Source organism: Felis catus, chromosome A2 (assembly GCF_018350175.1).
Source record: "Felis catus isolate Fca126 chromosome A2, F.catus_Fca126_mat1.0, whole genome shotgun sequence".
NCBI classification, from domain to species: Eukaryota; Metazoa; Chordata; class Mammalia; order Carnivora; family Felidae; genus Felis; species Felis catus.
In genome coordinates, this window is record NC_058369.1 from 7516966 (window position 1) to 7585902 (window position 68937).

Genomic DNA, 68937 nt, shown 5'->3' on the forward strand with positions numbered 1-68937 from the left:
ACCAAGGGAAACACCATCTCCTCAAGAGTCTTCATTCGTTTTTGAGGGTTTCTGGGTTCTTCTCTGTGTGTGGGGATACTTCCCCAAATTTCGCATGGCTTTTCCCCTCATCCTTCAGGTCTCTGTGCTCAAATATTACCTCTTCAGTGAGGTCTCTCCTGTGACCACCTCATCTCAAATTTACACAACTCCATCACGCTGTAACTTGTTTGATTTTCCTGAAATCACATTACATAGCTGTATGTCTGTCTAGTCCGTCTCCCTCAGGAGTAAGATCCCCACATCTCTCTTCTACCCTAGCATTTGGAACAGTGCCTGGCACCGAGTAAATAGTCGAGACAATAAAACAAGCAACTAAGTAAATGAATGAATGAGTGAACTCATCAATCAACCTCTGAGCCCCAACATTCTTCATAGAGTTACAATCCAGTAATGTTTATTGAATGCATGAGGGAATCCAGGGCAAGCATTCAGGGGGCCTTGTGGGGCCTGGTGGCAGAGGTGGTAGGGTAAGCTCTGACTTTGAGGGAGACCATTCACCCCAACCTGAAACCTATACCTACCCAATCCCTCCTGACCCAACTCAACTACACCAGCCCTCCATCACTCCAATTTGGCACTCAATTGGGCAATGTCCAGCAACCGATGAATGGATAAACAATGGAATTGTTTCAGACAATGGAAAAATTCCAGACAATGGAATATTATTCAGAAATAAACAGGAATGAAGTACTCAGAACCAAAGGGCCACATATTACATGATTCCATTTATGAAATACCCAGAATGGGAAAATCCATAGGGACAGAAAGATTAGTGGTTGCCTACCACTGAAAGGTTTGGGGGAAATGGAAAGTGACTGCTAATGGATATGGGATTTCTTTTTGAGGTGATGAAATTGATTGTGGTGATGGTTGCACAAGTCTGTGAATGTACTAAAAACCATTTAATTGTATACCTTAAATGGGTGAATTATATGGTAAATGAATTACATCTCAATAAATCTACTTTAAAAAACCTCAGCCCAACATCTAACCTCCAATTCAAGCTGCCTCAAACCCAACTCAGATCTTAACTGATGCCATCTTGACTTGCCAAACTGCCAATCCTCACTCCCCATTCACAGCAACCCCTACTTAGTTCTACTCAGTTCATCCTACCTCCCACATCAACCCTAATTCATGTCAGTCCAACCTCCAACTCCAGACCCTTACCTCAATCCACTGATTTCCCAACCTCCAGTTCAGCAGATCCCATCATTAATCCACCGCAAACGCACTCAACTGACTCCAAAGCAGCCTCCAATGACTCATCTTCAAGCCATTTTCAACATAACTCGACCAACCTCTACCCTCTAACACCCAACTCACCCCGAGGCTCAACTTGTAACTCAATTCTCTCTCCCCCCAACTCATCTCCTGACTCGCCACCCAGATCTTTGACTTCTAGTCATTTCATCTCAAACCCAAACCACATCCCATGTCACCTCTTGATCCATTCCCTCACCCTCAGCTCAGCCAATGACTCCAGGACTAACCAAGATCAACAGAAAGATCTAGCTATTCTCTCTCTCTCTCTCTCTCTCTCTCTCTCTCTCTCTCTCTCTCTAAGTTTGGTGTATTCCTAATAGGTTCACATTTTTTTCCCAGCTTTATTGACATAGAATTGACATATGACATTGTCTAAGTATACAACCTGTTGATTTGATACACTTGTATGCTGATCACAACCGTAGCATTAGCTAACACTGGCATCACAACACATAATTAAAATTTCTTTTTTGTGTGCTGAAAACATTTAAGATCTCTCTTAGAGATCCGGTGATTTTTGACTCTTCTTCTAGGGTTCTGAAATGGTAAACGGACCCATCGTCTCCGGTGAGTACCGTTATAATTGGTTTCCCCCACCTCCCGAAGCCACCTCTAGCAAAAGACACTATTAAGACAGGTGGTGGCAGATAACCTCAGGTGAGACAAGAGCCTGACCTTAAGAAAGATATAGGCAGCACTAGATGAAAGACACAGGGACACAGTTCACTGGTTTATTCTCAGACTTGAGATGCCAAGTATGCCCTATGGCCCCGGAGGGGTGGGGATCATGCTAGAATCTCTCTCATCATATCCCAGCCTTCCCTAAAGGAGGAAGCAGATTAAATATACAACAGAGGGGATTTTCCCTTTTAATACAGACCCAGGTATAAATAGGGCAGCACCATTAGGATCCTGGCTCACCCCCACCATCTTGGCTCCCCCACCACCTGGCATGGCAAGGTGAGTTCGGGGAGATATGGGTGGGGGCAGTACTCAGAGCTGGGCTGAGGCAGTGGAAGGGGCACCCAGCTCCGTCCGGGGAAGCCCCACTCTTCCCTCTGTAGCCTGACTTCAGCTCCTTCACTGTGAACCCACCTGAAAATAGGAGTGAGCGGAGGGGTCCCAGCCTGGGATCAGGAGACATCCAGTGCTTAACTACTGGAAAGGGGAGCACCACCAGGTGTTGGGGGCACTGACCGAGGAGTGGGGAGGCAGGCATGGGGGGGGGGCATTCATCAGCTCTGAGTTAGAAGTTCATTGCATGGGGCCTCGGGGGTGGGGAGCTGAGGGCTGGGCAGGCAGGCAGAGCCAGACTACAGTATGTCAGCTGTGGTGCAGTGAAGGGAGGCTAGACTTGAGCCAGGGGAGTGCAGCCCCCGGCCCCCTGGAACGGAGAAGGAAGCCTGCTTGACCGTGATGAGTAGACTCTCCCCTGGCTCCACAGTCACAGGACACGATAAATACGGTGGCTTCAGAGCCTCAGCACCAAAAGTGCCCCGTCTGGGGCTCCCTCATTATCCCTCCCACCCCAAGACTCTCAGCTGCTAAAGCAGACAGGGCCCAGTTCAAACCCAAACTTCTGGTTCGTCTGGCCGAAGTCAGTAGCCGCCACGTCCCACAGAGGCAGAAACCCCACTTGGGAAGAGCTGAACTCCAAGAGGGTCTTTGTCTGTCCCTTGCGGAGCTGGGAAGACAGAACGGTGAGTTAGCAGGAGGGCAGCCAAAGCCTCTCCCCACTCTGGCCGGCCCCTGCCCTTCCCCTTACCCGGCAGCCATCGTAGGGGACAGCGATGGTGGCTGCTGTCGTCTGGTTGAAGGACACCTCTTCCCCGTTGGCCCCGAGGAAGCGGAGGGAGCGGCCGTAGTCGCCTGCAGCTTCGTCCAGCCAGGCGGCAGAGTTCTGGCAGGAGTAGGTGAAGCTCTGGCGGGCTGTGGCACTCAGCAACTTCAGGAAGGTCATCTGCACCACGTTCACCGGAGACCCGTCAGCGTCCACGTAGGAGAACTGGGGGTGGGACAAAGCAGGAGGTGAGGGTGCCCCCAGTCACCCCCACTCCTTCTGCGGAACCTCCCTCCCAGGCTCTCCATCCGCGGGCAGACCCACGACCTCTGCCACGTCCCCTTCTTTGGGGGTGGCCTTACCCGCCATCCAGCCCCCCACGGTTCCCCTGTGAGCCCCCCGGGCGCACGTGGCTACCGAGCACTCGAAATGTGGCCAATCAGATGGAAACTTTCAACCATGTTACTTAACTGTTTAATTAAAAATTTGTATTTATGCTTTTACTTTAATTCATAAGTAATAACTGAGCCTCCATCCAGGTATCAGAGAACTTAGGTCGAGTATGCGAATCCACTTTTTCAAAGGCAGATTTTATGAAATCTAAGTATGGATCAAGAACCTCCAATGAAATTTAGTGCCCAAATTACGATGTGCTATAAACGTAAAATATGGGTCAGACTCTGCAGAACTCGTAGGGGAGAAATTTTAAATGCCTCAGTAACCTTTATATTGATATGACACTATTTTAGATGCACTGGGTCAAATAAAATATATTATTAACATAGCACGGGCCTGAGATAGCCTGCTGGGTAATACGTCCCTTCTGGCCTCCTTCTCATCTCTGTATCATTTCCATGTGCCCCTACCGATGTTTTCTGGAATCACCTCCCAGATAAAGTACTTGCAACAACTGAGTCTGTGTGGAAGGGTCTGTTTTGGGGGGAACCCAAACCAAGATACCCCCACGTTATATTACAGCTTTGTTTCTTGGGTTCCTGTCTGCCCGCTTCCTTGGTTATGCTCCCGGTAGAGGATCAACTTCATGAAGTCAGGAACTGTGTTTGTTATTTGCTGGTACATTCCCGGTGCTTGGCAGATACACGTATGTCATGTAAACAGTTCCCAAGCTGAACCCCAAATCCCCCCACCCATCAAACCTGTTCTCATCTACATATCTCAGAATGTCACCAGACACCAGCCCACCAACCTTCTCCTCCCTCCCTTCCATTTCATCAGTGACTAGGTCCTATTGGCCTCTCTCTTAGATTTTCCAAGCCATGCCCTCCTCCCCACCCCCACAGCACCAGCTCCAGCCTGGGCCACCTCTTCACTCCCTTGGGCCAACATGCCAGTCACCACCTCCTCCCCACCTGCCCCGGAAGCATTTTTCTAACTGAGAGGTTAGATTTGGGTCCTTCCCTCACTGAAGCACATTCCATGGCTCCCTGCTGCTCACAGGTCTTTCTGGGGAGGTGGGCCTAGCCCTCACCTACCTCCCCAGCCTCCTTTCTTACCACATTCCCCTTCACACTTTCTAGAGCAGGGCGAGTGGCTTTTTCTTTCAATTCCCCAGACCCTCTTTTAACTCTGGACCTTTGTGTATGCTGTTCCCTCTGCCTGGAACACTTTTCCTTGTCCTCCCTAACTTGCTAACCCAGCTCATTCTTTAGGCCTCAGTTGATCTGGGACTGCTACCAGGACGCCTCTGGGACTTGTAGCACTGCCTCTGGATTTCCACCATACCCTGGGCTTCCCCCCTTCACATCTGACGTTCCACACACCCCTACCCCGCCCCCAGTCTGCTACCCCTACAAGCCTGCAATCACCATGAAGGCAGAGGTGAGTCTGCCCTGTTCCTCTCATCCCTCAGAGCCCCTCCTCCAACTCCCCATGCCAGTTCCCACCAGTTTTCATAACATCCCCCACCTCGGTCTGCAGCCGCTCACCTTCTTCCCTCGACGGAATGTGCTGTACCAGTTTCCCGGCTTTTCCTTGGACCAGGAGGCCATTTTCACCTGGGGATGGGAGGGGGTAGTCAGTGTAGATGGCCTGGGTGCCGGCCATGTCTTCCTGTATTTACCTCCCAGCACTGAAAGTTGCAGACTGTATACCCCGGACCCTTGAGCTGTTGTTCTCTGGCCATGGGAGTTGGCTTGGCCGGTGCACAGGGCAGACCATGGGGTTGGGAGTCCCTGCCCTCTGAGGCAGCTCTCCACCAATGACAAGAATGGATGGATAAATGCTCAGCTCCCTCTCCCTCCCCCACGTGCCTGTTCCACACCATCTCCCAGAAGTCTCCCAGTGGAACTGAGCCTTCAGTGCCCAATGGTGACATTTTAACCCTTATCGGCTGCCTCCCCCAGTCCCCTCTCACTTCCCCCCTCCTCTCCCGGTGCCTCCTGCGATCTCCTCCCAAATAAATGACTCGCCCTCAAGTCTTTGTCTCAGGGTCTGTGTCTGAGGAACCCAAACCTGGATCAGTCTTCACACCCCTCCCCAACACCTCTGGGCCGGAGGAAGCTGAGCTGGTGGGAGAGGCTCAGATGCCAGCAACTATTTAGAGATCAAATCCTACGTGACCTCGGGGTCTGAGCGTGTCTGTATTCCCATCCACTAGTGTGTAAGGGTGCGGGGGAGGCGGAGGGTTGAGCTCCCACTAAACCAGGGCTCTGGCCAGTCAAAAATAATCATAAATAAGAGGGACATCACCATGCATTCTTGCAGGTTCTGTGCTGGCTACATACTTTACCGGCAGCAGAGGCATTAGCACAGCACCGCCCATCGGCAGTGTCTAATCAGTGTTCCTGATACATTGCATCAGCACTCAACTGTACAGCCAGTCCATACCTTCCTGAGCTCCGTTTTGCAGACGAAAAAAACCCTGTTCCCCCCAGTTTATATCCCAACCCGGGGTTCTAGAGTTGCTGCTGCCTGCCCACTGTCCTCTGCTGCTGAGCCTGATGGAGAAGCCCAGTATTCCTGGGGGCCCAGGTGGTCTCACCTCCCAGCCCACAGCCTGGAGGGCAATGAGTCCACAGGCCCCTCAGATAGCAGATCAGGAGGCAGTGCCTACAGGAGGTTAAGGGCTGGGACTCTGGAGCCAGCCTGCCTTGGGTAATCCTCGGGTAACTTCTCTGTGCCTTAGTTTCCCTCTCTGGGGGATGATGGCAGAACTGGGCCTCAGTGTTGATGCAGCTTAGTGCTCAGAACAGCCTGGCACACATAAAGCACTATTTAAAGATTTGCCACCATTATTGTTTCCTTCACTAGATTTTCTCGTAGAAGGTGAGCTCCATAAAAGCAGAGTTTTGTTTTGGTTCTCGGCTGTGGTCCCAGACCTTCAGACCTTCACAGGCCTTGGCATACAGCAGGTGCTCAACAAATGTCGGATGAAGTTAGGATAAGGTCCCAAACAAAGCCTGCGTGTGTGTTGGGCAGGGAGGGGAAGCAGGGGACAGCCTTTGGTGGAGGCGGGAGGACGGGCCCGGGTGATTCGGTTTCCGGTGCCCTCTTTCTCCCTGCGCCCCCTGCCCCCACCCCGCCCAGGCACTCACGGTCTCAAACTTCTTGTCGGGATAGAGGCAGGTCTCTCCTCCAGCCGTGAAGTTGCAGAAAACCCTGAGCGCGTCCCGCGCACAGCCCTGGTTGGGGTCAATCCAGTATTCCCCTGCCGCAGAGCCAGGTGGGGTCAGTGAGTCGGGGGCGGGACCCGACGGCTTCCTGCCCACGGGGCCCAGGCAGGGGCGGGACCTCACCATCCGGCAGGTGCGGGTGGTTGCGGTGCAGTTCACTGCATACGAGGCCCGGGCGCTCAGCTGTGCCGGGAGGGCGCCGCATCTGCTCCAGTTCGAAGCTCAGCGACGTGAGCGAGGCCAGCACCTCCTCCAGGCCGCCCTCCGGGCCCTCCAGGGGCACAGAGCGCCGCCGCCGCCGGCGCAGCCCGTGCAGCTCGGCCGGGGGACCCTGAGCGGGGGCGGGGACGGCAGAGGGGAGAGCAGAGATGCGGGAGGAAGAGACAGGAAGAGAGACAAGCAAAGATGAGAGAGACAAGGGAGGCAGAGACACACAGGGGTGGGGATAGATAGGAAAAGGGAGAGAGAGATCAAAAAGGGACGGGGGCCATCGAGAGGCAGAGACGGACAGGGACACATAGAAGGGAGACAAAGAAAGACCCAGTGATGGGGAAAGACCGAAGCAGTAACACCGTGGAGGGATCCGCAAGGTGAGGTAAAGAAAGCAGAGGGAGAGAAAGAAACAGAGACAAAATTGTTCAACAAGTATTTGGAATAGAGACAGAGGCCAGGAGAGATGGAAGGGACGGAGGGAGAGACGGGGGGGGGGGGGAGACAGAGTCAAGCAAGACAAGACCCAGTCAGAGCCCCCATGGGTGTTCCCCTAAACCCTCCAACGGAGCCGGCATCCTCCCCCAGCTTTCAAGACACCTCCCTCCCCACCTGGGTGCCCTGAGCACCTGCTGTGTGCCCCACCCAGTTCTGGGCACTTGGGGACCCAGTGGGACAGACACTCCCAACATACTCCCTGGGGAACCTACCGGAGGGCCAGGGGGGCCAGGGGGGCCAGTGTCGCCACGGGGACCAAAGGATCCCTGTAGAGAGAAGTCACTTGGGAGTGAACTCTGTCTATGGAGACCCCTTCCTGCCCACACACACACACACACACACACACACACACACACACACACACTCACACAGCACTGGGGGAGGGAACTGCAATTTTTTAGCCCCAACTATAAAACACTCATTTCCTTTCCATATTTTAACATCTCCGAAATCAAAATCTAACAAATCTTTGGCAAGTCATAGTTTCCTTGTCAGAACTGTTTTTTCTTCACAGTAGTTTCTAAAATAATGGTGCATCTCACAATCGGTGGCATTTTAGATTTGATAAAAATACAACGGTAGGTGTTGAGTAAATAGTCGAATGCATGATTGAATGAGTAAATGAATTAATGCAAAGGGATTGAGGGTGTGGTGACGTTGAAAGGGGTGGGAAGCCGGGATGTGGGAGCCTGAGGGAGTAGTGCATACTCACCGGGGAACCTTTTGAGCCCTTCTGTCCCAGAGGACCCTGTGAGGTAGAGACAGGGAGGGCTGGAGTCCCAGCTGCCCCACCACGGTGACCCCACCCCACAAACCCCTCTTACTCACCGCCACACCTGGGGGCCCAGGGGGGCCCAGAGAGCCGATGGGACCGGGGGGACCCTGAAGAAAGGACACCAAGGTCATCACTGATGGGGTTCACCCCTGTGATCCAGGCACATCCCCCAGACAAGCCTCCGGTCCCCTCAAAAAACAGGCCACAGACACAGCCTCCAACCCGCAAATCCCTAGATGGAGACACCCCCCCCCCGCCATTTTCCCCAGACACAACTCTTATCATTCTAGACCAGGCTTCCCAAGCCCCCCACAGTCTCCAACCCCCACAGTCTCCAAATAAGCCCCAATTCTTCCCCCCCACCCACCCCTTCCTCTGAATACATTCTTTCCACTTGGGGTAGAACACACACTCACGGGTTCTCCCTTGGGGCCGGGGGGGCCCTGCACGCCTGGCAACCCCTGATCCCCTTTCTCACCAGCTTCCCCAGGGGGGCCGATGAGGCCAATTAATCCAATGTGGCCCTGGAGGACGAGAGAGGCACACACGGGGAAAGAAATATGGTGGGGGGATTGCTGGAGGATTTTTCTTCTAGAGCCTCGGGGTAATGAGGTTGGGAGCAGAGGAGACCCCAAATTCTCAGCCCTCTGGCCAGGGAGGGAGGTAAATGTGGAGGAGACAGAGGTAACTGGGGGAGAATAATGGAAGGAGGCATCCTTACTTTTTCCCCCTTGGGGCCAGCATCTCCCTTCAATCCTGGAAGGCCAGAGGGCCCCTGGAGGGAGAGTGAGGCTCAGTTAGTCAGGCTCAAACACAAAATCTCAAGGTTCATGTGGGTGATTGGAGGGTAGTCAAATGGGAAATTGCTCATGTTTCAAATGGGAATCATGGGGATGGTCAGGAGAGAGGGCTGATGACAAGGGATAATGAAGGGCTGGCTGGAGAGGTCCGGTATGAATGGTCCGTGGTCAGGATCGCCGTGGGTGGTCAGTGTCGACTATCAACATAGATGGTCAGTTTGGCTCGTCATGATGGTCACTGTGGTCGGTATAAACCACCAAGATGGAGGGTCGGTATAGACCATCAGGATAAGACCATCAAGATAGATGGTTAGTACAGGTGGTCAGATGGACTGTCAGTGAGGGGTGAGCCCACGGCACCAGGTGGCCACTGGATGCCCAGTGTGGTTCTCCATGCCGAGACACCAGGGACAAAGAGGTCTCTTACCAGGGGTCCAGGAGGGCCCATCATTCCAGGAGGTCCCAGGAGGCCTGGTTCACCCTAGGATGAAGCAGAACGTAGGGGTGCTGCACTCGGCCAGACCCCGTGTAGATGTCCCCAAAGCCCTCCAGGGTCAGCCACCTCAGGCTGTGATTAGAAAGCATAAGGTGGGTCACACACAGAGGGTCTGATCCCACCCTACTCACCACAGGGCCGGGGATCCCCCGAAGACCCTCAGGCCCCACACGTCCAGGGGGCCCTCGAGCCCCCACTGGGCCCGTCATCCCTGGGGGCCCGTCGGGACCTGGCTCCCCCTGAAACAGACCAGGGCAAGGGAAGGGCAGAAAGTCTCAGACAGTTCCTTCCTCCTGGCCTCCCAGCCAAGAACCATCAGGGAGGGGGAAGGAATTGGGGCACCCGTTCTGATGGCCCATCTGTTGGCCGAGGATCAACACGGGGACCCTCCCTGGGCGGGGGGGTACTCACCTTGGCCCCTTTCTCCCCTTCTTTGCCTTCTGGACCCATGCGGCCTGAAGGACCCTGAGGAGGGAAAGAGTGTAGGAGGGATGCTTTGGGGGTGAGGGGGCCTGTGGAGGTGGGCGGGGGCCTGTGGGGGTGAGTGGATCAAAGCTGGAGTGGATCAAAGTGGATCAGCCAGGAGGCAGGTCTCACTTACCCTCTTGCCGGGGGGCCCAGGGGGCCCAGGCTCCCCAGAAGCTCCAGGCGGACCCTATGGATATGTAACGGTACCAGGGTAGTATTAGCTCACGTCGGTTGAGCAGGGCTATGTGTCAGGATGCCTGTGATCCCAGGACAGCCTTCCCCAGACATCCCCACAGCACCAGCCGTCTCCCACCTCCTCCATTAAGCTGCTCACCGTCCGTGGTGACGGCCCAGAGCGGCAAAGCAGGTGCTGTATGGGGGCCCTGGGTACCTCATCAGCCTACTCCTCCGGCCCCCCCAGTCTACCCACTCACCAGCCCCAACCCCCCTCTGCCAGCACGACATGCTCTGCTCCCCCACTCACCGGTCCCCCAACGTCACCAGGGTCTCCTTTCTCTCCTGGGGAGCCGTCTATACCCTGTGGGGGATGGGAGGGGTCATGGAGGCAATACGAGTTTGGGGTGAAGCTTGGGGACACATAAAGCTTATGTGCTCCCCTGACCTTGCCCAAGTCTGTGGAGGGAGGTGAGATGGGGGCAGAATTAGGAATATATTGTGGGAGTGGGGGGCTCACACACACCGAAACTCCTGGGTCTCCGGGGGGGCCTAGATCTCCTGGGAGCCCAGTGGGGCCCTGGAAGACAGAATGACGAATAATCACATTTCTGAATTACCGAGCATTTGTCTGACAGGTGAACAGCGCCCAGGCACAGCTTGGGCTGCTGAGGACACATAGTGAACAAAACACAAAATCTCTGCCCTGGGAGAGAGAGCTTTCTACAGTCTAACGCGTGCAGGCGGTGACCTAGGGGCATCACATGCATCACCTCACTTCATCCATCAGGTGTCTCCCAGCCCACAACTCAACGGAACTGACCCTCAGAAAAGGGGTGAGATGCAAACTGAGGTCCCACAGACTCCGGAGGTCCTCACTGCCCTGCCAGCCACCCCAAGCCCCACTGCTGTGGCCGGGGGAGGGGGGGCGGTCTCAGCCTCCACCCTGGTGCTAAATCCCACATCAGCCCCAGCTCTGTTGCCAACATTTCCAGATCGGTTCCGTGTGGGAGCAACTTCCACCCCATCCCGTGACATACAAGCGTGCCTTTGGTCATCGTCAGCCACGTTCTGGGTGGCTCGGGGGCCAGCAGGTGGGAGGAGGGAAGCCCTGCTCTAGAAGTCGGGGAGCAGGGTCAAGGCCCCTCCCCATCTCTGCCTCCTCTTCTCCGAGGACTCACCACGTTCCCTTTGACTCCATCCTCTCCAGGGGGGCCTTTCTTGCCTGGGGGTCCAGCAGCCCCAGATGGACCCGAGTCCCCCTTTTCACCAATTTCTCCCTTGGGCCCCTTTGTAGAAATAGAGGTCGGAGGTCAGAACAGCCTAGACAAGAGTCCAGGGTCAGGGGTCAAGGGTCAGCATCCCTGGACTGAAGAATCTGGGTAGTCTGGGACTTCCTGGGGCCAGGGGTCAGAGTAGCCTAGACTGTCCAAGAGTCAGAGGTCACAGGATCTAGGACTTATAGGAGTCAGGGGCAAGGATGGCCCAGGTGCTCAGAGATCATGACCAAGTTTGGTCTAGCCCACATGCCACATTGGAGTGAATTAGAAAAGGGGATCCCTCTGGGAAGTTCATCCCCAACTCAGGGTGTATGGCTTGGATCCGAGCCCCCACCCCCCCCCTCTCAGCCCCACACCCTTGTGCAGTGTACAACCTGAAGAACTCTGTGTAGCAGCCCTATCTGAGACCTTCCAGGGCTCTGTCATCAAGACAACTGGGGCTACCCATAGGTCCTGGGTCAATGGTGACTCTGGTCTGCCCGGGGGTCAAGGTGCCCCAAGATGCCCAGGGGTCAGAGGTTCCCTGAGATGGGTGCAGGGGCACAGGACACAGTCACTCACAGGGATGCCTGGGGTTCCTGGGGGTCCTGGGTCTCCAGCCTCCCCTGGCTCACCCTGTAGGAGGCGAAGTTGAGCGTAAGGAGAGGTCTGATTATGACAGACAGGAAGGAGCTCCCCAGAACAGCCACCCCCAAGCAAGACTGGCTGTGCCTTCCCAACCCTAGGCAGTCCCCTGCCCTCGTTCTCTCACCTTCTCGCCCACAGCGCCCGGCTGACCAACTCCCCCGGGCAGCCCTGGAGGGCCCTGGAGAGACAGCAAGGGGTAGAAGTGGGACTGCAGGATGCCAACAGCCCCTTCTTGGGAAATGGATGCCCCCACCTCTCAGGCATCCTGCCCACCCCCCACAGAGGGTCCTCACCTCCGATCCACTGGGGCCATGGGGACCCCTAGGGCCTGGAGCTCCATGGGGACCCTGTGAGACAGTCAGAATAGCATCCAGTGACCTCATGACCCCTCAAAGGCACCACTAACCACAAACACCATCCTTAATGCTGGTTCCCAGCATCATCTTAAAATGACAATGTGCCCTGTGACACCACCACCTCCAAATCAGTCTAACGGTCACCACCACCCTGCTATCCTCGTGCCCTCCCACCTTCCCCAGGTTGTCCATACCATGGACCCTACATCTCCGACCTCCCCTTTCTCTCCAGGAGGGCCCGGCAGTCCCTGTGGAACAAAGAAGCAAGATTGGAGCACAGAGTGTGGGGAAAGAGGCCACGCCCCCAAACTCAGACACACACCTGCAGGCCAGGGGGGCCAATCACCCCAACGAAGCCTCTCACTCCATCATCTCCCTTCTGCCCAAAGAGGCCTGGTGGTCCCCTGCGTCCCTGAGCCCCATCTGCTCCCTGGGAGAAGGACAGAAACAGGGCACAGTGAGGGTGTGGGTCAAGGGTTGGAGACAGGGTCAAAGTCAGGTTAACGGTTGCAGTCAGGTTTGGGATTAAGTTTGGAAAGGGTCAGGGCTGGGCTTGGAGGTGGGGGTACAGGTTAAGGGTCAGAGTTTGGGAATTAAGTCAAGAGTTGAGTCAAAGTTTTCAGATGGGCAGCGAGTGGTGAGATGGGCATTGGGTGGTGGGTTGAGGTCAAGGTCATGAGCAGTGTTCAGACGAGGTGGAGGTGAAATTTAGGGTCGGGCTTGACATTGGGGCCAAAGTCAGATTCAAAGTTTGGGTCCAGGTTTGGGGTCAGCACTGGAGGGTGGGTCAAAGTTGGGCTTCAGGGTAGGACTGGGTCAAGGCTCAGATTTGAAGATAAAGTTTAAGCTGGGATTGAGGTTCAGGTCATAAGTGGGGTTGAGACTGGAACTGTGATGGCCTTCAGGGTTCAGGTTGAGGTTGGGATTGAGCCAGACTCTGGGATGAGTTCCTGTTGGGTGTCATCACAGAGGGGTAGGGGTGGGGTTGAGTTTGGGTCTGGGTCATGGTGGAGGACGCTGTCCCTTCCCATCTGGGATCCAGGCAATGGCCACAAAGCCAAGAGCACTCACCGGGGAGCCTGGGTGTCCCACGGGACCCCGTACCCCTGTTGGTCCAGGCGGGCCCTGGGGGAGGGAACACAGCCAAAAACACCTCAAATTCAAGATTGGGAGCGCGCTCAAGATGACATTCACTGCCTCCCACTGCCCCCGCCTGGAAGCAAGAGCTGCTTCCCCCACAGTCCTGTCGTCCTAGCCACCAACAAGTGGGATCAGATACAGACATCGTCCAATGCTTGGGTCACTAGGACTTTTCCCCAGAAGTCCCTCCAGGGACTGAGCTGGCTTACAGATGCAACGCTTTGGCTGAAGGTCCTAGAGGGAAGCTGGGGAGGTGATGCCCCAGGGCCATGCAGAGTCACAGACAGAGAGATGGCCACCAAGGAAAGGGAGAGGAGAGGGTAGCCATCTCAGCACCCTTCCCATTCTCCTGGGGTCCCAGCTATCCCCCTCATCCTTCACATCCCTCTGCCTTCCCCCAGGCCCACCTCCCTCACTGGCCCCCACACTCACCGCATCCCCTTTATCGCCTTTGCTCCCTTTGTTGCCAGGGGCACCCACTTCCCCCTGCAGAGGAAACAGGTGAGGGAGGACCAACATGGCCTCTCCCTACCCTGAGCCCCCCAGCCCCTCCTCCACGAGCTCTTGTGTCCGTGAACTCACCTTGTCCCCATCCTCGCCAGAAGGCCCAACAGCTCCCGGCGGTCCAGGAAGCCCCAGGGGCCCTGGGATCCCATCTTTGCCGGTGGGGCCAGGGGAGCCACGTTCGCCCTGATGGGGGAGTGGAAGAGGGGATGGTCAGGGGCCAGGGCAGAGGTGAAGGTCCGGAGATGTGGGGGGTGCTGGGTCCTGAGGATGCTTGAGGACTGTAGCAGGCAGGCACTTACCGGGGACCCCTTCTCGCCTGCCGGGCCAACAGGGCCTTGGCCTCCACTTTGGCCAGGAAGCCCCATGCCTCCTGCCGGGCCCACAGGACCCCGCTCCCCAGGAGGGCCCTGGAAACAGGGGTGAGAAGTGTGGGAAAAATAGCAAAAGTTCTCATGGATAGAGGGGGTTTCAAGCCACCAGGCACTGAGGCAGGTAGTTAACCAGCGTCATATCCATCTGTTCCCTTCCGCACAGTGGCCAGAGGGACACCTGAGTCAGGGTACACATGTCCCTCTGCCCACAGCCCTCCACGGCTCCCACCTTACTCAGGGAAAATGCGAAGTCCTCCTGGTAGCCCACAAGGCTCTGCACGAGTTGCCTCATCACCTCCTGCCCTCTCCGCCTCCCACTCACCCCTCCTCACTTCTTTCCAGTCACACAGGCCTCTTCAGTATTTCCTCCAACATGCTAGCACACCCCAACCACAGGGCCTTTGCACATGCTATTCCCTCTGCCTGGAACACCCTTCCCCTGTATATCCGCATGGCTCCTCCTTCACCTCCTTCAAGTCTCAGCTCAAATGTCACCTTCTCAGGGGGCCTTCCTTGACCAACCCATTTCAACTGCTCTCTCCCTACTCCCCCTTCTCTGTGTCATTCATCACCAACTAGAACAGAAGCTCCAGGAGAAGGGAGGTTTTTATATGTTGATGTCTGGCATGCAGGTAAGTATGTGTCAGACGGATCATCTCACTGAGATTTACAGTCTGTGGGGCGGGGCTGTGTTACAGATGAGAAAACTGAGGTCACGAGGGTGACCCAGGCCTGTTTGACACCCAAAATAGTGGACTTAATCATAGCGATGCCCAGCTTCCCAGATGCCCCAAGCCCCCCCCACACACACACACTGCCCCCCACCCAGCAGATGGGGTTACACTTACATTGGCTCCAACAGGGCCCAGGGGGCCTTTGTCACCCTTTAAACCAATAGGTCCCTGAGGGAGGAGATGATTCAGTCAAGAGACCCCCCCAAGGGTGTGGCCCAGGTCCTGTCTTCACTCTGGGGGCTCACAGTTCCCACCTTCCTCCTGGGCACTGAAGGTCAGGGGTCTCTCTCCTTTAGGTCCCTCCGGCTATGATTCCTTTACTGCACCCGGGATGCCATCACCATGTCCCTCCCCCCGAGCCCCCCTTTCCTTCTCTGCTTCACAGGCCAGCCAGGCACATTTAGGAGGGGTTCCAAAGAATACTCACGGGGTCACCAGGGGCTCCTTGGGGGCCGGGGAAGCCCCTGGGTCCAGGTGGCCCTTCCTTCCCAAGGGGCCCGGGTGGCCCCAGGTCTCCCTACGGGAGTGCAGGGGGAAGGTCAGCCTCCAGAGAGGTGCAGAGGTGCTTTCCCCTCTGTGAATCTGGGCCCCTCCCCCACGGAGCTGATTCTGAGCCTCGGGGTGGCGTGGGGCCAATCTCTGGGGCCACTCAGCCAGATTTCTTAGGGGGTAGGGTCTCACCTTGACACCCTCTCTGCCTTCCAGGCCCGGAAGACCTTGTTCACCTGGGGGTCCAGGCGGGCCTGGGGGGCCCCTCTCGCCCAGAGGTCCCGCTTCTCCTGTCTTTCCCTGGAGAGGAAGGAAGCTTCTCTTGAATGGAGGCCGCCCGGGGTCGGGGGCGGTTGCGGGGGGAAGGTCTGTCTGAGATGCACCTCCCCCCGAAATATCTGCAAAACTGGAAAGACCTGTGGGCTCCCTTCTGACCTGAGGACCCACGACACCAGCTGGTCCAGGTGGGCCTGTCTGACCTTGGAAGCCCTGGGGAGAAAAATTTAAAGGGGTGTCACATGGGAGAGAGAACCAGAGAGCCTCAGGGGGTGAGGGGTCAGAAGTCAAGGGCCACTCACCAGTTCTCCTCTCTGTCCAGGGTGCCCGGGACGCCCGTCCTTCCCCTGGGGACCCTGGGGAGCAGGGTGGGAGGGAGATGAGACGGCACTAAGGAGTCTCCCCACTCCCTGGGTTCCCTCCGGGCCCCCCCCACCCAGGGTGCACGCACTTACAGGGGGACCCTTTGGCCCGGGGAATCCAGGAGGGCCCTGCAGACCTGGGAGGCCCTGAAATGGAACCAGAAGCCACGGTCTCATCCCTCCTGCCCCCCGAGCCCCACATACCGAGCACGTGGAGTGCTTTCTGCACACCGGGCAGGGGGCCAAACACGCACCCGCAGTCATTCATTCCAATTGTCACTGCAGCCCTTTGTGGTTATTCCCATTTTATAGAGGGGGAAACTGAGGCCCAGAGAGGTGGAGTGACTCGCCCAAGGTCACGCAGCAGCTGAGTGGCAGAGCGAGGGCTTGAACTCACAGCTCCGGACTTCAGAGGCTGTGTTCCTTCCACTGCACCCTAACCACCTCCTGGGTTCGTCTCCCATCCCGAAACACACACACACACACACACACACACACACACACACACACACACTCACTCACCTTTTCCCCAGGGATCCCAGAGGCCCCGTCCTGGCCCACGTCACCCTAGGACAGAGTGGATGGGATTCAGGCTGCAGGACAAACTCACAGGGAGGGCCGGGGGAGCCCGGGCCGGGGGGGCCCGCACGAGGGCCCGATCGCCCACCCAGCCCATACCTTGGGTCCCGGTTGCCCGGTGGGACCCGGTTGGCCCCTGTCTCCACGGGAGCCCTGAGTAGCAAAGAAGCAAAGATGAGAAGTGAGAGGGTGCGGGAATCTAGGAGACAAGCCCGACTCGCCCGGGCCGCCTCCCGTCGTGACCCCTCCTTGCCCCACCAGGGACACGGACATAACCCAGACCCCAGACGCTCTGCCCTGCCCGCTCACGATTCCCCCCCCACACCCCCCGCGTCTCCTCTTGCAGCCCCTCCTCGCAGCCCTGCCCCCCAAGGCCCAGCAGGATGGGGGAGCATTCACTCTTCTTACTGGTGGCCCCCGCTCTCCTTCCAGGCCCGGCTGCCCCGCTTTGCCCTGGAGAACAAATCAGGTGACAGGGAAGCAGAAGACAGTTATGGCACAAAGACGGGAAACACACACAACCGGGCACAGACCTGTACCCGGGCACCTGCTGTACATTTCTTCACAAGCCTTTTACACACACACACACACACACACACACACACACACACACACACACCCCTACGCACATTTATGTCCACGGCCACGCACGTGCATGCAGGCTTATGTCCTTGTTTACCGCGGGCCCGCGGGTTGTAACACCCAGACCCCATCTGATCTACACCGAGAGGCACCCATACGCGCAGACTCACGCGCAGTAACGCGAGGGGGGTCACCTACCTGTGCCCCGCACCGCAGATGGGAATATGCGTGCAGACAAGTGCTTCCAGGCTTAGCTACGGGGGCCTACCCGCTGCCGTGCAGAGCTGCACGTGTTCCCCCGAATAAGCCCTACCCTTCCCCCGGCCCCCGGACTCACCCGCTTCCCTTTTTCTCCTAAGGGTCCCAGCGGCCCAGGAAAGCCAGCAGATCCCTGAGTTGAGAGAAACAGAGAGAAAAGATGGGGGGTGGTGGCTGTGGAGTGGGTGGTCAGCAAAGTTGACCCCTCACCCTTCAGCCACTCCATCCTTTCCAGAAGTTTCTTTGGTCCTTCCAGGCCCATCCTCCTCCCAGGCAGCCCTCTGCCGTCCTCTTTCCCCTCGCTCACCCCTTGCTCCCTCCACTTCAGCCACACTGGCCTCCTCCATGCTACTCAGGCACACCAGTACACTCCTGCCTCAGGGCCTTTGCACTGGCTGCTTCCTTCGTCTAAAATGCTCGTCTCTCAGGTCCCCACACAGGCAGGTATCCCTATGGTCTGGATCTCATTTACATGTCAGTTCCTTAGAGAAGCCTTCTGCCACCATCCTGACCACCACGTCCTCCAAGTCACCCTCTGTCACCTTGCCCTAGTTTGTTTTCCCATAATATTTATATTGAAATGACCTTGTTCACTTGCTTACTCATCCGTTGTCTGTTTTCTCTGCTCTGACATGGTGCTCTGATCTCCTGATCTTAATCCCCTCAACCTGGTACACAGACAGGGCTTACTGGATATTGGTTAACTGACTGACCCCAGTCCATGCTGTCCTGCCCATTTGGAGGCATCCTCCCCCGTCCCCACAGAGGAACACATCACAGGTTCTGCTATCCCCTCCCGCTCCTCACCATGTTTTGAATCCCAGACCCCCCACTGGATTAGCTGTGTGGCCCTGGACAAATGGCCTACCCTCTCTGAGCATCAGTTTCCTCATTTGTAGCCTGGGGACACCAATGATACCTCCCTCACAAGTTTTTGGTGAAGATTAAAAAAAAATTTTTTTTTAATGTTTATTCATTTTTTGAGACACAGAGCATGAGCGGGGGAGGGGCAAAGAGAGAGGGAGACACAGAATCCGAAGCAGGCTCCAGGCTCCAATCTGACAGCACAGAGCCCGATGTGGGACGTGAACTCACGGACCATGAGATCATGACCTGAGCTAAAATTGGGCGCTTAACTGACTAAGCCACCCAGGTGTCCCTGGTGAGGATTAAACAGAATAATGAATAGGAAGCATTTTACACTGTGTGTGGCACATAGTAAGTGCTTATGAAATATCAGCTGTCATCATTCATGCTGATTATCACTGACTGCTATGGACTGAATGTTTGTGTCCCCTCAAAATTCATATGTTGAAGCCCTATGTTGAAGAATGGTCATTTGGAGGGGGGCCTGGGTGGTTCAGTCGGTTAAGCATGTGACTGGCTCAGGTCATGATCTCACGGTTCGTGAGTCCGAGCCCCATCTCGGGCTCCGCGCTGACAGTGTGGAGCCTGCTTGGGATTCTCTCTCTCTCTCCCTCTGCCCCTCTGCCCCACCTTCTCTCTTTAAAATAAATAAAATGAGAAAAAAAAACACTTTAAAAAGAAAAGGAGTCTAGGTCTCTCTGTCTCTCTCTCCCTCCCTTCTTCCCTCTCCTTGTCTCTCTTTCTCTCCCACCGCCATGCTAAACCTTTGGTCTCAGACTTCTAGCATCCAAAACTGTGAGAAATAAATTTCTGTTGTTTCAGCCCCCCCCCCATCTAAAGTATTTTTGTTACAGCGCTAAGACCCTGACACTGGCTAAGGCACCTCAACTCAACCAACACACCATGCCTTCTGCCGTGTAGCACGCGATGCCCAAAACACACAGACTGGTCGTGGCTAGGAGGCTTTGCTCTAACTCCCATGCACTTCTGCTCCAGCAGATTGAGTTCTATTCTAAGTTACGGTGCCTTGAGTTTCCTCCCAAATCGGTTTATGTCAGTTGCCCTTGCTCTCGGAGTCATGTGACTCAGTGAACGTTTTTACAACAACGGATGGAATGAAGAATGGAAAAAAAAAAAAAAAGACATCTATTGAACCTAAGTCAAATGGAAAAGACTCGCTATAGAGAGGGAAGTCACTGAAAAAAAAAGTCACTGTCAAATTAGGCACACATAAGATGACTGTCAGATGGAAATGACAAACTGTGGCACTCTGGAAGGATTCTGCACTCAGCTCTCTTCCCAAGTGTCCAAGTTTCTGCTTCATTTTATATAAACCCACACTATAAATCATCAGTGATGTAATGAGGGTGTGGTTTAGGCAGAAATACATGTCTAATCAGCAGCCTCATCCATCAAAACATTGGCAAAACAAATGTACATTTTATATAAGTGCATTTTAATATGTTATAATTCAAGATATGTCAAATATGTATTTTTTTAAGTTTATTTTGAAAGAGAGAGAGAGAGCAGGAGCAGGGGAGGGGAAGGAGGAAAGAGAGAGAGAGAGAGAGAGAGAGGGAAAGAAAGAATCCCAAGCAGGCTCCACACTGTCAGCACAGAGCCCGATGTGGGGCTCGATCTCACAAACTATGAGGTCATGACCTGAGCCAATATCAAGAGTCAGACGCTTCACTGACTGAGCCATTTAGGAGGCCATTTCTGTTTTGTGTGTGTGTGTGTGTTGTTGTTTTTTTAGTTTATTTATCTTGAGAGAGAGAGAGAGTGTGTGCGCGAACATGAGTGGGGGAGGGGCAGAGAGGGAGGAGAGAGAGGTCAGATGTGTATTTTTTGTGATTCTCCTCCTTACTGACTTTGAACCAACCTCAATCACACCAAATAAGAAGGATCCTATAGTTTGATTACCAAAATTATCAATGTTACTATAATCAAGTTGATGAGACAAATACAGGATCTCCATTTTGCAACAAGCAAGTGGGTTCAAGAGACTTGACCAAGATCACTTAGCAGGTAAGGGGTCGGTATCTGAACCCAAGTCTGATGCGAAAGCTCACGTCTTCGCCGTCTCTCAGTGACCCGTGGGGTGGATGGCTCAGTCCCCCAGACCACAGCCTGGCCCTCCAGATGCTGATTAGTCTCTGAGTCCTGCCCTTGCCCACCCCTGACCCCTTAGCTTCTTACCTTAGGGCCTGGACGTCCTGGGTAACCTGGGAGACCTGGCAACCCCAGCTTGCCCTGCAGAAAAATTATGGGACAAAGGTCAGGAGTTGAACCCTGAGGATCAGGAAAGAAAGGGCAGGATGGCTGGGACAGGGGGGCAGGGACAACAGCATAGAATTCAGGGAAACGTGAGTTCAAGTCTTGGCTCCTGCCTGCTACAGGCATGTCTTTGGGCAACTCATTCCATTCAATTCTGTTGCGAACCTCAGTTTCTTTGTCTGCAAAATGGGGGTAAAAATGCCCGTCGCCTGCGGTGGGGATAAAAATCAGATAATGTAGTATGTGCAATTTCTCTATCATGATGAGTGAAGGAATCAGAGACGGTAAGCGAGGTAGCAGTCTCCTGAGGCTGGAGACAAAACAGCCAAGGGCAGAAGGCAAAGGGCCAGGGAACACCTTCGCTGTGGGATGGGAAGCTGGAGGGTAGACTGGAGAGGGTGACCATGGTCCATTCACCTTCTCCCCAGCTGAGCCTGGGGGCCCCTCCTCGCCGGCCAGCCCCTCCTGCCCCTTCAGCCCTTCGGGACCATCTTCTCCCCGAGGCCCGGGGGGCCCGGGGGGGCCCTGCAATAGAAAGGCGGTATCAGGCCCTGTGTCACTCCGGCCGCCTCCAGCTCCCTGTCTTAGCCCGAGCACCCCCACCCCCACCAATGTCTTCCCCAAACTCCCCAGAACCACTAGATCCCTCATCTGGAAATCATCTTACCCGATCTCCTTTAAGCCCCCCATCGCCCTTGAAGCCTGGGAAGCCATCCTCTCCCTGGGGGAGAGAGAGTGTTAGAGGTCAGAGGTCAGAGGTCAGGGTTTCAGGGAAGGGACACAACCAGAAGCCCGTTATTAGGGCTCCCCTCAACCAGGAATCCCTTTCCTTCTCACCTTCTCTCCTTTCTCCCCCTGGAGGCCACGGTTGCCAGAGGTGCCCTGAAAAACAAAAGAGACCTCCAGTCCCTCTCCTCCTTCAGAAGGGCCTTCCAACTCAGTTCCCTGTCCCAAAACAGTCAGGACAGTCCCAAAAGGATATTGGACACGAGTGGAAGGGGGCAGCCTCAGAGGAAATGACCCTTCTGCAAAGCCTTGCTAGCGTGGTGTGCAAGAGGCTGCCTCTCCGCCCCTCTTCCCACTGGCAGCCTCCCAAGGTCATCTGTGTGGGGGTGTGCAGGGAAGGCCAAATTTCCGAGTAATTGATTCCAATCTCCCGGGGACACAGTGTCCACAGTTCCTTCTGGAAGGAGAATGAGGATGAACATTCCAGGCCCCAGTCTCATTCTAAAGGCAAAGGAATGTTCCCCATTGTGCTGGCTACAATGCGACTCTGTGCCTGGCCACAAAGCCAGTCTGTGCTTAGCTACACCAAGGCTGCTCAGTTCAAGCCCAGGTGCCCAAACCCCGGGCTTGGGTTGCAGTGAAAACTGCACTTGGCTACAATGCGACTGAGCTCAGAGACTATAAAGAAATTGCACTTGGATACAGCCTAACTGTGTTTTGACAATAGCATGACTGTCTCCAGCCACAGAAAGACACATGTAACTGAGCTCAGAGACTGTAATGAAATTGCACTTGGATACAACATAACTGTGTTTTGACGATAGCATGACCGTCTCCAGCCACAGAGACACAAGGTTTAACTGAGCTCAAAGCCGACAATGAAGTTGTACTTAAATACAGTAGAAGTATTTTGACCCTCGCCTGCCTCCGGGCAATTCCTTTGACTGCAGTGTAACCAAGCTTGGCTACCGTGATTCTCTGACCCTGGCTACAACGAAACTAGACTCAGCTACAACACGGCCTTCAACTCGCTCTCTATAATTATGGCTGGTTACAACATAACTCTGACTTTGGCCACCCATAGGACTCTGTGGCCAGCTGCAATAGAACCGCCTCCTTGGCTCGGAGATAACTGAGCTTACCTCCAGTGCAAAAATGTGACAAGTTGCCTCTTGGCTACCACCAAACTCTGTTCTCGGACCACAGGTACCATACTTGGCTACAACGTGACTGGACTCCTACAAATGTGAAGTCCAACGTCCCTGCCCTCGGTCAACAGTACGGCTCTTGGCTTATCCCAGCATTTCTGTGCTTGAGGATCATATGGCCCTGGGCTTGAGGTAAGACATAAACTGTCTGCTTCGCTACAGAGTGCTGACCCGGACTGAGCTTAGGCCCTTCATGGGCCTAACTATTCTCAGTTACAAGGTGACAACTACATGACGGTACCTCCCTTTGGCTGTTCAGCTCCAGGTAAGACACACGTTTCTACCTATTGTCACTCAGATTGAAACCCCACTCCCACCACACCTTTCCTGCAGATCGATACCTCTCAGCACATGTGCACAGGTTTACCATGAAGCTGGTTCCCTGGAGCTCATGCCAATGAATCACCCCTACTTATGCGCCCCAAGCATCACCTACCTTCACACCCCGAGGTCCAGGATAGCCCGGGGGTCCTGCTGACCCTGGTGGACCCTGGGATGGAGATAAGATCAGTGCCGTCCTGTCCTTCCCCCTCCATGTTACCAGTGCCCTCGTTCCTCTCCTCATGAGCCCCTGACTCCTGGCCCTGACCTACCAACCCTCATCCCCAACCCGGCCTCTCTCCAGGCCACTCACCTGGGCCCCTTTCTCTCCTGTGGGACCCTCATGGCCTGGGTGACCCTGGGGAAAGAAGTTGTCAGGGACCCGGATTTGCCATCCAAATTCCCAAGCCTCCCCCTCCTCCTTCCTCCTTCTGCCAGCACCCACTTCTCACCGGAGGGCCATCAGATCCTTGAATGCCTGGAATACCTGGATTTCCAGGGGGCCCCTGAAAGAAGATGAACAGTAGGGAGAGACACAGAGTCTCAGTCTGGCATCCCACCAAGAACAGCCCTACTCAGACATGCAGCGACATCAAGGTCACAGAACAAGCACACCCCACAGGCTACAGAACCTCTCCCTAGCTCTGCCCAGTCTTACTGAGTGACCCTGGGCCAGCCCCTTTCCCTCTCTGAACCTCAGAAATCCTTCACTCCTGGGAGAGTGGAGACAAAGGAGGTAAAAACAGGGTGAGGAACACGTTGGGCTGGGGGACTCCCCAGCTACATCCCTTTCTTTAGAAGTGCCTCCACCTTCATCTGAGAGAGGTGGGCCTAGACAGGCATGAGGTGACCCCTGTGTTCTGCGAATAGTTGATAGGTCCAGAGGCGGGCACTGGGTCCAACTAAACCAATCATTTTCTTCTGAGAATTTGAGGTAAGCGACGTCTCACTTCATAGAAACTATGATCAGGTGGGTTTAGGTAAAGAAACTATAAGGCCATGCGGAGCTGGGGGCTGAAATGGTGATAAATCGTGCAGAAACGGGACTGGCGGGGGGTGGACAAAGACACGTGCAGGAAAAAGCCTGTCTGCTTGAGGGAGAGGGAACACATGTGCCGGGGAATAAAGATGACACCACAGGACCCCAGAGAAAGGCCTTCCTGGCCCATGGGTCTCGCTAATATTTTTGATGACAGTGGCTTCTGTGGGTTCCCCTAAATCCTGACAATGTGGCCTTATTTCCGTTTCTCCCAATCAACCCTTTCCCGTCAGTGATTTTTTTTTTTTTTAAACTCTCAGCTTGCCGAAGGATTGTTGCGATTCACCATTATCCAGGGCTAACCACAGGGCCCTGGTGGGAAGCTTTTCCTGCAGCAGAATTGAAGGAAGAAGACAGGAGAAGGTGGTGGTAGGTGGGGTTGTCACTCACCTTCTCCCCAGGAGTGCCAATGGGCCCCTGGGGGCCAGGGAGTCCCTGGGGACATAAAGAAAGAAAAAAAAAAAAAAGGAAGACATGAGAAATGAGCAATGAACTGGGGGGGGGGGAGGCCAGGAGGGGTCTATGACCATGGCCGACTGCTGTCAAACCCCGGTTATTGAAATCGTTAGCTCAAACCTGGGATCCAGGATTTCCCTGCTGTCCTGGAGGGCCTGGTTCTCCCGGAGGACCCTGGGGAGAAAGTGGGGGTGCTGTGACTCTGGAAGGGACCCCAGCGTGGAGGTGCCAGTGAAGTTGACAAGGGGGCCAGGGGAGTGCACAGGGATATGGACAGATGGCCACGGGGTCAGCGCATCAGAAAGCGCTGGGGGTCAGAAGGCGGGACACATACCACATTTCCCTTGGCTCCCGGAGCACCATCAATCCCAAGTACACCCTGGGGGAGGAGAGGGTGTGAGACCCGGGCAGATACCACACAGGAGCCTGAGTCTGAGACACCGAGAGGTACAGGTGGGAAGATGAGCAGGCAGCGAAATCAGGTAACAGAAATGGGCACGCAGAGGAGACAGAGGTGAGCGGAAGACAAGCAGAGAGGTGGACAGATAGCGACAGTCTCACCGGGCGTCCCAGGGGACCAGGGGAGCCTCTAGGGCCGATCAGTCCTCGGGGGCCCTGCAAGGAGGTAGGAGCATTATTCCAGCACCCCTGCTCTGAGGCCCCGTGAGTCCTGGCTCCTTCCCCTGGGCCAGGCAAAGGGGCCTGAGGGCCCTGGTACTCACCGGTTCCCCAGCCTGGCCTGTGGGCCCCGGAGGTCCCTCTGCTCCCTGTGGGAAAGCATTCATCACTTGGTGAGGGGGGGGTGGGGAGTACAACCCTCAGAAAACCACCTTTCCTCATCTGGGCACCTCTTCCAGGGGATCCCAGAGCCAGAGTGTAAGGCAGTAACCAACAGACTGAGCACACGTGATTCAGTTCGGGCCCCTGACCCCAAACCTGAGTCCCACCTACCAACTCTGGTACTAGCTCCCAGCCCTCAGTCTACCTTTTTGAGCCCCACTGAGGATCCTGGCCCTCCAGCACAGAACCTCACCTCTCATCCCGGCCCCTGAAGACTCCATTCCTCTCTGACTCTCACTCTAAACCATTCCCTCTCTTCCCCAAACTTACCTTCTCACCATCCTCTCCTGGGGGGCCAGGTTGCCCCACATGGCCAAAGTCACCCTGGAGTTAGGAGGGGGGGGCGTTCAGAGTGGAGATGTGAGGGTAGAGACCAGCCTCCCAGGGAAGGACATGCGGCACCAGAATGAGAGCTCGGACATGGGGATGGGGATTCTGACCCTGGGGGTGGGGAGGGCATCCTGAATACTGGGAGGCTTGACATGCAGGAGGGGCCTCACACACTCACCCTTTGGCCCTTCTCACCAGGCAGCCCTGGCAGGCCGTCAAAGCCCCGATCACCCTGCACAAAGAGACACCGCCTGAACCCCAAATCCTCGACCCAACCGTCCCTCCAAGTCCCGAACCTGACCTTATCACCTACCTTAGGTCCTGTGTCCCCTGGGAGGCCCCGGGCCCCATCCGCTCCAGAGCGGCCCTGTCAGGGAGGTGACAACATCAAGACACCCATCGCTGTCTGTTGAGCTCCTCCCTCATGAAGAATCCTGGGGGACTCTCTGTGTATCAGTTTAACCTCCCAAACACATCTCAAACCCGTCCACTGTTCTTTATCTCCAGGCCCTTTCCCCGAGTGCACACCACCAGGATCACAAAAATTAAAATCTCCGGTCTCCATTAATTGTCCCAGTTCTTCATTCCCCGCTGCATTTAAAAGTTGTCTGGAGTGGGGCGCCTGGGTGGCGCAGTCGGTTAAGCCTCCGACTTCAGCCAGGTCACGATCTCGCGGTCCGTGAGTTCGAGCCCCGCGTCGGGCTCTGGACTGATGGCTCGGAGCCTGGAGCCTGTTTCCGATTCTGTGTCTCCCTCTCTCTCTGCCCCTCCCCCGCTCATGCTCTGTCTCTCTCTGTCCCAAAAATAAATAAACATTGAAAAAAAATTTAAAAAAAAATAAAAATAAAAATAAAAATAAAAATTGTCTGGAATTATCTTGCTCATCATCTCCCTCAGTATACCAGTCTTTTCTTTTGCGCATGCTGTTCCTTCTACCGGAATGCCCTTCCTCTCCTGTTTACTTGGTTAAACCTCAGACCTCAGTTCAAGCATCATTCTCTCTAGAAAGTCCTCCTTGGCTCTGTGACCTGACCAGATCCCTTTGTGACAAACTCAGTGGAGCTGCCATTCTCCGTCCTCGGTGCCCTTATCCCACCAATGACACCAGCAGACCCTGCGGGCACGGAGCCAAGACTCCTGTTGGGTGTTGAGGGATAGATGAGGGATGGCCTAAAGACTTACGAGTTACTCACCATCTTTCCCTCCCGGCCAGGGGGCCCAAGAGGTCCCTGAAGGCCTCGGGGACCCTAGGAGAGAAAAGGAGGAAGAAAACGGAGAACAAGAAGGAGAAAGGACTTATTTTTAATCATTCTCTAGGAAGGGCAGCAATTGCAAAGGTATCCTCAGCCCCTTTGTCATTGTCCTCAAACAGCACTTTATCCTGTGGCTCCGGGAGAAGACCCTTCCCCTCCAATCCTGGCCCCATCCCCACCAGCCTCACCTGTGGCCCCATTTCTCCCATCTCTCCTTTCTGACCGGGATACCCAGGGAGACCCTTGGAGGAAAGAGATGGGGAAATGGAATTAGAGGGAGGTTGCCCTTCTCCACTGATGTGTCCCCCTCCTCTGTACAGTCTCCTTACTCACCACAGGGCCTGGGCGCCCAGTGAGCCCCACCGGACCAGGAGGACCTTTCATAGACAGCTGGAAAGATGGGGGAAACAGATCCTCAGGTCTCCCACAAAACCCCAACACCCTCCAAAAGAGCATCTTCAGGAGACAAACATCCACCTGCCCCCCGACTAGCCTCCATTATCCCCATCTCTGTCACTCCCTCAATGTCCTCCCATTACCCCCCGTTGGTCCCCTGATTATCTTCCACTCACCTGAGCCTGTTGCAGGACTGCCTGCGCCTGGGCTTGCTGGAAGGAGACTGGGGGTCCTTTGAGGGAGCTGCTTGCAAACTGGAACTAGGGGGCAGCTAGTCATGAGGGGGGCCCAAGGAGAGGCCCCTCCTGGGTCAGGACTACAGCCCTCAAGGATGTGCTACCCTATCCCCCTCTTACCGGCATCATGATCACAGTGCCTGGTAGACCCCGGATGCCATCGATGCCAGGGATTCCAGGGAGGCCAGCAGGACCCTGAGAGAGGGAGAGACACAGAGGGGGATGGAGGCAGAGAGATAGACAGAGATGAGAGATAGAGATAGAGGGGGAGAGGGGAGAGACCGAGACACAGGGAGAAAGAGGTGAAGGACACTCAGGGATAGAGACAGATGGAAGGACAAAAGCAGGGGATACACCCCCAGAGACAGGACATGGGCCAGAGTGACAATTTACAGATGGAAAGAGAGATGAGCAAGTGGGGCCAGTGCCAGCTTCAGTGTGGTGTCCTCAGTCCCTGCCTCCCAGATCCATGTTCAGACATACACGTGCCCACCTTTGGCCACATGGCCCAAAACCTCACCCCCCCCAAAAGGATACAACCCAGAGGGAGTCTCTTACCGGTAGACCAGGGTCTCCAGGGAATCCTGGGGGGCCGGGAGGGCCTGAGGGGCCGACCACTCCCTGTTGGGGACAGAGAACAGAGGTTCATAAGGAGTGCAAAGCTCGAGCCAGGCCAACTTCTGACCCACCACTGACTCTGACCCCATGCAGACCTCCTTACCCATCACTGAGCCATTCCTGGCCCCTCAGTACTATATTGACCCATACCACCCCCCAACTTTACATCCCAACCCCTATTTTGATTCACCCTTTGAGCCTCAAATATGCAATAATCTTTTAACGATATGGCAATGTTACACCTCAACCCTCCACCCCCGGGTCTCAAATACCCCAACTAGAATAGAAAGGAAGAGGGGGGTGCAGCCATCACTCACTCGGGGTCCTGGGGCTCCTGGAGGTCCCTCAAACTGCTGTCCCTGAGGGAGAAATGAGTGTGACCCCCGTTCTAGCCCAGACCTCTCCACCTCCTCCTAGCCCCACGCCCCTCACCTGTTCAATCACTGCTGGTTCCCCTTTTGCTCCCTTCTCTCCAGCACCCTGGGGCAGGGGAATGAACAGAAAAGACATGTGAGCCCTGACCATGGTCAAGGAGAAGAGCATGAACTTCAGGGTGTGCTGTGGGGTCCTAATCCTGGAGCTGCCTCTCACTATCTGGTGACGGGGAACAACTTATTCGACTCCTATGGCCTCACCTGCAGAGTCAGTAGGCAAATGATAACAGTGTATGTCCCCCAGGAAGAAGAATAAATTAAAACAATGGTCGACACATAACAAGCCCTCAGGGTAGGTTGGCTATGAGCATTCCCCTCCTCCCTTGCCCAATACCAAGGCTAGAACCTGGGACCCTTCCCAGTCTGCACTATTTTCCGAAGCAATCTTGTCCAATCCCTTGGCTAAAGGTAGCATCCCTCCGGTTGATGGTTCCCAAGTCTTTATCTCCAGCCTAGACCATGTCCCTTGAACTCCAGAATCTTCTAAACAATCACCCACTTGGCATCTCCATTTGGATGCCAAGCAGGGGTTGCCAATTTAGCACATCCAAAATGGGACCCTTGATGCTTTCCACCCGCTCTTCCTTTAGGCGTCCCCATCTTGTTCAAAGGTGCCACCATGCATCGGCTAAGTCATCCTCGCATCTTTCTCCATCTCCAGTAGCAAGACCGGCCCAGATCTGTCCACTTCTTTCTGTCCCCACTGTCACCACCTTGCTCCAGGTCACCAGGCTCTTGTTGCACAGACCACTGGTTTCCCTGCTGCCCCTCTGGCTCCCCCTACAGTCCATATGCTGTTCAGCAGCCAGAAAGAGCTTTTAAAGCTCCAAGTCCGATCAGGCTCCATGAGCTTGATCAAGAGGTTTCTCATCACGCTTGGACTAAAGGCCAAATGCATAATTCTATACACAGAGCCATCCATTCGCGAAGTTCCTGTCACATCAGCATAGTGATAATATTTAGCAACTACAGTGGGGTGGTGGGAAGGCATTCTAGGCAAGATTAACAGAAGGCAAAAGAGAAAATGTGGTCCTATGTGGTTCCAGGCAGGACCTCCTCCCCGCCCCCCCCCCCCACACTCAAATACTCAGACTCACAGAAAAAATCTGGAACTGAGTCTGTGATGGCTGCTCTGCTGCCCGGAAGACAGGGACAATGGTAGGGCCACCTCCTTCTTTGTCTTCTTTGGCTAACTTAGTCTCCAGGGTCCTCAGTTCTGTTCCACTGTCAGGGTCCAGGGGCCCCTGAGAACATTGTGACAGACCCAAGTTTGTCCCTGATGTCCTCATTGTCTGCCACCGCCAGTTCCCAGGACTTTCCCTTCCCTTCCCTTCCAGCCCCGTCCACTTCCCACCGACCTCTAGCATGGTGACATTGTGGCCAATAGTCACAGTGGTGGTCATGACCAAAGGTGTGGGAATCGGAGGTAAAGTTGAAGCTGGTGTCTCTGTTTGGGGGATGTCAGTGGAGGTCTGCAGCAGGGACAGAAGAAGTATCAGTCCCCCAGGGGAAGCTAGACCCTGCCCCCGCCCCCAGCAATGCCCAGTCCGAGGAAGGAAACAAAGGAGGACTCCCCCAAAAAACCATCAGCGGGGTGTAAGGTAGGGGACTGGGACTGGTCAATGGAGGCAAATGTGTTCTGACTGGATCAGGACAGCCGCCAGCAGGGGGAGGCCTCTTGTGTGGAAGAAGAGCAAGGCTGGGTCAGGTCTGGGAGACCTAGAAGGCAGAGTGGGGCTGGCTCGATAACCACAGTCAAGGTCCAGTACTCGGGGCCAGACTCCGAGAAGCCCACCCCACATGTCTTCTCCCAAGGCAGAGCTCAGTGGTCAGCCAGCCAGGCCACAATTAGAGAGGCCTGGACAGCTGTAGAGAAATTTGGTCAAGGGCACAAAGAGGGTAGTAGAGGCCCAGGCCCTTCCTGAGGAAGGGGTTGGGGAGGGGTTCTTTTTCTGGGCCTGAAGTGATCATTTCTTTCTCTCCACTGAGTTAGTACATCAGTGAGAACAGATGGAATGTAACCAGTGACTCTCCCCCAACCAATGGCCTGCACCAAGGATGCCTACCCAGTGACTCACCAGCTAATGATCTCCCATTAATGACCTCTAATGATTCCTACAACCAGGGGCCCATTAGCGACTCCCTAATTAATGACCCCCATCAATATCCCCTGACTAATGATCCCACTAAGGGACTTAACCAATGACCCCTCCAACTAATAGCTCACATCACTGGCTTTTATTCCTATAACTAGTTATTTCTGTAACTAGTGATCCATCAGCGGCCCCTGCAGTCAATGACTACAACCATTTACTCTCCCATCCAGTGACCTCCCCAACCAATGACCCCCTCCACAACAAGTACTAGCTAGTAGACCCTCAACTACTAAGCCTTACCAGTGACCCCCTAATCAATTATTCCCCTAACCAGTGATCCTCCAACAACAAGCAACCATGAGCGAGCCCATCTATTGCTACCCCACCAATGACCCCAAACAGTAATTTCACTAATCAGTGACCCATCAATGCCTTCCCAACTAATAATCCATCAGGGACTCCCAAACCAATTATCTCATCCATGACCCCTGAAAGTCATTTCTCCAACTGGTGACTATAACTGGTGACCCCACTAGTGCCTTCTAATCAGTGGTCCCCTACTGATGACCTACCTTCCTTCCCAACTAATAATCCCCATCAATGGCCCCTTCCCATTAACCCTAAACCAGTGGCAACAATAACACCAACAGTGGTCTCTATCAGTGACTTCCAACAATGACCCCCACTTAGGAACCTCTCAAACATCAACCTCAATCAATATCTCCCTTTAGTGACCTCCCAACCCACAATCTCTATCAGGAAAGCCAAATAGTGCCCCCCCAGTTAGACTTCTCCAATGAATAACCCTCACCAGTTACCTAGACCAATCAATCCCAAACAATGACACTCTAACTAATGAACCCATTATTCACTCCAGCTAACTGCTGCCCTTAAGCAGTAGCCTCCATCAAGAACCTCCTAATATAAGGTAATCATCTGGGTTTGCCCCTTTCCTCCAGCCCCAAAAACTGGACATTGAGGAGCAGAGATGAGAAAGCTCATAAGACAGTTCCAGCCCCCCTGCCACACAGACATAGATATCAGTCAGCTGAGACAAGTCAAAGGTCAGGGATTGGAGACCAAAGGCATAGAACTTGAATGAGGTACCAGCAGTCAGTAGGAATCAGAGACCAGAGGTCAGGCAGTCAAAGAGCAGAGGTGAGTGGCTGCAGATCCCTTACCTGGTTCTCCAGGGAGCCAGGAGGTAGGCTTGGGGTCAAAGTCTCCTTGTTCTTCTTCTTCTTCCTGCCCTTCCCCTTACGACCTCGCCCTTTTTTCTTCCCTTTTCCCTTCCCCTTACGTCGTCGAGGGGCTGGAGTTTCTGGCTCACCCTGGGGGGCCTGGGAAGAGGACCTCCATCAGGTCCAGAGCCCCTCAGTGGAGCCCCCATGGCTCAGTCATCTGGGACCATGCTGGCACATGGCTCATTGGTCCCATGTTTTGAACCCAGGGCTCACTCAGTCCTGTGACCTAGGGTCAAGCATACGATCTGGATCCAAGAATCACTCAGTTATGTGACTTAGATCAAGGTCACTCATGCCTAGGATCTTCTTGAGGGCAGGAGTCACTCAGTCCCAGGTAGGGGTCAGAATTCACTCATTCCTGAGATCTGGATCCAGGGATGATTCAGCCTGACCTCAGGACAAACGCCTCACTTACCCCTGTGGCTACAGGGTCCAGGTTGTCACAGCCAGGAAGGTACCGCTCACAGGCCTGGAAGGCAGCCTGAGGATCTGGACTTATCAGCAACTCCTGAATATCTCCCTGGGGAGAGGATGGGGGCCAGGGAAAGAAAGCCACAGGCTGACTCTGACACCCTATTCCAAGCACCAAGGCTTGGTATTTCTCTACCCAGGGCCCCATAAGTATAAAGAGGGGGTGGCCCCACCACAGCCCCCACAATCCCTCTGAGAGGGAGGAAGATTCTGTCACGGTCACACCAAATCATAGCCATAAATCATACCCTACAACACCTGTCCCATCAGAGGCACATTTATTCCTTTGCCCCCAGGCACCTGACACCTAATATGTGCCAGGTACCCTTTAAGGTATTGGGGATAAGGAGGGGAACAAGACGAATGTGGTCCCTGGCCCCCTGGAGGGGACACACATCACAACCACACACAGTCACACACCATCGTAGCAACCAGTACAGTCCCACGTCTCCACCGTATTCTACCACGAGTCAAGTATGCACTATCGCGTACTGTTGTTTTGTGGCTCTACAATCTCACGCACCACAAGATGCACAACGATGCATTCCACTCCCTCTCCTCAGCTTCCTGGACCTGGGGTGAAGCTGGACAAAACGCCTTCCCGTCCCCTGCCTCAGTTTCCCCGACCACTGAACCCCTACCTCAAAAGTCTCCTCCCCGAGGTCCTGGGTTCCCAACACAGTGAGTCCAGCCGTGCTAATGAATCGAGGCCCCTGGCCCAACGTGGGGGGCTGAGGTTCACAGTCGGCCACCAGAGTCACCATCCTGCCATCCACACTGATTGCCACACGGTGCCACCTGCAAGAGGACAGTCTCAGTGGGGGGTGCTTCTCACCCCACTTCTCTCTGGACCCCAACCTTCCCTATACTCACCTGCCATCCATGAGGTTGACCTGCTGGGGGAGGGGGCTGAAGGAGTCACCTAGGAGACCCAGAGCTGGCCCCAGAGCCAGGCCCAGCTGCCGAGCACCACCCTCATCATAAATGGACAGAAGGACAGATTGGTTGGCTGGCTGGCCCCGCAGAGTGATCAGCACGGAAAAGTTCTCGGGAAAGTGCCCATCTGAAGGGGCAGAGGGAAAGGGGCAGCTTAGAGGGCCTGGCAGGGACCCATGCTCCCAGGATGACTCCCCCCAACCCCTCCTGCACTGACTCACCTGGAAAAAGCTCCCACGTAGGGATGCCAAGTGTGGTGGCCTTGCCAACCCTGAATGCCCGGTCACCCTCCGGGGCCCTCTGGGGGCAGAAGCCAGGCCCTTCGGAGACCCCAGCCTGGCCCCCTCGCACACCCAGGGCCTTCAGCACATCCACAGGGTCTGCTGTAGAGAGAAGCCGGGGTGCAGGGCAGTTAAAACAAATCTAGGACTCCATGTGAGTAGCTCAGGTTTGGGGGCTTCAGCCCCCCACGGTGTTTGTGGGTCAGAGAGAAGGAGCAGGCGCGGGACCTGACCCATCTCACCACCCCACAGCTGTTCCAGCCTCGTCAGCCTGTTGACTCCTGCTCCCCACCACCCCCCCGCTTGGTTTTTGGTAGGGGAAAAAAAAAAGCTGACCTACTTCTGGGATGAATCAAGGCTTCCTGGCCTGAGCCCCAGAGCCAGACTGTCCCCCTCTCTGCTCTCCCCCGCACCAACTCCCTGGGGCTGCTTCCCAGCCTGAAGCCCCCTGCCAGGGGAAACCCGCTTGGAGGGGGGGGGGTGTTTCCCCCACCTCCTCCCTCTGACCTCCTCCTTTGACTGCCACTTCCTCTGAATTCCTCCTCCCTGATCATCACCCATGATCTACTCCGTTTCACCACTACCTCTCCTGACTTCTTCCTTCTGACCCCCTCCTTGATCACCATCACCCATGACCTCCTCTTTCTGCCTAACCCAGTCTCCTCCATCTGACCTGTGACCTCCCCATTTTATCACCTTCTCTGACCTCCTCCTGATGACTGCCTCTCTCTAATAACCTCCTGACCTCCTCCCTCTGACCCTATCCCTCCTGACCTCCTCCCTCTGACCCTATCCCTCTTATCCTAGCAAAGGAGGGAACTGGTCTGGCCCAACCAGATCCTAATTCAGGCCATCCTACCAGCCCCACCCCGCACAGCAGGCCAGTGCTAAGTGGAACCACATGGCTTGGGCAGGGGAGGGCGGGGGCTTCCTCTGGGCCCAAAGCCCCTGCCCGCTCTCCCCTCCCCCCAGCAGACTGTCCCACTGACCCCCTGACCCAGCCTCTTGGCAGGAGTCAGATTCTGTCAAATCTGTCCATGACCTCACCCTGGGGGCGGTTCTACTGACCTCACCATTGGGAGTGAGGGTGGGGGGCCCGACTTGGGGGAGATAGGGGCTTGGATGAGGGACCCCCGTCCCAGCTCCTCCTGGGTCAGACCCTTCATTCTCCAGATTTACAGACCCTTATTCCAGCCTCCGATCACTCTTGCCTCCAACCTCCTGTTCTGTCTTTCTCCTCTCCCCCTCCCTGCCCTCTCTCTGTCCCACTTTCTGTGTTGGTCTTTCCAGGTCTTTCTCTGCATCCAACTCCGAATCAGTCTGTCTCTCTCACTCTCTTGTTTCCTAGCTCTTTCTGCGTGTCTCCTGGTACTTCATTGGTTCTCCTTCCTCTCTGTCTCTCTGTCCCTCTGTCCCTCCTCTCTCTCCCTCTCCCTCTCTCTCTCTCTATAGATAGATAGATAGATGGATAGATAGATAGATAGATAGATAGATAGATAGATAGATAGATAGATATACATATACATATATAGCGCATATCTGGCAGGGGTTACTCTCCTCATCCCCCCTCTCTCTCCATACACACACACACACACACACACACACACACACACACACACCCCTGTTCTGCTGCTGCCACCACCAGCCCCGTCTCTAATTGCCTGTTCTCTGGCTAGGCTGTCATTAAGAGGTATTTGGGTTACAGTCCCCTGAGACTAAGATCTGGGCTCCCAGGCTCTGTCAACCACAAGGGTCACTCCCCCATGGAATGATCATCCCAGCTGCCCCCTCTCCAGGCTGGAGCCCCAGGGAGGGCTGAGAGTCATGACCCCGTACAGTGTGGCTCTCCCAGGCTTTCCCCTCACCCAGACCCCTGTCTCGATGCAGCAGGAATGGGTGTCCCCTCAACCAGCTGCTCACTCACATTTAAAAAGTCCTTCTCAGCACCTAACCCAAATGTCTCTTGCTTCAATCTTGCATATCTTCTGTAGTGACCTTTCAGAAACTGACTGCCCTTTCTTTTCATGGCTGGCTTTGTGACAAGGGGACACACAAGAGGCATTGAGTCCTGCCTGCAGGGTCAGAGGGTGGGGGTCTGTCAGGGACCCAGCCTGACCTTCCCCCACTCTCTCTCCTGTGCTGGTCAGGGCCCCAGGAAGATGTTGGATGGGGTCTAGGATATGAAGGGGGGCAGGCAGGGCCTAACTAGGCTGGGGCATGGTTGGGATCTCCTCAGATGTTCAGGAGAGCACAGGTGTGGGTGTGGGTGCTACTGTGTACATGAGATTGTGTAAGCAAGTGCATGACTCTGTATGGACCAGGGAATGTCTGAGCACGTCGTCAGCATAGGCCAAGGAGTTGGCCTACAATGGAGAGCCGAGGTGCAGCTATTTGATGTGCGGGTGGGTATCTCCTGGCAGTGAGTTCACAGTCTGGCTGGTCATGCAGGTGAGTCCGTAATTATAATAGGCGACACTTGAGATGGGGAACTGTGGTCACATGGGAGAGTACGGACAAGTCGGCAAGCAGGTGACTGGTTGTGAATGCTGACTGTGTTGTGTGGATACCAGTGCACACATGTGCAAGAGTTGGAACGTGTAGGAGGGTGACAAAGGCTGTGACCCTGTGGCGGGTGGCTGCTGGGGTTGCCTGGGGCGTGGGCCCCGGTGTTTCACTTTGGGGTGTCCCAGAGGGCTTATATTTTGAATGGATGCCTATGATGGCACGAATGTATGGATGTGTCAGCATGGGAATGGGACATAAGCCAATTTAGGATAATCCACGTGAACAGGCACCTCCCTGAACTCCAGAGAAAGTGAGCAAGTGCAGGATGGTGTGTGTGTGTGTGTGTGTGTGTGTGTGTGTGTGTGTGTTGGGGGACTGAGCTCACCCTAGGGAGCGATTTCCAGGAGGCTCTAGCCCAGCCTCTCTCAGACCAGGGATGCCACTTGAGGGACCACAACCTTCCCAAACCCCTGGGCGCCCCCAACCGCGAACCCTGTGGGGCGGAGCTCGGCGTCCAGCCAAAAGCGCGCAGCTGGGCGTGCGTCAGCGCTGACTCACCCGTCCGCCGGCCCCCGGGACCCTTGGGGCCCCTGAGAAATTCCTCGGGAAAAACACCCGCAGCTCGCTCGGCTGGGGGGAGCAACTTCCACTTCCGCCCCCGCCCGCGCTCCGCCCCGCCCCGCCCCGCGCCCCGCCCCGCCTCGCCCCTCACCGCGGCCCTCCCGAGGCCCTGTCCATGGTGCTGATCGCGGCTCTGGGGAGCGCGGGGTGGGGGGAGGGGGGAGAAGTGGGGACAGAGGAGGTGGGCGCGCGCCAATTGGAGGCAGAGGAGGGAGAGGAAGAATAGGATGCAGCCATTAGGGGAGATGGAAAGGAAACTCTGAGTCCCCGATTAGCCCCCTCCCTTACTCGTCCCCACTCATCTTCACCCCCAAAATCACCCACTCACGTCCTCATGGGCGATTGTTTACGCCCCAGAATCACAACCGACCCTCATCGGGTCACCCAAAGACAAACAATCATACGCGTAACACTCACACGATTATTCTCTTAGGTCAGCCCCACACAGACACACCCACAACTGACAATCACCATACCCTTGGCCAGGAATCACCCATCACCCACATTCATACAATAGTCGTCAACTCCCACACCCACTTTCCCACACACGATTTCACTTCAAATGGCCTCACACACACATTGCCGCACACACAACTCTAGGTCGCATTCATTCCAACGCATCCACCAGTAAAACACGGCCACACATTTCCCCCCTCCCGCCAGCTGTCACACCCACAAATCGCCCAGAGTCTGACACGCGAGCCCGAACACAATACCCTATCCACGCGCAACGCGCACGCCCCCCCTGCACGCCCCCCCCCCATTCCTGACTCCACCCCATCTTTAGGACCTCGTTAGATCCTGCACCGGGGTCCTTTTCCTATCTCCTCCCTCCGGACTCACCGGCCTGCGTCCGGAGCAGAAGCTGCAGCGAGGCCAGGAGCAGGCAGAGGCCGGCCCGCGGCTGGCTCAGGCCTCGGCGACTCCCCATCCCGGCGGGCCCCACACGCAAGGCGGGGACCGGCCGGGGCGTCTACGGGGCGCGGCGTCTCCTCGGGCTCCGTGCGCTCACTTGCCGCGGCCGGCTCCACTCGGGATCGGCAGGAGACTGCGGGAGACCCCGCCCTGGCCTCGCCCTGCGCTCCAGAGCCCGGCCGGGCGGGGCTCGCTGGAGGGAGGGGGGGGGTGGCTGACAGCTGGTGGGGGAGTTGGGAAAGTTTGTGCTGAGTGCTGATTGGCCGGCCAAGGCCGGAGCCCTGGGCAAGGAGCTGGGTCCTCTATGCCCCACCCCACAGTGGAGGAAAAGGGTCACTCCCACCCAGCCTTAGAATTCGGGGTCCCAGACTTACCCCAAACTCTTTCCTCCTAACAGGCTCCCTCAAGGGAAGTCTGAGCCTCATTCAAACCTTCAGCCTCCATCCAAGCCCTGGAATTAAGGGGTATAGCTTTGTACCAAATCTATTCTGTCTCACCCAGGCCCCCAAATGGGGTTCCAGCCTGATGCCCAATTCTCACTCATTTCCTTTGCCCCAGTGCTTAGTCTCACTATGAAAGGTACCAGCTTCATCCCAAGGCCTTCCCTTCAGGTGTCTAAATAGAGAATCCTGGTCCCACCTCCAACCTCACCCCAGATTACAAAGTGCGGTTCCCAGCTTTACCCCAAACTCACCTTTCCCCACCTAAATTCCAGAATTGGATGCCCTGGCCTCACCCCCAAACCCTCGACATGCATTCCAAAACATAGCTCTCTACTTCCCCCCAAACTCTTTTTTTTTTTTTATTTTTTTTCAACGTTTTTATTTATTTTTGGGACAGAGAGAGACAGAGCATGAACGGGGGAGGGTCAGAGAGAGAGGGAGACACAGAATCGGAAACAGGCTCCAGGCTCCGAGCCATCAGCCCAGAGCCATCAGCCCAGAGCCTGACGCGGGGCTCGAACTCACGGACCTCGAGATCGTGACCTGGCTGAAGTCGGAAGCTTAACCGACTGCGCCACCCAGGCGCCCCCCCCCCAACTCTTAACCTTGAAACAAAGGGTCCCATCTCCATCTCTAGCCTTCCTCTCCCCTCTCCCTGACTCAGGTCCCCAAATGGATGGCCTAGCCCCAATTCCAAATCTTCACATATGCCCCTATTAAATGGGGGAGTCTTGCCCTATCTGAAAACAGGGCACTGCAGCAGGGGGAGGTAGCGGGGAGGTGGATCCCTGCCACGTCTGGGGTGAGGCAGAGCTGTCTCTCATCCTACTGGGACCCCCCACTGTGAAGTTCCCTCCCCCCCCCCAGGGGGGTCACATGGAGCTGTCTGTGCAATTGAACAAGCACAGACTTGCAGGATCTCAGGGTGCTTCTGCAAGGAGGAACCCAAGGGGCGTATCCTGGGCCCTAAACTGCCCCACCATGGGGAAGAGGGAGAAGCCGGCAGTGTCTCCCTCCCAGGCTCTGGCTCCACGGACAAAGAGTCTCTGTGTCCCTGGAGAGGAGGGGTGGGGCCCCATCTGGCCTGAGGGTGAAATGGGGGCTGTGGGGTGGGGAGAGAGAGGGAATCTCCCCAAGCTGCTCCTCCTCCCTCCTCAGGGACCTTGAGGCTAAGACTTCTGCTAAAAGATTCTCATAAAGATACTGCCCTGCCCTGCCCTGCCCTGCCTTGCTGGGAAGTTCTTCCTAGTCTAAGCCCATCTTCGGACATATCTATGCCCATTCCCCTTTTTGAAAGGACCTTTCTGGGACCACACTCACTGTCATTTTCTCTCATTCTCTCCCTCCAATCAGAGATTCTTTGCCCAGAATAGAGACAGAAAGGGAATACCCCTGCTAGTTCCCCCAGCCCTAAATAATTTGAAATCATAATAAAAAGACCCTAGTTATGAGTGTAGCAGTGAGGAGAAGAAATTTTTCACAGATAAAGGAAAGAGGCTATTTTGAGGTTAAAGGTTTCCTCCCAGCTGCCTGTCCAGGGTCCGTTCGGAATTGGCATCATCTGGGACCCCTTCGCCTTGCGGGGAATCCGTTGGAGGGTGTCTAGGAGGGGGCAGAGGAGCCAAGGGATGGGTGGCAGGAGTCAGGTGCTGGCCAGCAGAGGTCACCCATCCAGGGAGGGATCAACATGGCCGACGCACCCCGGACTGTACTGATCTCAGGCTGCTCGTCGGGAATTGGCCTGGAGCTCGCAGTACAGCTGGCTCATGACCACAGGCAGCGCTACCAAGGTTAGAGGCCCAGGGTGGGGCCGGGAAGGGCAGGGGTGGGCACGGCTCTGAGGACCTTCAGCCGTCCTGGCACTATTTCCACTAGCCCATCCCTTCAGCTGTATTTGTGGGCTTGAGGAGGACCCAGGACACATGGAGGCCCCCTTCCCACCTCTGCTCAGGAATCACCCCTTCATCCAACCAATATTTCTTGTGCACCTACTGGGCACCAGGCACCAGTCAAGGTGCTGGAAACACAGCTCTGAACAAAATAGACAAAAATCTCTGCCCCGAGCAGTGGTGTGAGGGAGGAGAGGGAGAACAGACAATAAACAGATTTTAAAATTGTATAATATGTCTAGTGCCAATAAGTGCTAAGAAGCAAACTAAAACAAGGGTAGAGTGTGGTAGGAAGTGGGAGGTTGGTGATATTTTTTAAAGGGCTGGTGGGGAGGGCTTCCCGGAGGCTCCACTTGGCATTCCCTAGGACTCCCCTCCCCCACCCCTCCCCTGATTACCGCTCCGAAATAAGCCTCTTAAGTGACCCTGACCTTGGGGGCTTAAGGGGGTGGGTGGGGGGGCTCTAAATCTAGGGACCTGGCCTCCTGCAACTCTGGAGTAAAGTGCCCCAGTCTGCACCCCCCCCCCCCCCCGGGAACCTCTGACCCAGAGCACGCTGGAGCTGAAGTGGGCACAGGGCCACTACGTAAGAGGAGGTTGCAGGGGGCAGGGGCATTGCCCCAGTTGGCGGGGCTGATTCTCCCAGCCCTCTGCCCTCTGTCTTAGACACACACACAGCTTTGGGTGTGACAGTCTGAGGGCCAGGGTGCAAGGAAGCCATAGCACTGTATGTGTCTCTGTGCACACGCAGTGAGTGTGTAAAACTGCTGAAGGATGTTTATTCAATCACTTCCCGGCCTTTTGGCGAAGATCAGGTGTGAAGGATGTTTACCGAGTGCTTACAATGTGCCAGGTTCTGATCAAAGTGTCGCGCGTCAGGTGTATCAGTTAATCCCCGTATCACCTCTATGAGGTGGCCATTACCATTAGCTCCATCTTAGAAATGATGCACAATGAGGCACATTGGGCCAAAGATCCTTGCCCAAGGTCGCCCAGCTGGAAAGTGGCAGAGCCCGGATTTGAACCCAGGCAACCCAGTCCCTGTGGCCACACTCGTCACTGTATGTAGATGCATGTGGTCCCATTCATCTGTGCAACACCCATGAATCACACGGGCCCACGGATCACGTGAAAGTGCCCACCAGGGCTGTGCATGTGTGATTGTGGGTACATGCACGAGGGGTACAAACAGGTACACAGGTATTTAAGCTCAGCACGCCAACAAACCCAGGTTGTTGTAGGGGCGGGACACACGAGGAACTTCACTTTGCTGAGCCTCAGTGTGTCAGCCACTTCACCTACTTGTCCTGGCTTCTATTGCTAAGTAGCAAATCATCCCAAAACTTATGGTGTAATAGAACAACTGTAATCATCTGTGTCTCATGCTTTACAAAGGCCATAAATTTGGAAGGGCTCGGCCAGGCAGTTCTGGCTCAGGGTCAAAAGCTACAACTGGAACAGCGCGGGGTAGTCATGGGCCTGGGCAGGCATGAACCTCAGGGCTTCTCCATGTGGTCCCTCTATCTGGCTAGTTTGGGCTTCCTCCCAGCAAGGTAGTCTCGGGATAGCTGGGCCGCTACAAGGTGGCTGAAGATGTCGAGAGTGAACGTTACAGCAAACAAGGCAGAAACTGCAGCATCTTCTCTGGCTGAATCCCAGAAGCCATCCAATGTTACCTTCACCCTATTCTATTGACTCCTGGCTAGTCACAAGATTCAAGGAGAGGGACATGAGATTTCATGACTTGAGGGGGAGCAGCAAAGTTCTCAAAGAGCGTATGCGATGAAAGATATTGTGGCCATCTTTGGAAAATTAGTCAGTGGCCTAATCATAGGGAAGATTAGAGTCCTAATCATTGGAAGGATTAGAGGTTTATAAAAGTGTTCAGCACAGTGTTTGGCACATGGCAGGTATTTAATAAGCTGAAATTTCTGTGGATGATGGAAACATGGCTATTTGCATGTACACACACACACACACACACACACACACACACACACACACTGACCCTAAGTATGTATTTCTTTCCTCAAGGCAATATGTTCTATGTTTATTTTATTGGCGTCCTTCCTGGGCTATACATTCTGTGAAGCCAGGGACTTTGCCTATCTCATTTCATGCAATAGTCTCAGCACCTAGAATAGGGCACAGTGGATACTAAGTAGGTGCTCAGTAAAGGATGGATGAATGAATGGATGAAAGTACATGTAAGTGAATGTACACAAATATGCATTTGTGGCCGTGTAGTGAATGTAAGTAGGTAAACCTATGGGTCCCCATCCCTCTGTGACTGTTCATGCAAGATTATGGAAATACATGCAAATGAATGCAGAGGGAAAAGGAGCCCAGTGCCTGACCCAACACCGGTCTCTGTTCCCAGTGGTGGCCACCATGAGGGACCTGGGAAAGAAGGGGGCACTGGAAGCAGCTGCTGGAGAGGCTCTGGGGCAGACCCTCACCGTGGCCCAGCTGGACGTGTGCAGTGACGAGTCAGTGGCCCAGTGTCTCAGCTGCATCCAGGGAGGGGAAGTGGACGTGCTGGGTGAGACCGAACAGCCCCCGGGGGTCACTCCCCTCCCTGCCCTAACCACAGGTCCTCGTCCCAGCGAATCCTCTCCACTGTCTGAGCGCCAGCTTTCCTGCTTCACCAGAAACCTGTAGCCCTGGACAGAAGGGGTAGACAAGCCGGCTAAAAGCCCAGGGTACCTGTTTATTAAGGATACAAGAATAAACTTGAGTCCTGGGTGTAGGATGGATTTTATTGAATAGAACTTCCCACATTTGGAGAAAACCATATGCAGTTGGAAAAATTACTCTGATGAGTCATTTTGGGGAAAGAGCTTCTGTTGAAGAAGCGACACAAGTTCCCTCAGAGGCTTTTGAAGGAGGGCAGGTGTGGCTGTTTTGACGCAATGTGGGGTCAGAGCTGAACGGCTCATGTATTAAGGGGAGGCTGTTCCCAGCAGCCCTTCCCCCCCCCCCACCCAGGGTTCAGGGTCCCTATAACAAATGTTAAACTATATGTAAAAATCACCAGGGCTCCACACTCTTCCACTCGAGATACTCTGGCCTGGCCCTGAATTTGGAGCAGGGGATGGGATGATCCAGGGAGTGTCCCCACAGGAGTGGCACTAGAAAGGTTTGGGGGACCTCAATGTAACCTCACCCCCCCCCCTTAGTGAATAATGCTGGAGTGGGCCTGGTGGGGCCCTTGGAGGGGCTCAGCCTAGCTGCCATGCAGAACGTCTTCGATACCAACTTTTTCGGGGCTGTGCGTCTCGTCAGAGCTGTGCTTCCTGGCATGAAGAAAAGGAGAAAGGGCCACATTGTGGTGGTCAGCAGTGTGATGGGGCTGCAGGGTAAGCCCTGGGGACCCATCCCTGCGAATCCCCCCAGTGTCTGACCCTCCCCAGGCCGGAAGGATGGCAAATAGGTTTTAGCTCATACTCCAAATGAGCCTGTGTGGGGAAGGATTCCAAAGCTCTGAAGGAAGAATTTCGGGAAGAGTCTATGTCCACCATACTGTAAGAGGAGGCAGTGGTCTTACAGATACGGCCAATGGCCATCCACATCCAGGATCAGACCTACTTCCCAACACCTCTACAAGTCTCGCCCATCTCCCCAAACCCGAAAGAACCGTCAGAACGCCTCTGTGACGTTTTCTTGCCAAACACCTCCAACCAAGCCCTGGCGACGTCTGGCTCTGGGGCTCTGAGGTTCTGCAGAAACGGGGAGCAGTGATTGCTCAGTGATGTCTGCTACTGGCCTGCTATGGAGACCACCTGTTTGCCATCCAGGCTCCTGGGTCTTTCCTCCTTGAGTCCCTCTAGACCCCCTTCCTCCCCAAGGAAACTCCCTGGGATCCGCCCCCCTCCTCAGCAGGCCCCTTAAGGAATCCCCCTTACTTGTTAAGAATCTGATTCTACTACTCAGCCCCATCTCTTTGGTCCCTCTTCCAGCTGCACCTCCTAACCTCAGGGGCTACATTCCCTCTTCATACAAACAGATAAGAGCCCCAGTGAATCAGACTTGACTTCAGGGGCCCTGGAAATCCTATGCTCAAGTGGCCCAGAGGTTTAGAGGATGGAGGGAAGAAGGGTTTTCCAGGGCTAAGGACAGGTGGAGCACAGGGCAACCCAGGACAACCTAATCCTGAGCCCATGTGCTCCCATCACACATACATACACTCACCATGTTGGCCCTCGATAGCCCCTCATCCTGACCTTCAAACCCTCTTTGCTCTGTCTCCTGAAGACCCCATGTCCCTCCGGACCCACAAGCCCATCACCCAGACCCCAAAGGGCTCAACCTCCTCCAATCCTCTCAGGTGTCGTGTTCAATGAAGTCTATGCAGCCTCCAAGTTCGCCCTGGAGGGATTCTTTGAGAGCCTGGCTGTCCAGCTGCTGCAGTTCAACATCTTGTGAGGCGGGCGTTTGGGTAGTGACGGGGGAACGGGAGACAGTGGTGGGGAAAGACAAGGGAAACGGAGGCAGCGAGGAGGAGTGGGGTGGGAAGGCAGTGATGGTGGGGAAATGGAATCAGGAACGAGGAAAATGGAGGTATGGGAAGAGGATGGGCGGTACCAGGGGAAGGGCAGTGGGTGGGCTGGGGAACCAGGAAGGATGGGAGAGCGAGGAGGAGAGGGACGTCAATGGGGCCGCGAGGGGGTCGGGGTACCAGGCCCCGGTGCCCCCCCTATATCCCCAGCATCACCCTGGTGGAACCTGGTCCAGTGGTCACTGACTTTGAGGGGAAGCTCCTGGAGCAGGTTTCCACGGCCGAGTTCCCAGACACCGACCCTGACACCTTGCACTACTTCCGAGATTTCTACCTCCCAGCCTCCAGGGAGCTCTTTCGCTCCGTAGGGCAGAGCCCACAGGATGTGGCCCAGGTGAGTGGGGGGAGGGGGAGCGCAGAGCCCCAAAGACGCGGCTGGGGGGGCCGGGATGGGAGGGTGCCCCACCCTGCAAACCCCGCCTCCCTGAATCGAAGAACTCAGGGCTCCACCCCATAGGTCATCGTCAAGGTCATCAGTTCACCCAGACCCCCCCTGCGCCGACAGACCAACGCCCGCTACACCCCGCTGGCTGCCCTCAAGGCTGTGGACCCCTCCGGCAGCCTTTACGTGCGCACCTCCCACCGCCTGCTCTTCCGCTGGACGCGCTTCCTCAACCTTGGCCTCCGATGTCTGGCCTGCGGCTGCCTCCGCATCCGAATATGGCCCCGGTGAGCAGAGCTTCACCCGACCCTCCCCACCTCTGCACAGCCAGGCGTCTTCAGTTCATACCGATCTCAGAGGCCTCTACGGACTCTTCATTCATTCATGCACTCAGCAACCTGCCTGACCCACTCTGTGCCTGGGCCTTGGTGGGGCCCCAGAAATCCCTCAGCCTCCAGGCACACACACCGCGCCCCCCCCCCCCCCCACCATGGTCAGGGCTGGGACAGAAAGAGGGAGCCTTGGACCCTGGGCTGAGGAGCCCAGAGTAGGGAGGCTGGAGCTGTGTCTGGGAAGGCAAGGTAGGCTTCCTGGAGGAGGGGACATCGTTGCTGGACCTTGAAAGATGAAATAGACTGCCTCATTCAACCTCTGGACTTTATTATCTTGGGCCTGGAAATACAAGGATGATCTAAAACGCCCTCTACATAGAACCGAGTTGACTAAGGGGTCTTCAAGACTTTTCCGGTCACACAGCCCATCAGCAAAATGTTTCATGCACTCACCAGCGGCACATGTATATTTTTTTCATCAGATATATATTTGTTACCACTAGCAATCCCTATATTAAATATTTAATAAAGCTCAACTCCCTATGTCTAAATAAAAAATTTAAAAAGCAATAAGGTTCACTTCACACACATTAGAACGACTGCTATAAATAAACCGCGCAAACAACACTCGAGAAAATAACAAGTGTTGGTGACAAGGTGAAGAAATTGGAAGGCTTGTGCACTGTCGGTGAGAATGTAAAATGGTACGGTCACTATGGAAAATAGCGTGATAGTTCCTCAAAAAACGAGACAGAATTATCACGTGACTCAGCAGTTCCATTTCTGGGTGTGACCCCAAAGAACTGAAAGCAGGGTCTCAAGGAGATATTGGCACACCCACATTCATGGCAGCATGATTCACAACGGCCAAATGTGGAAGCAACCCCATCAACGGGTCCATCAACAGAAGACTGGATGAACACAATGAGGTACATCCACACGATGGAATGTTATTCAGCCTTAAAAAGGAAGTCAGTTCCAACACCTGCTACAACACGAATAAACCCCGAGAGCATTATACTCCGTGAAGTAAGCTAGACACGAAAGGACAGATACTGTAGGATTCCACTTGGATGAGGTCCCTAGAGGAGTCCCATTCACAGAGATAGGAAGTAGATGGTGGGCTCCAGGAGGGGGTGGGGAGTCAGTGTTTTGGGGGGACAGAGTCTCAGTTTGCAAGACATAATGCGTTCTGGAGATGGGTGGTAGGGAGGGCTGCACAACCACGAGAATGTACTTAACGCCACAGAACTGAACACTTAAAAATGGTGAACATGGTAAATTTCGTGTTATGTATATTTTATCACAATTAAAATTTTTATTTTTCATTATTTTTTATGTTTATTTATTTTTGACAGAGAGAGAGAGAGCGTGAGTGGGTGAGGGACAGAGAGAGAAGGAGACAGAAGATCTGAAGCGGGGTCTGGGCTGACAGAGGAGAGCCCCACGTGGGGTCAAACTCATGAGCCATGAGAGATCATGACCTGAGCTGATGTCAGATACTTAACCGACTGAGTCACCCAGGCACCCTCACAGTTAAAAATTTTTAAAAAGCAGGAGCCTGCGGGGCGCCTGGGTGGCCCAGTCGGTTAAGCGGCCGACTTCGGCTCAGGTCATGGTCTCGCGGTCTGTGAGTTCGAGCCCCGCGTCGGGCTCTGTGCTGACAGCTCGGAGCCTGGAGCCTGTTTCAGATTCTGTGTCTCCCTCTCTCTCTCTGACCCTCCCCCATTCATGCTCTGTCTCTCTCTGTCTCAAAAATAAATAAACGTTAAAAAAAAAAATAAAAAAAAAAAAAAAAAAGCAGGAGCCTGGGTGGCTCAGTTGGTTAAGCATCCGACCCATGATTTTGGCTCAGGTCATGATCTTTTTTTTTTTTAATGTTTTATTTATTTTTGAGACAGAGAGAGACAGAGCATGAACGGGGGAGGGTCAGAGAGAGAGGGAGACACAGAATCTGAAGCAGTCTCCAGGCTCTGAGCCGTCAGCACAGAGCCCGAAGCAGGGCTCGAACTCACGGACCATGAGATCATGACCTGAGCCAAAGTCGGATGCTTAACCGACTGAGCCACCCAGGCGCCCCTCAGGTCATGATCCTGTAGTTTATGAGTTTGAGTCCCACATCGGGCTTCACGCTCACAGTGTGGATGGAGCATGCTTGGGACTCTCTCTCTCTCTCTCTCTCTCTCTCTCTCTCCCCCTCTCTCTCTGCCCCTCCCCTGCTCTCTTGCTCTCTTAAAATAAATAAATAAACCTTAAAAATGTTTTAAGCAATAAGGGTCCTACTGGAGCCCCCAAGAGAGTATTACCAAGTTTCTTGGTCCTCATGTGGAGAATTCGGAAGCAAATGGACTGACTCCGTGTTCAATGCTGATCCTGTTTCTTGTTCACTGGGTGACCCTGGGCAGGTGACGTGCTGGTGGCATCTCCCGGAGAGCAGAGCTAACGGCAACAGCACCGAAATGACAGGAAGAGTCCCGCACGCTGGAGGTGGAGTCTTTGTGATGCTTCACGTCTGGCTACCACCCTGGAGGGCCAGGCCCCGGGCGAAGGGGTTTTCATCAATGTTTGCTCCTGCAACCTTAGTAGACAGAGGCACTCAGAAGCTGCCCAGTTCATAAATGAGGAAACCGAGGCTGTCCAGAGCAGAGGGAGGGGCAGGAATCAAGCCTGGGTCTCTCCAACTCAGTCTGTGCTGACCTCCAGGGGCCTCTCGTAACATCTTCTAGGAAAAGGGAAACTGAGTCCAGGGCCCTCCACACGTCTTTGAGTCAGAGATAATGGAGCTGCTTACTATTTTTTTCTCAAATGCGCCCCTCCTTTCCCCTCCCCGACATTGGATTTCTCAAGCGTGTTGGAAATACCTACAAAAGAATGTATGAAATTAGATCATGACGCCCGTTGCACAGCCTTGTGACTTGACCCAAACCACTGCATCTCACGCTTTAAAATGGCAGATTTCACGGTATATGAATTACATCTCAATTTAAAATTTAAACACATTTTTAAAAAGAATATAAGGGGCACACGTGTGTAAAAAGGTCTTTGGGCTGCCTCAAGAGGTTCACCCAAGGTTTACATCAGCCGGTTTCCTCCACATCTAGTTTTTGGTTGTGTGGGGCTCTGCCGATAGGAGGCATCAGCGGGGGATGAGAGGCTGGGAGGAGAAAGGCCAGAGTATTTGTCTCCCCCCCCCCCACCAGAGCTCCCTCCATGGGGGCCATGGTCCCAGCTGAGGCCCCAGCTCCAGTGTCTAAGAGCCACTCCCCCCTTGCCCCTTTCAGCTAAAGATGGTGATAGGACCCCCCAGAGGCCAGCAGAATGGCACTGCACTCCATAGGGCTACCCGCCTTCTGTCTCTACTTTTGCAATTGTCCCTGTCTTCATGGAGCCCCAAATTACCCGCTTTGAGTGTACTACCTCTTTCCATCCGGGACTCTGACTGACATCATGCATGTGTGCAAAAGACCAGGGGAGCAAAACACATACACACGAGCCCACCATCAGACTCCACCATTAGAACATTATTGATATTTGATGCCTGTCTTACCCCAAGAGTCTCCACTGTCCTGAATTCTATGTCCAATATTCTCTTGTTTAAAAAAAAAACCCAAAAACTCCCTTAAATAACTAATTTTATTTATTTTTAAATTTTTCTTTAACGTTTATTTATTTTTGAGACAGAGCATGAACGGGGGAGGGTCAGAGAGAGAGGGAGACACAGAATCCGAAACAGGCTCCAGGCTCTGAGCCGTCAGCACGGAGCCCGACGCGGGGCTCGAACTCACGGACCGTGAGATCATGACCTGAGCCAAAGTCGGCCGCTTAACTGACTGAGCCACCCAGGCGCCCCAAATAAATTATTTTAAAAGACAAATTTATCTTCTTGCCAACAAGGAAAAGCCATCAAAGTCACCGTGCGTGAAGCCAAACTCGACAGTTATTTACAGGTGGGGCATACAGTATTCCGAACCCCAGACTCATAGACCCCTGGTGTGAGAACATACCAGACCTTCTTCTCAGATTCCCCAGCAGCTACGGAAGTGAGCATGTGACCCCAATTCCACTCAACAGATGTACAGGATTTAGAGTTGAGAACCCCCCCCCCCCAAAAGAGGAGGGATCAGGAAAGGGAGGTGGCAGGAGAGACGGGGCATTGACGGAAGTGTCAATGAAAGCCAGAGTTTCAGGTTGGATTCAGGAGGATTTAAGCTCCTGCCCTGCACCCCCACTTTGTCCCTGTCCATCTTCGAAGGCTGGTGATTTCATTAGCCCCCAGCATCCAACCGGGTAAATTGCTTTGCAGCTTAAATCACCCTGAGCCAGTTTCTGTTGCATATAAAGAAGAATCACCGGGGCGCCTGGGTGGCGCAGTCGGTTAAGCGTCCGACTTCAGCCAGGTCACGATCTCGCGGTCCGGGAGTTCGAGCCCCGCGTCGGGCTCTGGGCTGATGGCTCAGAGCCTGGAGCCTGTTTCCGATTCTGTGTCTCCCTCTCTCTCTGCCCCTCCCCCGTTCATGCTCTGTCTCTCTCTGTCCCAAAAATAAATAAACGTTGAAAAAAAAATTTAAAAAAAAAGAAGAATCACCACCAATCCAGATGGCAACATAAAAGCAAAAGCAGAGTGTGTGTTTTGGGGCAGGGACTGTTACTACACTTTAGCTGGATGCTATTGCTTACAACAGAAATAGGCCGACGTTCAGAAGGTGTTGACGCACTAACCCTTGGTTCTCGATTTCTGCGCTCACACCTGCCCCTCTGTCCTCTCTCCCCATCTTAGCAGAGGGAAGTCTGTTCTGATGGCTCACGCCAAAACTCTCGGAGTCATCATACCTCACAGCTAATCAGATCTTGCTCACTTGACCTGTAAAATATATTCAAATATATCCAACCAACCGTTTTGCAACACCTTCTGGGCCCCCACCCTAGTCCAACCACCATCATTTCTCACCTGGAGCGTTGCACCAGCCCCCTCCCCGCTTCTGCACTCGCTCCCCCTACAGTCCATTCTCCACGCAACAGCCCAGAGGAACTTTAAATTATTTTTTTAACGTTTATTCACCTTTGAGAGAGAGAGACAGAGCATGAGCGGGGAAGGGGCAGAGAGAGGGAGACACAGAATCCGAAGCAGGTTCCAGGCTCCAAGCTGTCAGCACAGAGCCCGAGGCGGGGCTTGAACTCACGAACCGCGAGATCATGACCTGAGCTGAAGTCGGATGCTCAACCAACTGAGCCACCCAGGCGCCCCCCACCCCAGAGGATGTTTAAAATCAGCTTTTGACTAGCTAAAATGCTCAGTGCTTTAAAAAAATCAATATATATGTGCATATATATATATTTAATTTTTTTTAAGTAGGCTCAATGCCCAACGTGGGGCTTGAACTCACAACCCTGAGATTGAGAGTCACATGCTCTACTGACTGAGTCAGCCAGGCACACCTGAAAGAATACTTTAAAAAACAATTCTCCTAAGGGCGCCTGGGTGGCTCAGTCAGTTGGGCGTCCAATTTCGGCACAGGTCATGATCTCACAGCTTATGGATTTGAGCCCTGCATCGGGCTCTCTGCTGTCAGCACAGAGCCTGCTTCAGATCCTCTTCCCCCCCCCACCTCTGCCCCTCCCCTGCTCATGTTCTTTCTCTCCCCCTCTCTCAAAAATAAATATTTTTAAAAATTCTCCTGCCCTCCTCTTTCCCTCAACTGCCCAATTCCCGACACCCCCCACCTCGAGTTATCTATCCAGATTTTCTTTCTTTTTTTTTTTAATTTTTTAATGTTTATTTATTTTTGAGAGAGAGACAGACAGACAGACAGAGCACGAATGGGGGAGGGTGGAGAGAGAGAAGGAGACACAGAATCCGAAGCAGGCTCCAGGTTCCCAGGTGTCAGCACAGAGCCAGACATGGGGCTCTGACTCATGGACTGTGAGATCATGACCTGAGCTGAAGTCGGACACCCAACCAACTGAGCCACCCAGGTGCCCCATTTAAAAAAAAAATTTTTTTTAATGTTTATTTGTTTTCGAGAGAGAGACAGAACGCAATATCCAGATTTTCTTTCTGATTATACAAGGAAAAAACTGATAAGCAAACTGTGGTATTATATACGCAAAGGAATGTTATTCCACCTTAAAAAGGAGGAAAATTCTGGCACCTGCTACACCATGGGTGAACCTTGAAGACATTAAGCGGAGGGACATAAGCCAGACACAAAAGGATAAATACATTGTACGATTCCACTTATGCAAATCCATAGACAAAAAAGTAAAACAGAGGTTAACAGAGGCTGGGGGAGAGGGAATGGGAAGTCAGTGTTTCATGGGGACAGAGTTTCTTTTTTTTTTTTTTAATTTTTTTTTCAACGTTTATTTTTATTTTTGGGACAGAGAGAGACAGAGCATGAACGGGGGAGGGGCAGAGAGAGAGGGAGACACAGAATTGGAAACAGGCTCCAGGCTCCGAGCCATCAGCCCAGAGCCTGACGCGGGGCTCGAACTCACGGACCGCGAGATCGTGACCTGGTTGAAGTCGGACGCTTAACCGACTGCGCCACCCAGGCGCCCCGGGGACAGAGTCTCAGTTTGAGAAGGCGGAACGTTCTAGAGATGGATGGTGGGGATGGTCGCACGGCGATGTGAATGTGCTCGATAGCATTCCACTGTACGTCAAAAATGGCTAAAATGATAAGTTTTACGTTGTGCAGATTTTACCGCATTAAAAAAAATAAATATACTGAATATATATATATATATGATCTTTTTCACAAAAAGCAGCATACTATGAGATCTTTCCTTGAATACTACATCCTGGAAGTGTTTCCCGATCAGCCCGAGCAGACATTCTCATTCCTTTGCACAGCTGCAAAATATCGCATTGTGTAGATAGACAATAATTTATGCAACTGGTCCTGTACTGATGAATCTTTGGGCTCCCTCCAATCCTCTCCTATTATGTAAATGGCTGCAACGGATGACCTTGTGTGCATACATCACTTCACACGTGTGCAAGCGTCTCTGTCTTGGGATTACTTGGCCAAAGAAACTATGCATTTGTCATTTCTACGAACATTATCAAATTCATCTCTATTGGAAAGGACTGATGTCCATATGTTAACATGGTCACTTCCTCATAGCCTCACCGCACTGTGAGTGATTAGTCTTCGAGATTTTGGCCAACCTGATGGGTAAAAATCAGTACTTCACATTTCTCTCTTTTTTTTTAACCATACTGTTTTATTTTTTTATTATTATTTAAAAAAAATTTTTAACGTTTATTTTTGAGACAGAGAGACACAGAGCATGAACGGGGAAGGATCAGAGAGAGGGAGACACAGAATCCGAAGCAGACCCCAGGCTCTGAGCTGTCAGCACAGAGCCCGACACGGGGCTCGAACTCACGGACCGCGAGATCATGACCTGAGCCGAAGTCGGCCGCCCAACCGACTGAGCCACCCAGGCGCCCCTTATTATTATTTTTTAAATATGAAATCTATTGTCAAATTGGTTACCATACAACACCCAGTGCACATTTCTCTGATACTAACTTGCATTTCCCTTATTGTGAGTAAGGCTGTCCTTTCACATGTCAAAGAACCTTTTGTATTTCATTTTTTGTGAACATCCCGATCACACGTTTTGCTCAAGGTTTTCTGACTTTTTAACGCTTTTATTTATTTTTGAGAGACAGAGAGAGAGTGCGAGTGGGGGAAAGGACAGAGAGAGAGAGAGAGAGAGAGGGAGACACAGAGTCCAAAGCAGGCTCCAGGCTCTGAGATGTCAGCACTAGCCCGACATGGGGCTCGAACTCACAAACCGCGAGATCGTGACCTAAGCATGACCTGAGCCGGAATCAGATGCTCAACCGACTGAGCCACCCAGGTGCCCCTTGCTCAAGTTTTTCTATTGGACTGCTTATCTATATTTTGGGGGGGGGGCAGAAAGAGAGGAAGAGAGAGGGAATCCCCAGCAGGTCCCGCACTGCCAGCACAGAGTCCTATGTGGGGTTTGAACTCACCAACTGTAAGATCCTGACCTGAGCCAAAACCAAGAGTCGGACGCTTAACTGACTGAGCCACCCAGGCGCCCCTGGATTGTTTATATATTTATTATTTTTATTTTTATTTTTATTATTATTATTTTTTTATTTATTAATATTCTTAGAAATTCTTTACATATTATGGAGATTAGGGTGCCTGTAATACGAAGTGCACTCTTCCCCCATTTTTTCAACTTTTCTGTGACATAATGTGGCCTTATTTTATGTCATGGAATAATTTGCCCTCCTTATTGCTTTGAACTAAGTGAAAATCACCTTTGGATTTCAGGTCAGAGGAAGAAAGGACCTGCCCAGACTAATTCTGTTAAAACAGAAAGATAATATTGCTTTTCTTTTCAAAATTCTCCAATGGTTCCCCCTCTTACTTAGATTCAAAATCCACAGCTATGAGGGCTCCTACATGTTCTGACCCTTAAATATTAATCCCAAATTATCTTCCACTCTCTCCCTTTCACCCGCTTCATTCTGGAAACACTGACCTCCTTACTATTTCTTTTTTTTTTTTTAATTTTTTTTTAACATTTATTTATTTTCTTTGAGGGACAGAGAAGGAGCAGGGAAGGGGCAGAGAGAGAGAGGCAGACACAGAATCCAAAGCAGGCTCCAGGCTCTGAGCTGTCAGCACAGAACCCGATGTGGGGCTCAAACTAATGAACCTCAAAATCATGACCTGAGCTGAAGCCGGCCGCTTAACCGACTGAGCCACCCAAGTGCCCTTCCTTACTATTTCTTAAATGCTCCATGCACATTCCTACCTCAGGGCCTTTGTATTTGCTGTTCCATCCGCCTAGAACGCTTTTCCCAGATAGCCACATGGCTCCCTCCTTCGGTTCATGAAGGTGCTCAGATGTCACCTTCTCAGAGAGGCCATAAGATCGTACCCTATCGCCCTATCCCCTGAACCTGCTTTATTTGTCAATACCTGACATACACAAAAGTTATGTTTCCTGCCTGTCTCCCCCCACTAGAATGGCACCTCCCTGGGGAGGAGACTGTCCTCTCCTCGACCACACCCCCAACCCCTACTAGAGTATGTGGCACATGATAGATGCCCAAATATCTGACACCTGAAATAATGGGTGGGTAAATTAAGGCATCAAAATGAATCCGTGTCTGGGACACGTGGGTGGCTCAGTTGGGGTTAAGCATCCGACTCTTGATTTCGGTTCAGGTCATGATCTCGCTGTTCCTGAGTTCAAGTCCAGCGACAGGCTCTGTGCTGACAGTGCAGAACCTTCTTGGGATCCTCTCTCTCCGCCCCTCCCCCATTTGCTCTCGCGCTCTCTTGCTCAAAATAAATAAACAAACTAAAAAAATTTTTAAATCAAACAAATTTTAAAAATGAGACTCCCTGTAGCCTATTAAGCATTTCAAGACCCTTTCCTTACGACTCCCCAAATGCGCCATGTCTCTTCCACGTCTTCACATGGGCTGTTCCCTCCCCCTGAAACAAAACCTTCTTCTGTCTCCCACCCCTAACCCTCCACCAGATTTCTCTTACTGTCCTGAGACTTTCAGACTTTCGGGTCTCAGCCTAAATACCACTTCCTCCAGGATGCCTTCTTTGATTCCCCAGCCTGGGTGGGTTAGGAGGTTTCTCTGGGCCCTCCTAGCTGCTTATTTGGGGGCAGTTTTCCCTGATCAGGCTTTCACTTCTGTTAGGGCGCCTATCCCGGTGCTTTCAGACCCAGTAATCAACCCCAAATGCGACTGCTGAATTCTTCCTCCCCCACAGCAAGGAACAAGCTTCCCCTGAAATTTGTCACTGCTAGCAGGCCTCCTTGGACCGGGAACCAGAGGCATCTGGGGCGTGTCCTTAGGGATCAGGAGGCAAAGCCAGTTCCCGAAGCCTCAGGGACCAAGAAGTGACCGAGGAGCCTGGGTTGACACACAAGGTGACCAAGCAGAACGCGTCCTGGCGGCCTCATCTGGACCGAGACGCTCCTGACACCTCCTACCTGAGCAAGAAACGCCACCTTTCTGAGCATCGGTTTCCTCATCTGTGAAATGGAAGGGCTGCTGGCGAGAGAGCCCCCGCTAAGTGCCAGGACTGAAGTGTTTCACAAAAGAAGCCGTTCGCTGAAATGCTGGTATTTGTATTATTTCTTGCCTCCTGGATCCGGCCCGGCCTTTCCCGGGAAGCTGTGGGCTGGAAGCCTGGAGGAGGAGGGAGCGAAAACAGAGGCCACACATCCCTGCAACGCCGTCCCTCCCGCCCCGGCCTCCTTGCTGCAAACCCCGGGTCCCAGGGAGGGGAAGGCGGGCGGAATCCGAGCGGCAGCAGCAGCTGCTCTGGGCGCGCGGCCAACGTCCCCTCCCTCCACCACCCGCATTCCTGCGGGAGGGGGCCGAGCCCTCCTGGGCTGGCCGGAGGCTCGCTGGCGCCCTCTCGTGGCCGAAAGTTGGACTTGACCTTCAACTGCCGTAGCGGACCCGGGTGGAGCCCACCGCGGGTCGCCCGCCGACCCCCTACCCTTCTCCGGCTCCCTCTCACACGGGTTCGCTGAACTTGCTGTGTGACCTAAGGCGACTCACTTAACGTCCCTGTGCCCCCCCAGCTTCCTAGCTGCACAGTTTCGGGCAGGACGCTTCACCTTCTGGTGCCTAGGTTTTTGCATCTGCAAAATGGGTCAGTGGGTCCTGAGATTGCCGAGAGGACCCAAAGGGACAGTCCAGGTGATGGCAGCCACAGTAAACACCCACACCCCAGGGGAAGGGGTTTCCGTCCTGTTCCCTTGCTGTGTCCCCGCCCCCCACGCGCCGACAACAAAGCCAGCCATGCAAGTGGTGCTCAGATTTATTTCATTTATTTTATTAGTTGTTGAGCAAATGCTCATTCTTCATGAGACGCGAGCTCCTGTCACTCATTCACCCAGCACCCACTTTTGCCTCCATCCATTTGTTCAACTCCTCCATCAATCTGATCATCCGTCATTCACTGGATGACTAAGCTGTGTCACAGAACCCCCTCTCCCCCCCCCCCCCCCCCCCCGCCGCCACACCGTTTGTTTTCAAAGTGTTTCGTGTTTCCCCGCCTCCTCTGTTGCTCCCTCGTACCCGACAGAGGGCGACGGCGGTGCTGGGCCCTCCCCCAAGTCAAAACCGAAACTCAAGGGAGGTGCGGGCCTGAGCAGGCTTCAAAAGCCTCAGATGTGTTTACCTAACAAGGATTTCCACTCCGGGGTGACTCAGTCAGTTGAGCATCTGACTCTTGGTTTCAGCTCAGGTCATGATCTCCTGGTTCATGGGTTCGAGCCCCTGCATCAGGTTCTGTGCTGGCAGTGTGGAGCCTACTTGGGATTCTCTCTCCCCGCCTCTCTCTCTGCCCCTCCCCTGCTCCCCGGCTCATGCTCTCTCTCAAAATAAATTAAAAAAAAAAAAAGAGTTCCCTCGGGAGACAGAGATACTGGCAGAGTAACAGGAGGCCCAGACTGGACAGAAAGGTGGGAGGGACTGAGAACAGCGCCCCTGCCATCCTTCACCTTTGGACGACCCCTTGCTCTGGATACCTAGGAGCCCCTGGGACAGAGGGAGGATGCGGACACCTGGGGTGGTCACAAAGATGTGAGGGGGAGAGCTCACACCCAGCTGAGGGACGGCTGAACAGAACCAGCGGAGATTCCCAGAGAGCAGGGAACAGCAGTGGAATACGCCACCCCGAATGGACACCAGTGTTCTAGAACCTTCCAAACTGGGTCTCACCTGCTCCCCTGACCCAGGCCTTTATTTGATTCTGTTGATTCTTGGGTTCATAACAGATTGTTTACCATGGTCTCAAGAGTATTCCCCAGAGCCTCACGGCTCACCCGCCTGCCACGAGGCAAGTTGCTTACCTTCACCAGGCCTCAGCTTCCTCATCCGTACAATGGGTGGTAATTCTCACTTCAGCATAAATGTGAGACTTCTGTCGGTGTACACAAAGCATGTAAAACGGCACCTGGCACACAGCAGGTGCTCAATAAATGCCCGAGGAATAAATGATTCGATTCCACCTTCCCCCTTGGTTTCTGACACGTCTGGTTTCCCAGCTCTCTGCAAAGGTCGAGTCTGGAAAGCAGGCGAGGGTTGAACCTAATTAACAAGAGGCTGTGAAGTTTAAGGAGGAAATGCATCATGGGCCCTTAGCAAGTCCTCAGGAAATGTCCACTCCACAGGGGCAGGGACTTTGTCTTGTGGTCACTTCTGTGTCCTCAGCATGCTAAGGGGGGGCTGGGCTCATAGTAACTACCTATCCGATCTTTGTTCGATAAGTGCGTATTGTCATTTTTTTGGAAGCTCTGGGCTTTCCCAGGCTCTGCAAGCTGGCAGCAATGGCTTCACTGAGAAACGAAGAACCAGACAAACTTGTCTGCAGCCCCCTCTGCTTCCCAGAGGCAGGACCACAAAGTGGCTCCAACATCTTTAAAGGGCATATTAAACAGGCAGTGAAAATTATTTCAGGATAGAGAAAGCCTTCTTCCAGGGATGCCTCAAGCATGATGTGTTTGTGTCCCTGGTTCAAGATGTATAATTTGCCTTCTGGAAAAAGGAGCCCAGAGAGCTTGGCATGATTTAAGAACAATGGACAATGGTCACAATTTACCAAGTGTAATTGTGCAGAAAGATCTGAAGCCCAGCGAGAGGATTTGACCCGTGCGTTTTTGAGACGGTTCCCTTATAGCGGGTCCTGGGGCCAGATGGCTCACTGCCATGGCTGCTCACGCCTGTGACCCAAGAAATGAATACATAAAGCCTGTACAGCCCCTGTTGGAGCAGCTACCCCAGCAACTCACCAATTACATAAGGGCAGAGGCAGGGACTATCTGTTTCTTCCTGCCCCTACCAGTCAATCCTAACCAAGCTCTGAGTCCAGCCTCCCAATGCACATGGCCTGGGCTCCTTGCTGGTAGAGGGGAAGGCTTCAGGATAAGATCTCATGGGTCATGGAAAGGATAACCCCTCCCCCCACCACCACTACTCAGGCCCCCAAGTGGGGAGCTGGAATACTTTTTTTTTCTTAATGTTTATTTATTTTTGAGAGAGAGAGAGAGAGACAAAGTGCACGTGGGGGAGGGGCAGAGAGGGAGGGAGACACAGAATCCGAAGCAGGCTCCAGGCTCTGAGCTGTCAGCACAGAGCCCGCTGCGGGGCTCGAACCCAAGAACCTCGAGATCATGATCTGAGCTGAAGTCAGATGCTTAACCGACTGAGCCACCCAGGCACCTCTGGAATACGTCTTAGTGCAGCTGTCCCCCGCCTCCACGGAGGGTGGCTGAGGAGGGGGGAGCAACCTCTTCTTCCCCCATTGGATTTATGGGGGTCCCCTCCCCACGTCTGTTTAGATGTTAACTCAGCCAGGCCAGGCCAAGGCAAACAGACCAGAGCTGGGATGGACAAGAGGACAGGTGTCTGTGGCCTGTCGCTGCACACATCAGCCTCCCCCTCCCCGCCCCCGCCGCCATGGACTTGTCCTGGCCCATGGGGTTGCTTCTACTCCTCTTGGGGACCCCTCTTGCCCACGCTGAGCCACTGTGAGTCTGGGAAACTGAGGGCACTCAGCTGTTGCCTGCATATCTGTTGTCTGCATGATTCCCTGCATGAGACCCTGCCTCTCTGCTGCTGCCGCCCCCACTCGGGTCCCCCCCGACCATGTCCCTGCGTGTGTCTACTGACAGGTACATCTTGGTGACCCCCCGAGTCCTGCGGGTGGGCAGCCCTGAGAACATCCACATACAGGCTCACTCGGACTCCACGCAGCCCCTCACCGGGACCCTCGAGGTGAACCTCACCGTATGGGCCCCATGAAGAAGACAGTGGTGGTTAAGAGCCAGCTCATTCTCTCACCGGAAAACCACTTTATGAAACAGGCATCCGTGATGGTAGGTGATAGGCCAGCATGGGTGGCCACAAAGGGAGCTCTGGATCAGAAGCAAGGATGGAGAGGGGCAGACTCTAGAGGGACTCCACATGAGGGACACTGGAGAATAGATGCGGGGTTTAGATACACTTACTGCGCCTCGTATGTCCTGTCCAGGTAGAAATCCAAAGTCCCCTGAGTCTGGGCTCCAAGAAGGGCAGTGATGAGCTCTGGTGGTGCCTCTGTGGGAATTAATGGGAGGCGCCCTCTGCTGGTGGCTTGAGGAGCTGAACATGGACTGGATTGCATCCTTCTCTTGGCTGGAAGTCCTTTGCCAGATGTCCTTGTGCAGGGGCAACGGCAGAGCCAGAGGGCCCCCATTCGATTGTCTTTCCAAGATCTGGCCCAGGGCTTTGCTCCTAGGGATGGAGACCTCAGCAGAGCCTGGGGAGCGTGGGCATCTCTCCCCAGATATCCAAGAGCCTGGTGTACCCCCCACAAGCAGGGCAGCAGTCCATCATCATCCGGGCAAGCTGGGCACCCATCTCGGACTCTTCATTCATGGAGGAGATAGTGCTGGGGGCTCCCCACGCTGGCTACATTCGCCCAGACAGACAAGACTATCTACACCCCTGAGCACTTAGGTACAGCCCCCGGGCACTCGGCCTAGGGCAGATGCTGACTCTCATTCCCAGTCTCCCCAGCAATGCCTGAGATGTCCCACCTCTCGAGGTCTCCCTCTATCCAAAGTCCCCCTGCTGCAAAAGATCCGATGGCTACCTCCCTTTCCAGATTCTATCCAACACTCAGAGTTTTCCCTCTTCCTCCAGTTCAATACCGGGTGTTTGCTGTGAACCACAAGATGAATCCTGTGACCGGGACATTCACTCTGGACATCAGGGTGGCCTCTCCTGATGGGAAGGTGGCTCCCAGACACTGAGGTCATATCATGTGCTAAAGGCCTGGGGCATGAACCACCCACCCCCTCTCCCCACGGAACCCAGAGGGGATCACCGTGATCAGCCGGAATCTGCTGGCCAAGGAAGGTTTCTTTGCAATCTCACCTCCCAGAGATTGTCAGGTGCCCTGCTGGGAGCCCTATGGATGGAGGCTCTCCTTCTCAGTCTCCCTCTCTCCTCATTCTCTGTGTCTCAGTCTTGGGACCTGGAGCATCGAAGCCAGTTACCAAAGTGCAGCCAAGCAGCAGTTCAAGGCGGCCGTTGACGTCAGGGATGACGTAGGGTGAGTAGGATGTGATGGGCAGGGCAAGGAGGGACATGCAGGGAGCAGGATTGGAAATAGAAAGGAAGGCTCATGGCGCACCTACTGTGCACCAGGGCCTAAGCTGTATGCTGGTGAACAGGACATGTGTTCCAGTCCTTGGGGATTGCCAGAGCCACTGAGGAAAGAGTGGACAGGGCAGGGACAGGGGAGACAGCAAAATGCTGAGGGAATCCACTGCTTGTGCTCCACCCAGTGCTCCCATCATTTGAGGTCCAGATGATGCCAAATAATATTTTCTTCTAACTCAACAATGAGGCTCTGGGTGTGGACATCCAGGCCCGGTGAGTCCCCTTATCCCCACCCTGGCCAGAGGACCAGGAATGTCGAGAAACTGAATGGGTAGAGAAGCAGATGGTAAAGGTACTCTTTGCTACCCGTGAGATATTCTTGGCCAACTACGTTGTTCCATCAGGTTGTCCAGACCACATCTGCCACCTGTAGGTAGTAGAGACCATCCCTTCAGGTCTCTGGGGTTGTATAGGCCACCTTGCCTACCTAATGGAGTTGGACCATTTCTCATGGTTCGCACCCTCTCTGAAGGTCCACGAGATGGCACAGGCACATTTGTCACCTCGCGGGGTTTGCAGATTGGCAATGAAACCATCCAAGTGTGCAGGGGCCACCTCTGCCCCTCCCAAAGATTTACCGCCATCTCTGCAACCACATGAGGTTGTGTGGGTGCTTCAGAGCCAGTGGGATGACCCTCCACCCCCCAGGTACATATTCAACAAGCCAGTGGATGGACATGCTCTGGCCATCTTTGGGGTGAAGCTGGATTCCCGCCGGATGCCCATCCAGAGTTCCCTGCAGAGAGTGGAGGTAACTGAGTCTTGACCTCTCCCCACCAGCTTCCCCCTCCATCAACTCTCCTCTATTCCCCCCCCCAAGAAACCATCTCCTCTTCTCTCCCTGGTTCTGAGAGCAAATCTCAGAAGGCCTGGGCCACGTCTCCCTTCAGAAGGACACGCTGATGTCCACATTCCAAGGCCCAGAAGAGGACTTCATTGGGGACTCAATCTTTGTCAATGTCACCGTGTTCTCCACCGGTGCCACCCTCCCCCAAGCCACTGGCTGAGGTCTGGACCCTGTCCTTACCCAACCTAGACATTCCACCCATGTGACAATGGGCTACCTCCCAGCCTCAGTTTCCTCATCAGAGAAATGCAAAAATGCTAGAAAGACTGGGAGGAGCTGAGATTGTGCTGTCGTCTTTCCCTGTCCTCACAAAGATGGGCCTCCCGTACCAGCAGCCCTGCCACTCCCAAGAAACTGACCCTCATCCATAGACCTCACAGTCACCCTGTCTCTCCAGGGGGTGAGATGGTCCAGGCTGAGACCTCCGGGGTGAAGATCGTCCGGAGCCCATACAACATCAAGTTCACCAGGACACCCCAGTATTTCAAGCCGGAGATGCCCTTCCACTTTAGGGTCAGAGTCTGACTTCACTCCATCCAGGGACTCAGGGCCCCTTTTCCCTAACAGACCCCTCTCAGGAGACAAAAACCCACATTGGACTCACCTGCTATCCACAATCTATCTGTTTGAGAACTGAATCCATCATGCTCTCAGACCAACCTCAAGGCTCTCTCAAGTCTCAGCCTAGGTCTCCCCAAAGCACTGTGATGGCTCCATAGTTTCTCTGTGAGGGGTTTAGTGGCCACAGTCAGCCTAGAAGGTGATGCTCAAGGGAGTATTCCAAGGCTACATTTGCACAGCAAGCATGCTGTTTTTACACGCATTCCTTTTGGGTAAATTTAAGATGTCTGATGGACATTAGGAAAACTAAAGACATCCTTTGATGTCAATCCTACTAAAATTTTCCCCAAGCCCTCCACATCTCTCCATTCTAATTCCCTCCACCTCCACCCCACCAGCACACCAACACCCAGGGCCACCACGTATGGTTGCACACTGCAAGACTTGAGGGGGTGCCATTCTCAAAGACTCTAATATGAATGGTGCCCCTGGTGTTGTTCAGTGCACAACTTGCACAGCTATACAAGGCAGTCCTGTCCAGATCAGATTCCCAGTACTCCACCTCTTGTGCCAGGCCACCCCCATGTCTGTCCTTCATCTCGCCCCAGATTCCACCTCAGGTCTTTGTCTCAAATCCTGATGGGTCCCCAGCCTCTAGAGTCCTTGTCCAATGCCAAAACCATAAAGCGTATACACCTCAGCCAGTGGAGTGGCCACTTTGACCATCAACACAGATGTAGATCTGGAGCAGCTCCCTATCTTGGTACCGACCTAATGGGGCAGGGATGGTGGGGCTGTGTGAGCTAGAAGGGCTGGGAATTTACTTGCCCACCACACTTCCCAGGTAGAAACCCATGAGCTTCTCCAGCCAGAAGAGCAGGCTTCAGCCAGGGTGATGGCATGGCCTTACTTGACTCAGGATGAGTCCAGGAACTTCCTGTACATTGAGGTAAAGATGTTGGGCACAGAAGTTGGCAGCAGCATCCAGTTGAGCCTTAACACGAGACATCAGAATCCTGCAACCAAGAACCAGATCACTCACGTCACCATCCTGGTGAGTGTCTTGGACTAAAACCTAGGCCAATAAATTCCTTCCTTGGAACATCCCTGGATAGCTGGTTTGGAGGAACTGTGAACAGTGGTATGAAGGTGGGAACCATCTGGGGTGGCCTCAGACTAAGGGGCTGAAGCAAAGGGAATGGGGGTCTCCCTTGTGAGCTGGGACAGCCTCAAGAAAAGGTTGACCTTACCTTTCTCATGCTTGGCCTCCCTTGTCTCCAAGGTCCTGAGTAAGGGCCAGATTGTGCATGCCAAACATCAGTTTAAAAAGCATGGGAGTGTCTACACATCAGCCATTATTGATGTGACTTCAGAGATGCTGCCCTCCTTCCGCATCCTGGCCTTTTATTTACTGCCCAGGGCAAAAGGTCAGGACCCTGAACTGGTGGCTGACTCCATATGGATCAACGTGAATGACAGATGCATGGGGACGGTGAGCCAAATTCCTTAAAGTTGTACATCACCATCATAAAGCATAGACAGAGAGTCTGTCCAAGCTGAAGGGCTCCCAGTCGGGGGGCAGGGGAGAGGAAGAGGGCATGTGCCCTTAAAAGCTCAACCTTGGGCATGTAGACTATGCAAGTAAATGTGTGGAGTTGGGATTGGCCTGGTGAAGTTCCTGGATGTTCCATCAGAGCCATAAGGAGAATAAACTTGAAAATTGACTTGGGAAAGCCCCTTGGTAGCATATGAGCCCCTTTTCCTGACATCTCTCTTTTTCCTGGCTCAGCTGAAGGTTGGTTTGAAGAATGAAGGACCCTTCCAGCCTTTGGAGCCCAACCGCCAGGTGGAAGTGAAGGTGATAGGTGGTGCTGAGGCCACAGTGAGGCTGGTGGCCGTGGACAAGGCTGTCTATGTCTTGAACAGCAAACACAAGCCCACACAGAAGAAGGTGACAGAATGTGTGGGCTTTGGGCAAAGAGGTTGCCTGGCGGCTCTAACTGGGGCCTCAGCTTCTACATCTGCAAAATGGGATGCATTGATGGTTGCAAGTATTCAAGGAGCTAGTGCACAGCATAGAGATTGGAAGGTAATAAGAGCTCGACAAATGTGAGATGGTGTGAGAATTATTATTTGAGCTAGCAATTACAGTGCACCATTGTTCCTTCCCTGAAATTCCTGTTCCTCTCTTAACCCCCAGGTCTGGGATGTGGTGGAGGAACATGACATTGGCTGTACAGTAGGAAGTGGGAAAGACAGACTTGCTGTGTTCAACGATGCTGGGTTGGACCTGAGGATGAGCAGGGGGATAGACGCCTTGGCAAGCTCAGGTTTGGGAAGGACAGTGGTGGGGAAGGGGTGGGCAGTGCTGTCTAGTGTTGAGAACATGGGATTTGCTGTCAGGCTAAAATCTAGGACTCTCCCACTTACTGTGAGCCAGTTATATTTCCTCTTGGAGGCTTAATTTCTCCATCCATAAAATGGGGATACTAATAGAAATAACAAACCAACAGTAGCTTAAACAAGGTAGAAGTTTATTCCTCACTTAGTAACAGTTCTGAGGTCATTCTGGGACTCAAGCTCCTTCTAGTTTGTTGCCCTGCTACCTTCCAAGGTGGCACCTCATTAGGACCTCATGCCAGGCAAGAGTATGAAGGGACGTGGGAGGGGGAGATATTTTCTCATATCTCATTTGCCAGAACTCAGTCATGTAGCCCCACCTAGTTGCAAGGGAGGCTGGGAAACGTAGTCTTCTTTCTGAGTGATATGCAACAGAGGGAGGTTTAGTTGCCACAGTTGGGGGGGTGGGGAGTGGATACCAGGGACAACTAGGAGTGTCCTTTCAGCTATAAATGGTGATCTCAAATATAGTTTCTGTCTACTACAAGCTGGACACTGTGTTAAGTACTTTTGTATGCATAATCTCATGGATAGAACTATGATTATACCATTTTACATAGCTGGAGAAATTAATGCTTAGAGAGGTTAAGCGACTTGCTGAAGACTGCACAGCTTTTATGTGGTGAATCTTGAACATGAGGCAACTATGGGATTCAGTGAAATGATGCATAGAAAGCACTGAGAATTCAGTAAGCATCCAATAAATATCAAGGGTGTTTATAATGATCTTGACAATGGCTCCCTCATTCTTCTCTCTGACCCCTGGACTGGCACTGCCCTCAGAGCCCCACTGCCACATGCCATCGCTGCTCCCTGAAGAGGCTGGGGACCAAGAGGAATGCAGGTCAGAGCTAAAGCTGAACATGCCCCTCCTGGCTCCCTAACCTACTGTATTCAGAAAACAAAAACCACTCTAGGTACCAGGAAACAAAAACCACTCTAGGTACTTCAAGTAGAGAGGGAAGGATTTAATGATGGGAGTTTGGTGCTCTCAAAACCATTAGACGGACTACAGAAGTGGAGGTGAAAAGCTGATTGCTGGGACTCAACATGACCTCACTGCAGTTCTTGCAATGCATGAAATCTCAGGAAACGACTGGTGATATCTCTGACGATGCTGGTGGGTAGATAATGAAGTACAGAATTGTGCCAATAACAGAAACACACATAGACCGGGGCTCACCCATCAACTACCATTGTTGTAGGGAAGACAGTCTCCACTTCTCCCACTTTCCAAATCTTACACAAGAGCATCTCAGTGGCAGAATCTAATCCCATCCAGAATCCTAGCAGCAAGAGAGTCTGGGAAATGTAGCTTCTAGATGTCTAGAATATCCCTATGATACAAGAGGGAACATAGGCAGGGGCGCCTGAGTGGCTCCATTGGTTGAGCGTCCAACTTCAGCTCAGGTCACGATCTCACGGTTCATGGGTTCAAGCCCCGCATCGGGCTCCGTGCTGACGGCTCAGAGCCTGGAGCCTGCTTCGGATTCTGTGTGTCTCTCTCTGCCCCTCCCCTGCTCGTGCACTGTCTCTGTCAATAAGAAATAAACATTTAAAAATTTATAAAAAGAGGGCAAAAGAAGAGATGGGTGCTGAGTGCCAGTAGATAATAGCTAGCAAGCCTTGCCATCCCCAAGGCCAAGGTGTTGACCAGACAAAGAGTTCTGAGCCTGCAGTTCAAGGAAGATGGGAGTCAGCACCGAGTGGTGTTGGAAGCATGGATTATATGAATATTAGATTTTTCAGTCTCTTCGAGCAATGCTGATGACTTTGTGGTTCTTTTATTATTTTTTTCAAGTGTTTTATTTATTTTTTGAGAGAGAGAGCAAGCACAAGCAAGGGAGGGGCAGAGAGAGAGGGGGACAGAGGATCTGAAGCAGGTTCTGCACCAACTGGCTGATGGCAACAAGCCCGATACGGGGCTTGAACTCACAAATCACGAGTTCATGCCCTGAGCCGAAGCCAGACGTTCAACCAACTGAACCACCCAGGCGCCTATGACTTTGTGGTTCAAAATAAAGAGAAGGTAAGTGAAGCCTAATAAAAATTGAAGTAAAACCTTAACTCTAATTTGATATTTAAAAAAAAATCATGCTAGGGGCGCCTCACTGGCTCAGTCGGTAGAACACGCTACTCTTGATCCCGGGGTCGTGAGTTCAAGGTCCACATTAGTTGTGGAACCTACTTTTAAAAAAAATCATGCTCGGGGCGCCTGGGTGGCGCAGTCAGTTAAGCGTCCGACTTCAGCCAGGTCACGATCTCGCGGTCCGTGAGTTCGAGCCCCACGTCAGGCTCTGGGCTGATGGCTCAGAGCCTGGAGCCTGTTTCCGATTCTGTGTCTCCCTCTCTCTCTGCCCCTCCCCCGTTCATGCTCTGTCTCTCTCTGTCCCAAAAATAAATAAACGTTGAAAAAAAATTAAAAAAAAATCATGCTCACCTCCTTTGGAAAGTTTATCATATAAAGTGTTGTGTTATTCATGGCAATGATAAGTTATATTGTGTAAGTATAATCATGGCATACGGTAGACAACAAGATTTTCGAATTGCTATATTTTCATCTTTAAGTGCATTTCTTCATTTTGCTAACTTAAAAGCATTCAACTTGACATCATGCTTTACAACAAGTTTTAGGCTTTCATTGTTATTCTATTTGTTTTATTTTTTAATGTTTATTTATTTTTGAGAGAGATACAGACAGAATGCGAGTGGGTTAGGGGCAGAGAGAGAGGGAGACCCAGAATCCAAAGCAGGCTCCGGGCTCCGAGCTGTCAGCACAGAGCCCGACGCGGGGCTCGAACCCACCAACCATGGGATCGTGACCTGAGCCGAAGTCGGACACTCAACCGACTGAGCCACCCAGGTGCCCCATCATGTTTAAAAAACACAAGATGAAAATCAGAAATTTTAACTGGTGTCTCCAATACATAAACACGGCATTACCAACCCCTGTCAAGAAGAAGGAAGAGAGGGGCGCCTGGGTGGCTCAGTCGGTTAAGCGGCCGACTTCGGCTCAGGTCATGATCTCACAGTCTGTGAGTTCGAGCCCCGCGTCGGGCTCTGTGCTGACGGCTCGGAGCCTGGAGCCTGCTTCTGTTTCTGAGTCTCCCTCTCTCTCTGCCCCTCCCCCATTCGCGCTTTGTCTCTCTCTGCCTTTCAAAAATGAATAAATGTTAAAAAAAAAAAAAAAAAAGAAGAAGAAGGAAGAGAGGGGGCGGGGAAGAAGGAGAAGCAGAAGCAACAGAAACATGGATTTTAGTCCCAGCTCTGCCGCCTGGGAGCTGTGTGACCTTGGGCCAGTGAGTTAACCTCTCTGTTGCTTAGCTCCCTCATCAGAACCCACCGCATGGGTTCAATGTGAGGCTTCGGAGGGACAATACAGGCAAAGTGCTAGAACCAGCACCTCCAGAGTTATGGCTAAATCGAGGCAGGCTGTGCATGGCATCGAGGCGGATGGGTTCCAGCTTCCTCCGGTCCCGCTCAACCCTTCCTCTGTCCCCCTAACTCTGGCCCACAGGGAACAAGTTCAAGATGGAGCTGGCACAAAAGTGCCGTGAGGCGGGGCTCCTGGAGAGCCCGGCGGGGCTGGCGTATGAGGAGAGGACCTGCCTGAGACCCGGACTTGGGAGGCCCCGGAGGAACAGCTGCTTTGGGGGACATGTGAGGAGGTCATGGCCGGAGGCAGGGGGCTGGGGCTTGCTTGAGGGGCACGAAGTGCCATGGGACAAGTCAAGGGATGATATGGGCCATGCGGTGGGAGGGGATGGGAGTGGGGTGGGGTGGGAGGACCCCACTGAGGAGTCTGGCGGGCCATGGGACAGACACGTGGGAGAGACGCTGCCCCACATCTACCCCCCGCAGCCGATGAAGACGAGGACTTTGGTGACATCTACATGGAGGCCCAGCCTGTCCGGACCTTGTTCCCTGAGAGTTGGCTCTGGAAGAAGTTTACACTGCCAAAAAGTAAGTCAGGGTAGGACCACAGCCTCCACGCCAGCATCTGGTTCCTGGTCCTTCCGTGCATCAGTGGGTGTCAGTCAGAGCCAGTGTCCCCAGTGGTGACACTGAGCTCTCAGTATAGTCCCATGACAGGCACCTCCCTGTATGACGATACAAATCCGACGGTTCCTCCCAAAAGATGGCCTTCTAGTGACGGTGGCCTCCAATGGGGTGACCCACTGGCCCCTGGACAGTGACCCTCCCAATGCAGAGGCTCTGTCCAGGCAGCACGAACTCACTGATGTCCACCCCCGACCTCTGCCACTTTCAGAAGCCTCTCCTACAACAGCACCCTTGTGACTCTGCCACATTCCATCACCACGTGGCAGTTTGTGGCTGTCAGCCTCAAGGCTGGACAAGGTGACCCCACAAGCCCAGCGCCGAGGAGCTGGGAGAACGGTGGCCCTGCTCAGCCCTGGGACAGCTGGCCTCTGCTTAATGCCAACGTGCTCCCTTGGCTGTAGGTCTCTGCGTCTCAGATCCCTCTGAGCTGACAGTTATGAAATCGTTCTTGGT

General features: G+C 53.6%; 2 protein-coding genes and 1 long non-coding RNA gene across 7 annotated transcripts; 1 reads left to right on the top strand and 2 right to left on the bottom strand.

Annotated features, from left to right (window-relative positions):
- Positions 1-2025: 2025 nt before the first annotated feature.
- Positions 2026-37922, bottom strand: COL5A3 (collagen type V alpha 3 chain). 3 transcript variants are annotated; one of them, XM_045045332.1, is made up of 67 exons: positions 37701-37922; positions 33672-33830; positions 33388-33577; positions 33156-33312; positions 32459-32563; positions 31981-32139; positions 30062-30175; positions 29801-29947; positions 28702-28749; positions 28587-28628; positions 28210-28272; positions 27772-27846; positions 27592-27675; positions 27353-27409; positions 27208-27261; positions 26960-27013; positions 26080-26133; positions 25945-25998; positions 25707-25760; positions 25319-25363; positions 25158-25211; positions 24931-24975; positions 24717-24770; positions 24531-24575; positions 23554-23607; positions 23415-23459; positions 23217-23270; positions 21684-21728; positions 21514-21567; positions 21264-21371; positions 20769-20822; positions 17782-17835; positions 17271-17315; positions 16962-17015; positions 16806-16850; positions 16377-16430; positions 16224-16277; positions 16081-16134; positions 15838-15945; positions 15584-15673; positions 15271-15324; positions 14351-14458; positions 14127-14234; positions 13977-14030; positions 13476-13529; positions 12727-12834; positions 12599-12652; positions 12342-12395; positions 12173-12226; positions 11983-12036; positions 11323-11430; positions 10668-10721; positions 10452-10505; positions 10101-10154; positions 9911-9964; positions 9631-9738; positions 9431-9484; positions 8925-8978; positions 8620-8727; positions 8257-8310; positions 8141-8176; positions 7641-7694; positions 6844-7051; positions 6643-6755; positions 5035-5103; positions 3074-3313; positions 2026-2992 (listed from the first exon to the last, which is right to left on the bottom strand). In XM_045045332.1, exons 1-67 carry the CDS (start codon positions 37786-37788, stop codon positions 2846-2848), a joined length of 5244 nt encoding a protein of 1747 aa, XP_044901267.1. In that variant the 5' UTR covers positions 37789-37922; the 3' UTR covers positions 2026-2845. The 3 variants fall into 3 exon arrangements, with proteins under 3 accessions (XP_044901267.1, XP_044901262.1, XP_011287273.3); XM_045045327.1 differs by having other exon boundaries at positions 33672-33833; XM_011288971.4 differs by lacking the exons at positions 21264-21371; positions 21514-21567; positions 21684-21728; ... (1 more) ...; positions 23415-23459; positions 23554-23607 and having other exon boundaries at positions 33672-33833.
- A 1937-nt stretch (positions 37923-39859) lies between these two features.
- Positions 39860-46707, top strand: RDH8 (retinol dehydrogenase 8). Of its 3 annotated transcripts, none has more exons than XM_003981846.6 (6): positions 39860-40005; positions 42485-42646; positions 43284-43463; positions 44432-44525; positions 44813-44996; positions 45120-46707. In XM_003981846.6, exons 1-6 carry the CDS (start codon positions 39903-39905, stop codon positions 45333-45335), a joined length of 939 nt encoding a protein of 312 aa, XP_003981895.4. In that variant the 5' UTR covers positions 39860-39902; the 3' UTR covers positions 45336-46707. The 3 variants fall into 3 exon arrangements, with proteins under 3 accessions (XP_003981895.4, XP_044901276.1, XP_044901279.1); XM_045045341.1 differs by having other exon boundaries at positions 45168-46707; XM_045045344.1 differs by lacking the exon at positions 43284-43463 and having other exon boundaries at positions 39861-40005.
- LOC102899737 lies at positions 42843-55704 on the bottom strand. The gene is made up of 3 exons (XR_439655.5): positions 55385-55704; positions 47683-48237; positions 42843-43400 (listed from the first exon to the last, which is right to left on the bottom strand). It is a non-coding gene; the product is annotated as an uncharacterized LOC102899737 (long non-coding RNA).
- Positions 55705-68937: the final 13233 nt, after the last annotated feature.

Bases quoted from the DNA above. Each gene is read 5' to 3' on its own strand.
- COL5A3 (XM_045045327.1), bottom strand. From the start codon at position 37,788: ATGGGGAGTCGCCGAGGCCTGAGCCAGCCGCGGGCCGGCCTCTGCCTG. The intron at 12,835-13,475 runs GTGAGTGCTCTT...TCCTTCTCCCAG, and splicing joins TGGGACACCCAGGCTCCCCG to GGAGCAGATGGGGCTCAGGG. The intron at 5,104-6,642 runs GTGAGTGCCTGG...TCCCATCCCCAG, and splicing joins CCGACAAGAAGTTTGAGACC to GTGAAAATGGCCTCCTGGTC.
- RDH8 (XM_003981846.6), top strand. From the start codon at position 39,903: ATGGCCGACGCACCCCGGACTGTACTGATCTCAGGCTGCTCGTCGGGA. The intron at 42,647-43,283 runs GTGAGACCGAAC...CCCCCCCCTTAG, and splicing joins AGGGGAAGTGGACGTGCTGG to TGAATAATGCTGGAGTGGGC. The intron at 43,464-44,431 runs GTAAGCCCTGGG...CAATCCTCTCAG, and splicing joins CAGTGTGATGGGGCTGCAGG to GTGTCGTGTTCAATGAAGTC.